This window comes from Halichoerus grypus, chromosome 10, assembly GCF_964656455.1.
Source record: "Halichoerus grypus chromosome 10, mHalGry1.hap1.1, whole genome shotgun sequence".
Lineage (NCBI taxonomy): Eukaryota > Metazoa > Chordata > Mammalia > Carnivora > Phocidae > Halichoerus > Halichoerus grypus.
The window spans coordinates 114,046,645-114,117,725 of NC_135721.1; the positions used below are offsets into that span (position 1 = coordinate 114,046,645).

Consider the following 71,081-nt stretch of genomic DNA (forward strand, 5'->3'; position numbering starts at 1 on the left):
CTGTGTCCAGGGTTCTAGTTTCATTCCGGAGAAAAGACAACGTTGAGTAAGCTTCCTCCATCCATCGCAACTCTCCAATCTGCCAAACCAGGTGGCTTATGGCAGATGATGGTGGACTACCAGTAACTTAACCAAGTACCCTCCTGGTCATAGCAGCTTTACTAGAACAGTTGAATGCAGCCTCTGATGCTTGGTATGTAGTTATTTTTCTGGAAAATGTGTTCTTCTCAATACTCATCAGATAACCACTCAGGAGGCCATTTGCACTCACGTGGGATGGACGGTGGCACACATCAGTCTTGGCCCTGCTCTCGGTCACAAAATATAGTCTGAAGGGGTCACCTCATGTTCATGTTCTAGCTACTATTTCTGTGTCACAAACCACCCCAAGATTAAGTGGCTTACATAGCAATACTCATTTCATGATGTTCCATGGTTTCTGTGGGTCAGAAATTCAGGAAGGCTCAGGGTGAAGTTCTGGCTCATATCCTCTGCCACTGCAGCTCGACTTGTAATTGCTTCTTTAATCTTCCACACGGACCTGTGAGGGAGGTACTGTCATGATTGGCCTCCCTTTGCAGAGGCACAGAGAAGTTGAATACAATCCCTGAAGCCACCAGCTGGGGGCAGGTGGGGCTGGGGCAGGAGCAAGGCAGCCAGACCCACAGAGGGGAGATCAGAGGAGCGGTCGCTCATTCCCCATCTACCTCCTCCTCCCACAGCCCACTCCGCTCCCCCACACGATCCCATGGCCCCCACAGGCATTGCAAGGAGAGGCAGGAAGAGCAACAATGGGCTCGTATTGAGTCCCAACTCTGTGCCAGGCTCTGCTCTAAGCATTCACTGTAGATTAATTTCATTAATCCAATAGCCCTGGAGGGTTGTGTTGTTATTGCTGAACTTCACAGATGCAAAGCCTGAGACACAGAGATAGAGTCACTTGCCCAAGGACACGCAGCTGGTAAGCCTGGAGCCAGGATTCAAACCCAGGCTGTCTGGCTCTGTAGGCTCTGTCTCGTGTCTAGATAAATTCGCCCTTGGGGAGAAGTAGGTCCCCTCTTTTTTTTTTTTTTTTTTAAAGATTTTATTTATTTATTTGACAGAGAGAGACACAGCGAGAGAGGGAACACAAGCAGGGGGAGTGGGAGAGGGAGAAGCAGGCTCCCCGCGGAGCAGGGAGCCCGATGCGGGGCTCGATCCCAGGACCCGGGATCATGACCTGAGCCGAAGGCAGACGCTTAACGACTGAGCCACCCAGGTGCCCAAGTAGGTCCCCTCTTAAAGGGAGCATCAAAGAATTTGTAGGGAGACAATTTAAAGGGGAACATTAAATAAATAGAGGTAATGGTGGCTCATATGTGGCAGAAGTTGTGGAGGTGAAATGTGAGTGACTGGAATCTAGGGAGCTTGGGGACCCGTCCTGCAGCGCCCGACTAACCTAGCTGCTGGATCCCCTGAAGGCCCCAGGATCCTAGCCTTGCACCTGCCCTCGCACACATGTCCTGTGGCCACTAGGAGACGCTGCTGCAAAGCAACCCAGCCGTCATCTTGAAGATTAACATTTACTTAGCACCTTGCTAAACCCTTTCAATGCAACATTTTATTTAATCCTCACAGAGATGGAACCTCTAAGGCCCAAGATCATAGAGCTTGTGAGCAGTGGATCCAAGATTCTAATCCCAGCAGTCGAACTCTAGAGCCCAATCCCTTTGTGCCAGGGGCTGCAAATTCACGAGCCTCCAGCCAAATCTGGTACGCTGTTTTTCACTTTTACTTTAAATTACTTTAAATGTTGATTTCTCTCCAACTGAGTGTGACTGTAAATGCATTCACCATTTCCCCGAACCCTGTCACACCAAACCGTCCTATGCTATTAAATGTGTGGTCCCTAAAGTAGGGTTGCCAGATTTACCAATATGGGGCATCTGGGTGGCTCAGTTGGTTGGACTGCCTTTGGCTTGGGTCGTGATCCCAGCGCCCTGGGATGGAGCCCTGAGTCGGGCTCCCTGCTCAACAGGGGGCCTGCTTCGCCCTCTCCCTCTCCCTGTGCCACTCCCACTGCTTGTGCTCTCCTGCTCTCCCTCTGCCAAATAAATAATTAAAATCTTAAAAAAAAAAAACACTAGACACCTAGTTAAGTTTGAATTTCAGATAAACAATGAATAATTTTTATAAGCGTATCCCAGATATTGCAAGAAATGTACTTAAACTAAAAAATTATTCATCTAAAATTCAAATTCAAATAAACTCGTATTTTTTTCTGGCCAAAATAATTAAATGGCTTCCTGTATTTTTTCTGGCAACCTCACCCTACAGGCACATGTCCTACAAATACCCTGCAGGCATTTCTAACTCCTGTCCTGTACTTCATTCCCCCACAGCGGGGAATTTATTGAGCATCTACTTTGTGCTAGCTTTGTGCAGGGTCTGGAGCAGTAACAGGCTCTGTCGCGGCTCCCGGCTGCGGTTCCAGCCGCACTACTGCTGGAACCATGTGATCAGCAGACTTCATGGTCCCAGAAGTGTCTGCGAGAGATAAAGATACCGCACGGAGTTTCCGACAAACCCCAATACAGGAGGTCACAGAGAAGATCGCTAGAATTCAGGGTCAAGGCCATGCCATCTTCAGTGCAATCTGTATACTATTAGAAGAACAGCTCCTGGCATGTTCCTGAGCCCTGGTAGAGAAGGGGCATCACGTGACTGGGAGAACAGAACTGACCATGCCCTCAGCACGTTATCTACCAAGTCATAGAGTCAGGCAGGACCAACAGCCATCCATCATCAGATAGAAGGATAGAAGCAGTATGTCTAGTTTGGGCTTACAAAGATGCAGTGGGCACAAGTAAGCTGCATGAGCCACACCCCTCATGTCACCTGTGTCACCTCCTCGTGTTGCACCAACACTTCTCCCTCAGTTCACACCTCTGGCCATAGGGGCATTCCCCGTGACCCGCTGATGGGGGAGAGAAAAACCGGAGCTCATGACAGCCCCGCGTAGGGGTGCTCTTGGAAGAGCAATGAGAGGAAATCCAATGAAGGAAATCCCTTCCAAAGCCCTTGGATGAGCTGCAGGCTACACACTTGGGTCATCAACTTTGAGAAAAGAGAAAAATGACTGAATATTTATAGTCTCATGGGCTGAGGCAAGTGACTTAACAGCTTAGTCGGGGACCTGGAAGAAATAAGATTTAAGGATCAGGGACACCGAGGCGGATCTAGTTAACTGCCACTGAACGCATGACCGGCCAATAACAGGGACCAACACTGAGCTCCGGATATGGTAGCGTCCATTCAGGTAACCAGCCAGCCACTTGGGCCAGTGGTAGGGCAATTTCGAACGGATAGGAGAGGAGGGGACTATGCGGAGAGGACTGACTATGTCGGTCAAGGCCTCTGAGCAGCGGTGGCAACGTCAGGGCCTCTAGTTAGTATTGTTGAGTTTCCCCTGAGTGATGATTACCTCAGTCTGCTAGGGCAACCATAACAAAATACTACAGACTTGGGGGCCTAAACCACAAAATTCATTTTCTCAAGGTTCTGGAGGCTGGAAGTCCAAGATCAAGGCGCGGGCAGGACTGGTTTCCTCCCGAGGCCTCTCCCCTTGGCTTGGAGATGGCCACCTTCTTGCGGCTGCTTCACATGGTTGTCCCTCTGTGCACACATGCCCCTGACACCTCTCTGTATGTCCTAATCACCTCTGCCACTAAGGACACCAGTCAGATGGGGTCAGGGCCACCCAATGGCCTCATTTTAACTTAATCACCGATCTAAAGGCATGGTCTCCAAATATAGGAGGAACACGATTTAGCCCATAACAGTGATCACCCAGAATCCTGGAGCAGCCATGCCTGGGTAGAGAGCACTTAGAATGACAATGCAAAACACAATGTCATCTGATCCTTCTACGATTATTGTAAAAGGAGAAGTTCTTTCTGGAAGGATAGACAAGGAAGTGTTTACAGTGAGTAAAGCTCCAGGATAGAGTGGGTTGAGGGAGAGGAGAGTATATATCTGTGCTTCACTCAATATCCTTCTGTGCTGGTGGAATATTACCCTGTTCGTGTATGACTTTTCCCTCAACATTTCATTACTGTAAAAATATTCAAATGCTTGAAATTTGAAATAACTGCATAAGCACCTACATATCTACCACCTAGTTTCAATAATTAACAGTTTGCTATGCTTGCCCTATCATCTGTCAGTCTATCCATCCTTCCATCCATCCAAGCATCTTATTTTTGATGCATTTCAAAGAAAATTGCAGATAGCAGTTCACTTTATCTTTCAACACTTCAGGCTTCATTTCATTAACTAGAGTTCAACATTTGCTTATGTTTTTTAACTTTAAGATAAAAGTTATATAGCCTGAAATGCACAAAGCTTTAAGTGTATCTATGTATCTTTTTTAATATCTGTTTCTTAATTTTTTTTAAAAAAAGAGTGCGGGTACTGGCCTCCATGATCCACTCTCAGTCAGCACTTACGGAGCCCCTCCTGTCTGCCCTGCAGTGTGGCAGTGTGCTGGGGCGACACAGTGTGACAAAGCTGCAGTTCCCATGAGCTCACCGTCCAGGGTGGGGGACAGACGATCAGCACATAAATGAATAAGGAAAAAGGATCATTGAAGGCTGTGATGGGGGCTCTGAAGGGCAGAAGGTGAGGGGATGTAATGGAGAGAGCTGGTGCTGTGGGTGGAGAGAGCAGGAAGAAAATGCAAGAAGGCCCAGAGGAGGGGCCGTGTGAGCAGATGCCTGAGTGGTAAGAAGATGCCCAGACACCTCCGAGCTCTGACACATCCTATCCCGGCTGTTTCCGGGGGCAAGCCTGCGGGTCTCCCTAGGCCTCCGTTCTCTCGCCTGTGTCACAGGGATGGTCCCACCGCTCCCTCGTGGGGCTGCGATGAGGATGAAAGGAGCGAGCTGCTGTGCGGCACCACGGGGCCCTGCACGGGCGAGCATGCGCTGTGGCCGCCACTGCCTCTGTACTGCTAAATGCACCCGAGCCCCTACTGTGCGCAGCCTCCGCACTGCATGCGAGAACACAGGAAGGAGTCAGAATGGTGTCCTGTCTCAGGGGGTTCTGAGTCTGGAGGATGAGCTCGTTACAGATCGGGGTGATCCGCGGTGCAGGAGAAACAGCTGGAGAGGACCTGCATGGCCCCAGGGAGGAAATGACTTCCTCTGAGTGAGATGTCCAGGAAGGTCATCTGTGGTGAGTCTAAAAGGACCATTGGGGGTGCCTGGCTCAGCCCTTAAGCATCTGCCTTTGGCTCAAGTCACGGTCCCAGGGTCCTGGGATCGAGCCCCACATCGGGCTCCCTGCTCAGCGGAGAGACTGCTTCTCCCTCTCCCACTCCCCCTGCTTGTGTTCCCTCTCTCACTGTGTCTCTCTCTGTCAAATAAATAACTAAAATCTTAAAAAAAAAAAAAAAAGGCCATTGGGAAGTCATCAGATGAGCAAGGGCAGGAGCACATTCAGGCTGAAGAGGCAGCCATGTGAAAGCAGAGAAAACCGAACTGACCTGATGCATGCAGAAAAAGCAGGTGCTCAGGTGAACGTAGTAGGAAAACGAAAGGGGAGGCTGGACCGAGAGGGGCCGGACCTTGGAGGACTCAGAGCTGAGGCTGAGAGCCGGCCTTTCTCCCAAGAGCCATACCCAGCCAGCGACACGCTTTAGGAAGAGACGGCGTCGACACGCTCCCCAGAAAGACTGAAAGTGAAAGGACAGACGACACCACGTGCTGGTGCCACGATGGAGCTACCAGAACTCTCACACACTGCAGGCAGAAATGTAAATGGTACAAATGTTACAGAGAGGCTACCTTGCAGACAGAAAATTTGAGGGGGCCAGGCCGAACCTGGGGAGGCCAGCGAGGAGGCTGCTGCAACTGCCCCAGGCAAGAAGTGATGGGGCCAAAGGTGAGGCCAGGCCAAGCAGGGGAGAGCAGGGAGGCCAGAGACACCGTTGGTGGGGGGACTCAGGAGGCAAGAGGTGGAGAATGAGTGGAAATAGGTCAGAAGCCAGGCCCTCTGTGCAAGGAAACTCTGGAGTAGCCTCTCCCAGGAGCAAAAAATGCTGCAGGTACAGAGAAGCGGGGGGGGGGGGGGGGGGGTGCATCCTGAATATCCCTTCCAGTTCATTGATGCCCCCACCTTCAGGCAGGTCTGCTGGTTCACCTTTCCCCTCTCCTGGAGACTGGGTGACTAAGTGAGTAAATGTTAGCACAGGAACCTAATCCACGTGGGTGACTTCGAGCAAGGTGCCCGAAAGGTCCCCCTGCTCCCCTCCCGGGCCCCAGGAAGTAGAGATAAGCAAAAAGAAAATAAGTGAAGGGGATTAAGAGGGACAAACTTACAGTTATAAAATAAATAAGTCACGGAGATAAAAGATACAGCAAAAGGAAAGTAGTCAATAATCTTGTAATAACTTTGTATGGTGAGAGATGATAACTACACTTGTGGTAAGCATTGTGTAATGTAAAAAAATGTTGAATCACTATGTTGTACACCTGAAACTGATATTCTATGTCAACTCTACTTTCATTTTTAAGAAGTGAAAAAAATGTCCCATAGAGGGGCGCCTGGGTGGCTCAGTCGGTTAAGCGTCTGCCTTCGGCTCAGGTCATGATCCCAGGGTCCTGGGATTGAGCCCCACATCGGGCTCCCTGCTCCGCGGGAAGCCTGCTTCTCCCTCTCCCACTCCCCCTGCTTGTGTTCCCTCTCTCGCTGTCTCTCTCTGTCAAATAAATAAAACTTAAAAAAAAAAAAAATGTCCCATAGAAATGGTATTCATAATAATTCTGAACTGGAAACAGCTGAACAGGCAGGCGAAGGAATAAACAGGTGGCACACTCATACAGTCTTATTGCATCCGTAAAAAGGAATGGCCCGCCAACGGCTGCAATGGGTGGCTGAGTATCAGCAACGTTAGGCTGAGTGAGACACAGTAGAGGACACACTGTATGTTCCATTTACATGAAGACCAAGGACAGACAAAAGTAAGCTAAGGTGGTTTAAAAAAAAAAAATCAGAACCTACCCCCATGGGGGCTCAGGGGGAATTGGCTACAGGGCATAAGGGAACCTTTTGGGGTGATGGTGAAATTCTGTATCATGATAGCGGTTTGGGTTATACGGGTACATGTCGTTGTCAAATCTCAGTAAATGAAGACTTAAGATCTCTGCTTTTCGTTATATGCTGAAATGTTCTCCACTGCAGCCCACAGACTGGGAAGTCCCCAGGATCTCTTTAATGATTCCAGAGAGTTATCTGGCTAACGGTTGGTGCCACATCTGTTGGGCAATTTTGACAATCTAATCAAAAGTAATATTCCTACTGGGGCCCCTGGGTGGCTCAGTCGGTTACGCATCCAACTCTTGATTTCAGCTCAGGTCAGGATCTCAGGGTCATGAGATTGAGCCCCACATCAGGCTCTGCACTGGGCATGAGCCTGATTAAGATTCTCTCTCTCCCTCTCCTTCTGCTGCTCCCCCTCTGCTTACATGCTCTCTCTCTCACTCTCAAAAAAAAAGGTAATAGTCCTATGTACTTAACGTTTTTCTGCTTCTTTCTGTGTGTGCACGGTTCCTTGAGGGCTGTGATAATCGGGGCAGAGACAGAAGGTACCCCTCAGTCTGGGCCTGTCTGTTCTGAATAGTCAGTTCCACTGTAATCTTCAGACCCTTCTAGCCCCCAGCTCCCTCGGTGATGTGATCACCAACCTTTCTGGAGACAAACCCAGGGAGCCAATCTTGGGGCTAGCACAGATGTGACACCCATTTCCCCACCAGCACACAACTTCGATCTTGTTGGGTTGAACTTGGGCATCATGGAGGTAGCAGCAGGTGTTGGATGAACCCAGGTGCTGGACGGCCAAAGAAAGGAACACCTTGGCCTTCCTCCTAACTGAAAGCCCACGCACAAACAATGGACTCCAGGTAATGATATACGTGCTGAATTACTTAGTGGGAAAGGGACTGACACCAGCAACTTATGAAATGCATCAAACAAATAAGATGGATGGGCAGGATTTACATGGTGTTACCTGTAAAACTAACTTTGCTGGGGCACCTGGGTGGCTCAGTCAGTTAAGCGTCTGCCTTCTGCCTTCAGCTCAGGTCGTGATCCCAGGATCCTGGGATCGAGCCCCACTTCGGGCTCTGCTCAGTGGGAAGCCTGCTTCTCCCTCTCCCTCTGCCACTCCCCCTGCTTGTGGTCTCTCTCTCTCAAATAAATAAATAAAATCTTAAAAAAAAAAAAGGAAGAAGAGAAAACTTTCATAAGAAAATGTTATGGGGAGGAAAGATGGGTCTGGCTATGGCTACCTTGCAGACAGAAAATTTGAGGGGGCCAGGCCGAACCCGGGGAGGCCAGCGAGGAGGCTGCTGCAACTGCCCCAGGCAAGAAATGATGGGGCCAGAGGTGAGGCCAGGCCGTGCAGGGAGACCAGAGAGACACCATTGGTGGGGGGACTCAGGAGGCAAGAGGAGGCAGTGAAGAATGAGTGGAAATAGGCCAGAAGCCTATTTGTGCAAGGAAACTGTGGAATGGCCTCTCCCGGGAGCAAAAAAAATGCTGCAAACATTGTTCAAATGTACAGAGAAGCAGGGTGGGAAGCAGGTGGGGGGAGTGCATCCTGAATATCCCTTTCCCATTCAGTAATACCCCCACCTTCAGGCGGGTCTGCTGGTTCACCTTTCCCCTCTCCTGGAGACTGGGTGACTAAGTGAGTAAATGTTAGCACAGGAACCTAATCCATGTGGGTGACTTCGAGCGAGGTGACCGATGGGTCCCCCTGCTCTCCTCCCAGGCCCCAGGAAGTAGAGATAAGCAAAAAGCAAGACACTGTCAGTTCAGAGAGATTGTGAGTCCAGAAAAGGTGCAAAGATGTTCAAGAATTCACGTCGTTTGGCTTCTAGAGCCTCTCCTGGTACCAGTGGATATAACTGCCACATTGTAAGACATTTGTAATCTGGCTCGCCCACACTCAGAAAGCCCTCCAAAGCACTTCTTGATATGTGATCGATAGCTTGGTGCGGGTCTTCCAGAAGCTGGGCTGCCTCCCACACCATCAAAAGGAATGAGAAAGTCATTCACCTTCCTACTCTTTCTCAATCCTTCCAATACGAAGGGCTCAGCAGAATGCTAGAATGCCTTCAACACGTCTCCACTGGGCACTCTCTCCAGGTGCACTGAGCAGGCAGCATGGCGAGCCAGAGTTCAATGTGTTTGTTTGTTTTCACTGTGACTTTAGAAAAAAATATGTCGCCTCTCTGAAGGGGACTCATCCAAACCTTATCCGAAAAATGAGGATAAAACAGTGCCCACCTGCAGGCATCGGTGTGGGGTTAAATTATTAAACTGGTTAATAATGCAAGCAAAGAGTGCATGAGTGCTCAGTAAGCTTAACTATAGCCATTAATATCCTCTGTAGCCCTATCGTCGTGCTGTCACCTCCGATTTATGGGAAGCAGTGTTGCTTTTGCACTTTGGGTAGTGTTATACAATTTCATGTCAGAAATAGAAAATCAAACGTGATTCCACTTACCAAAATGCATGTTGAGTAGACAGGAATCGTAGGCCTTGGCAGATACTGCAACATGTGAAGGCAGATGCGGCAGGCAGGTGAGGACAGGACACGGACAACAGGCGTGTGGGAGGTGGTGGCGGAAAGATGGAGCACAAGTTCGTTGTCAGATGGACCAGAGATCAGATCCGGGCCTCTTGTCCTGCTAGCTGTGTGACCTTGAGCAAGTCACCCCGCCTTCCTGCACCGCCATTTCCTTATCTGTCCAACGAGGGGAGTAGTAGTGATCGGCTGGCTGGAGGCGCAGTCTGGCAGGGCGTGAGCACTCAGAAATGGGAGGGCCATGCCTGTTCTATACCTCAGGCAGCCCCTCCTTCCATATATAATTAGGCCCCCAAGTTGTGTCCAAGGTCAAACATGTGAAATGTGGAAGCTGAACAAGGTGAGAGTGGCCTGGGGCGCATGTGCGCCTGCGTGTACGTGTGTGCGTGTACGTGTGTGCGCGTGCGTGCGCGCGGTGTTGACAGAGGGCCTCGAGTTCCCAGGACGCTAAAGCCGCTCAAACCCTCACGATGCTTTGGTGGTAGTTCTAGCATTTATTTTTTATTCTCTGTCCTCGCGGCTGAGACAAGTGAGCGCTGTGTTTTTTACATTTCCTTGTCCGTTTCTGGCTCACGCTCTTTCTCCCCAGGAGAATGTGAGCCCCGGGAAGGCAGGGGGGCACTCTGTTTGCTCCCTGCTATGCCCAGAGCACCCAGAATTGTGCCCACACACAGAGGATGTATAATACAATTAGCTGCCGGCCAACTGACCTGCTGGCTGACTGCGTCTGTCTGTCCCGCCAGTCCTGCGCCAGTAAAGAGAGGGAGTCAGGAAGAAATATTGAGGACAGACCCCTAAACTGCACAGCCGCCTTCCCCCCCAGCAAGTCTTCAGCTGCAAGTGTAGGCGCCTCCCGGGGTCTGCCCCACCCTCCTGACCTGGCCACCCGAGACTCTGTCTCCGACGATGACCACTTGGGGAAAGAAAGGCTGAACCTCTGAGCCCCCCAAAGTGAGGCTCTCCTTTTGCATACTCAGCTGCTCCCGGAGGTCTGATTCAGGGCCCCCATCTCCCAGGCGAACCCTCATTTTCCAGCCTCCCCTCCCCACACACACACAGCCAGACCCTGTTGCTAAGGACAGATGGAAATTCCAAAGGACAGTTCTCATAACATTCCCCAGCTTGTAAAACCACTCAGTTTTTCCTTTATCCAGGTATAGCTACATAGTGTCCATAATAACGACTACAATAATCATAATAGAAAGCTTCGTGTTAAGAGCGCCCTCGCGCGGCCCTGGCTCTGCTTGAAGTAAGCGCTCGTCAAGCTGTCTCAGCTCAGCTTCCCAGCGGCACTGCGACGGGGCGGGCGGGGCGGGGGGCAGTTAACAGGGGGCTAGAGCACGGCCTGGAAAGGGAGTGAGCGCTGATATGGTCTGCAGGGAGGGTGCCTTTCAACGTCCACAGCTGAGCCAAGCTCGGTGCCGAGGGCAGGGCCCCTCTGGCCACACGCACATTGGGCCGAGGCCACACGTGTGTAGCGGGGTATCACCTCTCAAAGCGCCAACACCTGTGCTCTCCACAGGGCTCTCCCAGGGCCCTCCTGGGCCTCTGAGGTGGCACACAAGAGATGGACAAAGACAGAGGGAAGAGGACAGAAAAAAGAGACAAAGACATACAGAAACCAACTTGGGTGTGTGTGAGAGAGAGAGGGAAGCCCCAGGACAGCTGGGGCCAGGGCGTTCAGACAAGCAGGGTCCCGGAGGCCTGATTTCAGAGCGCAGACCAGACTGGGCCCCTGCCTGAGGTTGGCTCCACTGCAGCCTGCAGCATGCTGGGGCGTGCCAAGGGGCTACCAGGACCCCAGCCCCACTTCACCTCCAACCGATGGTCAGGTTTCTGGTGCAAATGGCCCCAGCCCACTTCCCTGCCACCTACTCTCTGTTCCATCGCTTAGATGAGCCCCCAAACTCACCCTCCAAAACCCACCTCTTTCTTTTCCTCTCCTCCCAGAAAGCTCTCCTCTCCTAGCCCTCATTCTCAGCCTCTTACTCTTCTCCCTGAAGCCCAGATCAAATGTCACCCTTTCCATGAAGGCTTCTCTGATCTACCCTCCTTCCCAGTTAAATAGCACATGCCCTCTGGGCTATTGGCAACTCTCCCACACTAGGTGGGTGTGGACCCCCATTGCAGCGCCAATCACCTACCTGCTCTACCATTTGACGCCCTTTGCCTGTGTCCCACTCTCGGCCCTGATGACAAGCTCTGGGCTGACCTCCATCACAACACTTGCCACAGCGGGCCTGGGTTCACCTCACTTACGGCACTATCATCATGGGCTGCCCCTTCTTAGAGCACTGACCAACATCTAGCTGACCTCCACCCTATCCCATGCTGCCAGAGTCAGTGGGGGGGGGGTGGAGGGTGAATCATTGTGCTTGGCCCTCTGCCTGCGTTGACCCTGATCATGACCCAAAGCCTGACCTCTCTGTCCCTCTAGGACACACACACAACCCCCACCTTGACTGTGAGCCCTACAAGGGCAGGGCATATCTGCTCTTTGTCTCCCCCAAAGAGCTAGATGTCTGGCTTAGCCAGTGCATGTTTGCACTGAATCTAACCTATTCCTGTCCCACAAAAGAGGGATTATGCTCAGGAGGCTGCGGTGGCAGTTCCGGGACCAGCATGACTGGGCTTTTGTTGCAGAAGTGCCCTCTCTGCCCATTTGCCGGCCAGCCTGCACCCTGCTTCCCTGGAAGCCTGTGCAGCGGGGCCTGTGGGCGGCCCTGGGAAAGGAGTCCAGCACTCTCCATAACCTTGTTCTCTGCCCAACCTTTATTTACTCATTTTCAAGCCATTTCATGGGGCTGTTTGCTGATCAAAAAATGCCTTCAGTGTAAAAATTTTTTAATTCTGCAAACACAAAGAAAATGGTACAAGTCACCTATGATGACACTTCCAAGAACTAAGCATTGTTCCCCTTTTGGTGAGTTTCCTTCCAGTATTTTTTCTAGACGAAAAAAAAAATTTTTTTTTTCTTAAAAATAGAAGAAACTTTCCTTTTTTCACTTGCTAAGAGCCTTCAGTTTCTCTACATTATTTTGTGACAGCTGCCTGGTGGCCCACAATTTATTTGATGAGTCCCCTGTTGCTGGACATTTAAGCTTGGTCCCACCTTAGGGCTGTTATACAGAATGCTGTCCTTGAGGACTCCAATGGCCATTTCTAAGCAACAGAATTGGCACCAGAGGTGAAATCTTTCTGCCATTCTGGTGGCATCTTTGGTGCCAACAAAAGCCTTTTTAAATCGAAGGCCTGAGCCCACCTAAGTGAATTCTTCAAGGAGGCTTCCTTCTTGTCTTCTGAGAGAGTAAAAGTCCTCCGGATTTTCACCTGTCCAGCATGTCCTCAGAGACTCACAGGACCATGGACTTCTCAGAAAAGGATGCCCCTGTCCCAGCTGCAGGTGATGGGGTGGGCTGGGACAAAGGAGCAGGTCATAGACACCACAATCAGAACTGAGTTCAAATCCTGACTCCACCTTTCATGGCTGTGGGACCTTGGACACATTACTTCCCTTCTTCAAGAACCCCATGCATCTTGGGGCGCCTGGGTGGCTCAGTCGTTAAGCTCCTGCCTTCGGCTCAGGTCATGATCCCAGGGTCCTGGGATCGAGCCCCACATTGCGCTCCCTGCTCGGCAGGAGGCCTGCTTCTCCCTCTCCCACTCCCCCTGCTTGTGTTCCCTCTCTCGCTGTCTCTCTCTCTGTCAAATAAATAAATAAAATCTTTAAAAAAAAAAAAAAAAGAACCCCATGCATCTGGAAAATGGGAGTGATCTTTTCTACTTTGACACTTTGCCATGTCTGTATGTCTGGTTTGATTTAACTCTCTGATTTCACACTTTCTCCCCACCCCTAACCAAGGCTTCTATGGACTGGCTTAGGGGAGGAGAGGCTCGTGCTCATATTCTCTCTCTCTCCCTCTCTCTCTCTCTCTCTCTCTCTCTCTCTCTCACACACACACACACACACACACACACACACACCTTTTCCCTCTCTCTTTGGCTGCATCCAGGGATGGAGCACAGGCAGAAAGGAGAGGAAAAGGGGGCAGATTTCCCTTGGCTGATAATATTGCAAGATGGCTCTCTAGTCTCTGGGAAGCCAAATAATGTTTAGAGCTCTCTTGGGCACCCTCCTGGGGATTTTCAAACCTTCCTGCCAGGCCTCTCAAGCTGCAACCCCAGACGAGGGCAGAGCTCTTCCAATGGCTGACCACCCTGCGTGCCACCCCCAGCCTCTGGCTCTCTGGAAACCTTTCCTCACCTGCCCAGGAGAGGGTGTTGCAAAGGACTTAAACCAGCGCCAGACCAGATCCCTGTCCTGCAGGGTCTTTGGAAAAACATACACACAAGCTTTGACCCTGTTCAGAGCCATAATTTTCCTCAGAAGCAACTCTGCCCATTATGACTTCAGCTCATCAGCCTCTTTCTCTCAGGCAAAAGATAGAATCCAGTCCATTGTATGCCCCAACTCCAGAGGACATACCCCTCAAGCCCCTAAATGGTCCCTGGAAAGCCCCCTCCCACTAGGCCCGCCGTAGGGGCAGACACCCCCGCTCTCATCACTGGGAGAGTGGGAGGAGGGACCACAGCTGTAGCCGTCTTGTCAGAAATATCTTCACAGGGGACCTGAGTGGCTCAGTCAGTTGGGTGTCTGACCTCACTCTTGATCTCAGCTCAGGTTTTGACCTCAGGGTCATGAGTTCAAGCCCCACATTGGGCTCTGCGCTGGGTGTGGAGCCTACTTAAAAAAAAAAAAAAAATCTTCACAGACCTTCCTTCTTTGCCCATGATCCTTTATCACCTTGATCTGGGTCAGAAACCTCCACATAGCAGTCCCGAGGGTGGTACAACTGGTTCTTGGCTATCTGCTTGCACTGTGGTCTGGCCCCTCTTCTTGGCATGATCTGTGGAACCGTGGTGCCTCAGACAACACTTGAGTTTTCAGATTGGAGTGCTAGGGAGGACCCCCATCCGTGGCTGTGAGAGAGAACAAGAAGAGCCCTTTTTTAGCAAGGGTGGCCAGGAAAGACCTTTCCAAAGAAGGGATACTGAAGCTGAGACTTGGTGAATGAGAAGGAGCCAAGCTGGGAGAAGACCACTCTCCTGGGAGAAGGCTCAGAACGTGCAAAGGCCCTGAGTAGGAGTGAGAGGAGAGAGGAGCAAAGTGATGAGAGATGAGGGCTGAAAGGGGGGCAGCAGCCAACCATGCAGGACCTTGTAAAACTTGCCTTTTCATGCAAGAGCCACAGGGGCCCTTGGAGGGTTTGTCACAAGCAGAGCTGTGACAAAGTCTGAGTCATGTTTCTAAAGTTAACTTGGGCTGTTGCGTGGAAAGTGGATTTTGGTAGGCGGGACTCAGGGTGGAAAGAGGGAGACCAGAGAGGAGACTGGAATGAATGAATGAATGAAGGAATGAATGAATACATGGATGGATTGACGGAATGCATGGATGGATGGATGGATAGAGTGGACATCTCTCAAGGCAGAAGAGGATCCAAACCCCTAAGAGAGTAAATAGTTGGTGCTTTGGGGGCCCCCAGGAGGGCACAAAGACATCAGGACAGAGTCAGGCAGCTTTATGCAGACCCTACCTTCTGAATTAAGCCTTAAAGATCAGTGATGTTAATATTCCAATAATAATGGTAGCATTTACCATTTACTGAGTTCTCTGACGTCCCAAGTATTTCACATTAGCTTATGTGACCCTCAAAACAGTCCTGTTTCATACCCGAGGAAACAGAGGCTCACAGAGAGAAAGCGATTTTCCCACCACCTCACAGTTGATGAACCCAAGAACAAGGATTGAACCACATCTGTCGGACTCCAGAGGCTACCCCCTGACCTGCTGCCCAGACAGGGCAAGATAGATGTTTCGGGGGAGTGATCCAGGCATTCCAGAAATAGGACACAGCACAAGCAAGGCCCTGGGTGCTGGAAAGACGTAAGGGTGGGACAAAAAGTCCCTCAGCAGCCTGATGGGGACAACTGAGGGACCCCGAGGACAGGGCTCCGCTGGCTCTGGGTTCCAAGGTGTGCCAGGCCAACAGAGAGCAGTTGTGCGTGTTGAGCCCAGCAAGTCAGGGCCAAGCGGCAGGAAGCAGGAGTTGGTGCAGGCCCAGGCCCTGGCACCGGGCTCAGATCTCCCACAGAGGGGCATTGTCCCCGGGCAGCAGACCCAACCAGCTGGGGAGCTCAGGAGGGGGCATTCGCCTCTCTGGAGACGTGCCCAAGGGACCGGCAGTTCCCTACCAGGAGGCCTCCCCGCTCCCCGCCGAGCATCTCATCTTCAGGCGTTTGGTACATTTTGTACACGTGGCAGGATGGCAAATGCTCTCACCTTTTTCCTTTTGACAACTCCAGGAAGGGGAGACTGACCAGGGCCAGGCCACACACTGAGGGGCCTCAGGGCACTCAGTGTCCCTCTTCTGTCGCACTGCATGTGGAGACAGGATTCAGCAATGGACCGCTCAGCTCTGAACCATAAGCGCAGCTTCTAGACTGGAGCAGAGCAGCAAGAATGACTCCCCAGATCATATCCGGAGGCCATGTTTGCCTCCCCCGCCCCCCTGGACACTGACCTGGAGTTACTGGGGGAAAGGACAATGGGTGGTAAAGAGCTTATGGTTGGGACTAGACAGATTGGACCCAAGTCCCAGCTCTGGCAGCCCTGGCTGCGGGAGCTGGAGCAAGTCGGTCACCTCTCTGAGCCTCAGATGCCCTTGGGAACCCAGGGCTGCTGACACCACCTCTGAGTGACTTGTGCAGGTTAAAAGAGGCAAGGCTTGCACCCAGGTGGGGGGGTGATGGGGGTCCTGGGGGACCGCTCATTTGTTCCCTTGGTTCACAGTCATGCCTCATTACTCATTCGTTCCACGACTATTCACTGAGATTCCGGAAGGCAGAGGCAAGGCCAACTGGGTACTAATTATTGCAGAACGAATGACTAAAAGCACTTGCTAAGTGCTATGTGAGCACACACCTCAGTTCATGCTCTCCACAGCCTCTGAGGGAGCAGCTATGATTATCCCCATTTTACAGATGAGGACGTTGAGACCCAGAGAGGTGAAGTACTTTGCCCAGGATCACACAGCAAAGCGACCCAAATGGGATTCAAACCTATTCTCTGGAGGGAATTAATTAATGGAGATGTGTATCCTTGGATGCATTTAGGAATAAGCGATGGGCAAGGCTATCACTTCCTTCCCCCGGGTCAATTATCTGGACCTAACTATCATCATTACCTCTCTGCAAAGGCCCACGCTATTACAAGCAGTAATAACAACAGCAACAACCACTCACATTTATTGAGCACATACCCTGTGCTGGGACCTGTGCTCTAAGCACGTCCACCGTGTTCCTCTTAGCCCACTGGCAGGTAGGTGCTACCACTATTCCCATTTCACAGATGAAAAACCGAGACTTGGAAAGGTTAGGGAATGCATTGCCAGGGAATGTGCCCTAAGTCACACAGCATGCAAATGGTAGAGCTAGGACTTGGACCCAGACTGTCGCCAGGACCTTGTGCATCTGCCAAGCTGTAGAGACATCCCCAGATAGGTTTTGAAGTCCGAGTTCTGGTTTGAATCCTGGTTCCACCATTTGCTGACCGTGCGAGGCGGGTTCCTCCATGGTAACGTTGGGATAATGATCCTGATTCTGGTGGGGATGAGCCTCCACTGACATGACCAACATAAGGCCCGGGGCGTCACATGCCATGTTGTAGGTGCTTAATACATCGTCACTGCTACCGTCCCCATCAGCGTCCCCCTGGGAGTGACTCTGTCCAGAAGGCAGGGAGCCCCTTCCACAGGCCACACTGTGCCCGCTCAGGCTCCTCTGCCACTTGCCCCCACGCCCCGCCCACCCCTCCTGCCGGCCCAGACCCTCCTTTCTCCCAACCCCAGGAAGCTGCCTCCAGGCAGGGATGTGGTTCACCAGAAGCAACAAATATTTACCTTGGAGACCTCAGCCCAGCCCAAGTCCTCCCCAAATGCAAAGGGTGACTTCCCAGACTGGGGTGTGCAGGATATAAGGCTAGACTTCCAGACCCACTGTCCAGATGAGGAGAGGAGCAGACTGAGGACTCCGGCGTGTCCAGGTAAAAGTGTAAGAAAGGGGCTGAAAGCCTAGGGCACCAGGAAGGTTCTAAGCTGGAGACACCTGTTGCAGTCAGGTCAAGAGCGAGACAGAGGCTTGGGCCTGAGGTAAGCGCCCTTAGTCCACTAGGACTCTCTGAGGTCAGGACCAGGGGTAGAGAGGCGCTCAGCCCCCTTCGCCCAGAAGACCAAAGAACAGTGATGAAGGAATTGGACTGGCTGAGTCTTTCCCTGACCTGATCCCAGTGACATAAACCCACCCTGCACACACCAATTGCTCTGGGCCCAGCCCATGCTGGCGTGATTCTGGGGACAAGGAAGAGTATCAGACTAACCTGGCCCTCAGGTTATTCCCAGTATGGGCCAGTGTGGTACATGCTGTGCTCAAGGAAAGACCAGGGACACTGTGGTAAAGGGCAGTCAGGGAAAGCTTCCTGGAAGAGGTGGCATGCCAGTTGAGAAGCCAAGCAGAAGTTGGCTGGACAAAGGAAGAGAGAAAGGCATCCCATTGGAAAGGGGACAGCATAAGCAAGGGCCAGGAGGTAAGATATGATGTGGTGATTGTGTATATGGTGCTTGGATTTGGGAAGGAGACACTTTTCCGCAGGAGGGGATGCTACCATTCCGTTGGCTCCCTGAGCAGCTCTGATCAGAGGACAGAGTGGTGTGCAAAGATAACGAAGGGCAAATAGGGTCAAGGTGCTTGAAAGAAAAAGACTATGGAGTGGGGGTGAGGGGCTTCCTGGGCAGAAGAGCAGGGCGCAGGGCACTACCTCTGTCTTCTGGCTTTGACTGCAAGGTGGTTCCTTCTGACCCCAGTATTAGTGATACTAACTGCCGTGATCATAATAATAGCTAACACTCATTGAGCTCCTGTGGCTCATTTAATCCTCCCCAGAACCCTGTGATATAAGTACTATAATTATCCCTTATTGTACAGATGGGAAAACTGAGGCTCAGAGAGCGTAAGTCATTTGCCCCAGGTCACACAGCAAGTGGTAGAGGCAGGCCTCCAGCTCGGGTCTATCTGACCCTGAGGCCCATGATATTTCTCCTCCACTCAGTCCCCATGGCCCAGACGTGCTCAGTGTAGCAGGCTTAGATTTCCCATTCTTCCAGGGCTCCCAGAGGCCATTCATTCATTCATTCATTCATCCAGCAACCATGTATTTATTAAACACCCACTGTGTGCCACGCACTATGGCAGGTGCTTGGGACACAATGGGGAACAGCTAGACCCAACACGCCCCACCTGGAGCTCATAGCCCAGTCAGGTAGACAGATGTTGAATCACGATAGCAAGTGTCTCAGAGAGCTCATGATGCTCCTGCTGAGAGACACATGTCATCCAGATGCCATGTTTGTCTTTGGCAACAAGAAACCCACATGCTGAGCCAAGCAAGGGCTCAGAGCTCCAGCTCAGCATCTTCCCTCCCTCCAAGCAGGACAGTCCACAGGAGGCAGAAGCTTCCCCGGAGCTTGGAGGCTGAGCCAGGGTTTATAAGCTGGAGACCTCGGGACCAGCTTACAGGGGCTGATGCTCTGCCCCATGGCAGGGACAGAACAGCCAAGGAGCCAGTATCCCCCAAGGTCCTCTGCCAGGAGGCACCCCCAGGCCTCTTCCTCTCTCTGCCTTTCTCTCCTCGGCTCCAAGAAACCACCTCTTTCCTTCTCAAGCCTCTTAGTATCAGGCAAACAGCTTTCCTGCCACTTGGTGTCCTACCTGAAAATGCATTTCCCTCCTGCATCCAAACGTCCTGTCCTGGGCAGACAGCAGCCCCTAAGGCAACACTTCTCCAAGTGTGGTCCAGGGTCTCTGGCTGCAGGAGAGGGAAACCTTGACAGAGAAAGGGAAGTGTGGGCAGAGTTCTAAAGGATGAATAAGAGTCCAGCAGGCAGATAAGGAAGGGGGAAAGCACCACAGGAAGCAGGAAGAGTTAGGACAAAGGCACAGACAACAGGACAGAACGGGGTATGTTCTGGGAACTTCAAGCAGTTTGGAATGATCGGAACCTTATAGAGCAAGAGGGAAATAAGCAGGAGGTGAAGTTGGCTGAGATTGGACTATGGAGGGTTTTAAGTGCCAGACTCTATGAAGTAGGGCACTGCTTCATTATGCCCATTTGCCAGATGAGAAAACTGAGGCCTAGCGAGGCTAAGCTGCTGGTCCAAGGCCATACAACTAGACCTAGCGGCAGAGGCAGGACACAGACCCAAATGGTCGGGCTCCACAGCCCACACTCTTTTTCTTTTTTTAAGATTTTATTTATTTATTTGAGAGAGAGAGACAGCGAGAGAGGGAACGCAAGCAGGGGGAGAGGGAGAGGGAGAAGCAGGCTTCCCGCCGAGCAGGGAGCCCGATTCGGGGCTCGATCCCAGGACCCTGGGATCATGACCTGAGCCGAAGGCAGAGGCCTAATGACTGAGCCACCCAGGCGCCCCTCACCGTCCACACTCTTAACCGCTTCACTAAACAGCCTCTTCTGGACTTTGTGCCCCAAGTCACCAGGCATGGTGGGCCTGCCCTTGACCTCTCTGCCCAGCTAACAGGTTCCTTCACCTGTGCTCACCCCAGGTTCCTTCCCCTGCCACCTGCTGCTCACCGATCCCCAAAAAGATGGCTGGCCCATTCACCTTCACCCTCCTCTGTGGTTTGCTGGCAGCTACTTTGGCTGGAGCCACCCTCAATCCCCCTGCAGTTCTTAGCCTCGGCCGAGAAATCATCAAAGAAAGTAAGTCTTGGGGGGCCTCTCTCTCCCTCTGCCCCCCTAAAAAAAAGCAAATCTCGGTCACCCAGGCCTCACCACCATAAGGCAAGAGGGCAGGTGGAACAGCCCTCCAAAGGAGGGAGGGAGTTCCCCATCACTGGAAGTGTGCAAGGCATAGCTGGAATCCCAGCTCTAGGGTGAGACTCAAGTGGATGAGTTGTAAAGGCTGGGAGTGCCTATGATCTCAAGACTCCGTGATTCTAAGATCCTCCCTTCAATTCCATGATTCCACTGGGCCCCATCCTTCTTTATGTCCCTCCAGAGCCTCCACTGACAAGGCTTAACATTTTGCCAGCTGGCAAAGGAGGAATATTTACAAGTCCCACCTCCATTATCACGGAGCAAAGGAGCAACACACGGGGACTCTGGGACATGGTGGGGGACACATACCCGGGTCATCCTGCCAGAGGGCTGAGGGAGCTGGGGTATTTATACACCAATTCCCCTCAGTCATGGGCTGCGGGCTGCTTTCAGAGCTGCTTCTGGAGCACCCAGCACTTCTGACCTGCTCTTCACACAAGCCAAATGGGCTCTGGTTGCCAGGGGAAAAGTCTAGCAGGGACCAGAACCCAGGACTCCTGGCTTCTCCTATCTCAGCTCAGCACCCGAGGCTCTCTGGACAACAGGCCCATATGATGTGGGTGTCAGAGAGTTGTTAGCAAGTATGTTTTGGCAGCAAAACAGCCCCCAACAAAGCCTTGTGGCTTCCCCGCCTCTTGGCTCCAGAGGGTTTGCTGCTGGCTGGTGGGAGGGATGCAGGCCCATACGCTCGTATTCCGGCCAATGCTCCCACAGAGGCTGGCAATGCTCAGAGGGGTGAGTGGTCCCACCTATGCCCCCACCTTAGTCCTTATGTGCAAATGACCTATCTGGACCAACATCCTCAAAGCCACATCTCCACAGTAGATGGTCAGGATGGAGCCATCCGTCCCCTGGCCTTATGTCCGGGTCCAGGCAGCCCTGGGTGATGCCACCTCCAGGCCTGAGGCCACTGCCAAGCCATTCATCTCGCCCCTCCTGCTGGCCCCTAATCTCTGGGATCTGCCTCCAGGGCTGACACAGGAGCTGAACGACCACGATGCCATCAGCATCCTCCAGCAGCTGCCACTGCTCAGCACCATACGGGAGAAGCCAGCCAGGGGCATCCGCATACTAGGCAGTGTGGTCAACTCCATCCTCAACCATATCATCTGGTAAGTGGAGCAGGGCCAAGCTGGGCGCTAGCTCCTTCCCCACCCCTCTGCCCAGGACACACTTGGCATGTTCAGTCGACCAGTCAACAAGCAACAGTTGGTGTCAACTCTGCGTGACCAAGAAAAACGAGTCAAAGTCCCTCCCTCAGAAGCTCCCAGAGGAGTTAACAATAACCATAAGAGAGCGACACAGGAACCCTAACGGGGTGACCCCAGAGGAAGGTTGCCTGGGGAAGGACAGTGAAGGGGAAAAGTGACACTTGTCAGTGGAGGCGGCAGGTGAGCCAGTGACTCCATGCTCAGCAGGAGACAAGAAGAAAATGGCATTCCAGGGATTGGGGACAGCCTGGGCAAGGCACAGGGTGGTGAGAGTCACTCAGACCCCAAGGTATGGAACTGAGAGGTCAGTGGGGCCGGGACAGAGGGTCTTCCACGTCAGCCCAAGGATCTGGGATTCATCTCTTAAGAGGCAGGGAGCCATGGAAGCCTTTTTAGCAGTGGTGGAGGGAGGGTTGGGGGCCAGACCATGCTGGGGAGGAGTCAATGGACAGGGCTCAGGTCCGGCTGCTCGCTGGACACCCCTGGCTGGGCACCAGGGGAGACAGGAAAGAGTCAGGGGGCCAGTTCGGAGATGATATTCAGTTGAGCATGAGGCATGCATCTCCTCTCTCCCGTGTCCCATCCAGGCTGAAAGTCACCTCAGCCAACGTCCTGCAGCTGCAGGTGGATCCCTCAGATGAAGGCCAGGGGCTGGCGGTCAAGATCCCCCTGGACATGGTGGCTGGACTCAACACGTGAGTGTCCCCTCAGGCAGTTACAGCAGGCCTGACAGGTTCATTCACACATTGCCCTTTTTCTCCACACGGGATCTGGTAAAGAGAGTCCCAAGCAGAGGGAAGAGCAAGTGCAAAGGTCCTGAGGCAAGCGTCCTTTGCCCTGAGGCACTTGCTTTGTCCAAAGGATGGCAAAGAGAATAGGGAGAGAGAGGGAGAATGGTGGGAGGTGAGGTCCTTGTGGGGCCTTGTGGGCCAAGGTGAAGACTTCGCTTTTACTGAGTGAAATGGGAGCCATGGAGGGTTCTGAGCAGAGGAGAGACATGACATGACTGAACTTTTAAAGAAGGCTTCTGCTGTGTTTGAAGGCAGAGAGGCCATCCAGAAGCACCTGTTATAATTTGGGGGGAGATGGAGATGACTTGGACCAAGGTTTGGGGGCAGGAAGGTGGTGAGAAGTGGTCAGATTCTGAATATGTTTCAGAGGTAGGTAGAGGCAACAGGATTTCCTGATGGATTGAATGCTGGAGAAAGAGAGAGAGGTCAAGGCTGACTCCAAGGGCTTTTCCTGGGTAGGATGGAGTGGCCAGCAACAAGATGGGAAAGATCATGAGAGGAGCAGGTTTGGGGAAGAAGCCTAAGTTCAGTGTGTGTGTGTGTGTGTGTGTGTGTGTGTGTGTGTGTTAGAGAGAAAGAGAGAGTGCTCAAGAGGGGGGTGGTGGAGTAGAGGGAGAAAGAGAATCTTAAGCAGGCTCCACGCCCAGCTCGGAGCCCAACTCTGAGATCATGACCTGAGCCGAAATCAAGAGTCGGACACTTAATCGACTGAGCCCCCCAGGTGCCCCCAGAGTTTGGTTTTGTACATGTTAAATTTGAGGCACCTGTAAGACATCTGGGTAAGGAGTTGGGTATAAGTTTGGGAACTGTTGACAGAGGCAGAGGATTTAAACCGGGACAGGAATCCCAAACCTGAACCTGGTGGGGTGACATCCGGGGGAGATGAGGAGAAGCCATCAGAGGAGCTGGGAGGGGAGAGAACCTGCAGACTGAGATAGACAGCAGGTTTGCTCCGACCTGGGGCTGAGACAGCGCGGGCACATCCATTCCCAGGCCCCTGGTCAAGACCATCGTGGAGATACACATGGAAATGGAGGTACAAGCCATCATCCGAGTGAACACCAGGGAGAGGGGCCACACCCACCTCGCCCTCGACGGCTGCTCCAACAGCCCGGGGAGCCTGCGCATCAGCCTGCTGCATACGTGAGTGTGGCCACCTCCCGCCGGGCTCCCAGCACGCCTGGGAGGGAAGCCAGGTGGTGACGGGGAACACCGAGGCCCAGAGAAAGAAAGGGACCGATCCCTCCTGACTCTTGAGCTGAGGCTCCTTTTGGGGAATCTGTGATGCCAAAGAAAGTTCAAGACATCAAGGGCAGAAACAAGGATGGTGGGATTTCAGGCATCCTGCCAGGAAGTGGGGCAAAGATTTGAAGGTGGAGAGGAGCCGCATTCCTAGGGCCCCTCAAACCACCTCGGGCAGGCCTGAGTGGAGCTTTGGGTAAAAACATGCTTTGGAGTCAAGCAAATGCATCACCTTCATTTACTGTCCGAGTGCTGCTGGTGACCTGCGTGCCTGGGGCTCAGCTTGGAGGCCACGGTGTGGGGATGAGCTACAGCTCCGGCTACGGCCATAAGCACTCAGCACATGGCACGGCGCTTCCCTCCACTTCTCCTTATCGGGAGAATGGGGAGAAATGCCAACGCCATCGTCCCAGTCTCCAGCACGCATTTCTAAAGACAACCCCCAGCTTCTACTCCCTGAGAACTCTCTGCCACCATCCACCTGGCTGGGGCTCTACCCCCAGTCCTGTCTGGAACAGGCTGTGTGACCTTGAGCAAGCGCCTTCTTCCCCTGGGCCGTCTGTCTTCCCTTCGGTAAAACAGCGTCATCTCTGACCCTTCCTAATCTCTCTCCCCTTCTCCTCTCCGGAAGGCTCTCCTTCCTGGTCAACTCCTTAGCCCACAGGGTCACGAACCTCCTGGTGCCAGCCCTGCCCAAGCTGGTGAAAACTCAGGTGAGTGGACTCAGGGCCTCTCGGCCTGCAAAGATTGCTCCCCCTGTGGGGCTGGGGTGGAACTGCGAGCTGGTGCTCAGGGCCCTGCATCTCCTGGAGTGGGAAACTTCTGGGCCTGACCATTCTTTAAGTAGATCGTTGAGGTAAAGGCAATGGAACTGCCAAAAGTCACCCAGGAGACCTTGAACAGTGATGTGCTGATAAATTATTAACAACTGGCTCTGGGGAGGTTGAGTGGAAGGAATCCTGATTTGTAGCACTTGCTGATTTCTCTGGTGTAAACACGTGCTCCAACGACAATTTCAAGCTACTTGTGCGAGGTCACTGAGCAGAGCTGGTAAGAAACACAGAGCAGCACCTTATTGTATGGTGTTTCCACCACCCAGATGCAACTGACATAAATAACCTCAAAAGCAATAGGGAAGAATAAAATATAACAAAATAATTAGGAAGTAATGAGTTTTGAGTTCTCATTAGCTTTGCATTTAATATAACTTATTTAGTCATAAGTTTATATAATTTAATTTTTAAAACTGTCTGGGTTTACCACATGGCTCAGAAATTCCTGAAAATTTAACACTTGGCCCTCACAAAGTGGTCCGAGCTGGGTCTAGCATACCGCTGTGTCACATCAACCTGTGGTCTTCAGGGGCCGGTCACCCACCAGGCCCTGCTGGATTTATTTTTCTGAGTCAATAAACACAAGATAATCTCAATTTATATGTCCCTTACATGTCACAGGGGAACTAAAACTATAACTTTGACCATTATTTCCACTGTAAATTCCAAGATGGGTTCACCACAGGGGGCCTCCTGGGGTTCGAAACAGCTTGTCAGATGACTAATGTTTTTTTATAATAACATTTTTTGGATTGAAAAGATGATATAATAACTCAAACGACTTTGGGGGAAAAGTGCCCGTAATCCTTCCACCTTAACTTGGCAGCCATTTTTTTCTTTTGTATATATATGCCTTCCAGTCTCCACCCACATGCATTCATCTTTGTATGTGGCTGTGCTCAGTGTCAATATAATTTGATATTCCTTATGTTCTATGCCACTGTATAATATTCATAATTATTATAATAGCGGCATCATATTAGTACTTTACTACACCATTCCAGAGAGACTTCTAAAAGGAATCTGAAAGTGAAGAATTCTGTAAAATTTGTCTTTTCTTACATGAGGTATTTTTTACGAATTTTTTTTTCTATTTAAAGGTAGAAGTTTCTTTATTATTTTAGAGAGAGAAAGAAAGTGAGAGCACAGTCGGGAGGGGCGGGGGGAAAGGGAGGGAGAAAAACTCAAGCAGACTCCGCACTACGCGTGGAGCCCAAAGCAGGGCTCGATCTCCCAACCTGGAGATCACTACCTGAGCTGAAACCAAGAGTCCGACACTTAACCGAGTGAGCCACCCAGGCGCCCCTAAAGGTGGGAGTTTCTTAAAGTAGGGCCCAGCTGGAAATGTTTTCCCAGCCTCCAGCAAAATCATATTTTAATTGGCACCATACTTCACTAGCTAAAAAATGTATTTTTTTAAAAAATGCTGTTTGGATAATATCTGTTTTTAAGGGTGAAAGTATATGAGTGCAATGAATGATATGAGAAAACGGGCATTCCATTAATCACCATGGTTTCCCACCATGAGTCAGTGGATTTGATACAATGGTCATATGAATATTTTAAGTGAAATGAAGGGAAAAGGCATACCATGTTTAAATCTGTCAGGAACCCATCTAGAAAATGCCAAAGCCCTTTTCAGTGGAAATATGTGTGTCCCAACCCTAGCTACACATCAGAACCACCTGGGGAAGCTTTTACAAATCCTGATGGAGATTCTAATGTAATGAGGCTGGGCAGGGCCTTAGTATCCCAGGGAATTCTAGCTGGTTTCCTGGAGGATTCTAATGTGTAGTCAGGGTTGAGAGCCACTAGTGAAAGTGAAAGAAGGGGAATTGTGAGAGACAAGGCCAAGGTTGCCAGCAACACCTTTCCCATGAGGAACACGCTAGCCCTTGGTAGCGAATGCTGGGGGTCTCCAAGCCCAAGTCCTCCAACCCTGGGTTCTGGGTTGGCAAAGCAGCTAGAAGCAGGGAATGGATTTTTCATAGAAAAAGTTAACTGTTCATAGAAAACTTTCATAGAAAAAGTTTCTCAAAGTGCACTGTTCTTTCTCAAGAGTAGCAGTGGGTGGTCAACCAGAAGATTCTTTCACTGGGGATGTTGTATCTAAGACAAATGGCAAAATCTCAGCGCACTGACCTAGAAAATGGGCTGCCTAGAACAGAGAACAAGACTCTGGGTTTTGGGGTTTGTTTGTTTGTTTGTTTTAAGATTTATTTATTTATTTGAGAGAGAGAGAGAGCATGAGCAGGAGGGGCTGAGGGGGAGGGAGAGAGAATCCCAACTAGAACCCACGCTGAGTGCTGAGCCCGACGTGGGGCTCGATCTCACAACCCTGAGATCACGACCTGAGCCAAAACCAAGAGTCAGACGATTAACCAACTACGCCACCCAGGCGTCCGAGAACAAGACTCTTGAGTCCCACGAGCAAGTGAGTCAGAGGTTTAACCTCCTCCTTAAGCAAAACAGGCGAGGCCAGGATTACGTGAGGCCAGGGTTTCTTACCTTTCACATTATCGACATTCGGGTCATAGAATTCCTTGTTGTGGGAGCTGTCCTACACGCTGTGGGGTGTTTAGTGGCCTCCCTGGCCTCTAGCCACTAGATGCCAATAACACCTCCCCAAGTTGTGACAACTAAAAGCGTCTCCAGAAATTTCCAGGTATCTCCTAGGCAAAAGAATCAGCCCCCTGCTGAGAACTGCTAACTGTTTTAGGGAAAGAAGAGCTGAGTAGGCAAAGGGATGTGTTGGAGTTAAAACCCACAAAAGGCACAGAGATTGTGCACGAGTCTGGCTGGGTCTGCGTTGCCCACCCTGTTCTAGAGTCTGACGTGCAGAAGGAACTCAGTCGACTAAGTAAGTGAATGAAGAAATGCATTCTCCATTTCCCTCTTATGGAAAACATGGGCTCTCGTGAACAGGACAAAGAGTGCGATGGGGAGGGCAGCTGGCCAGCTAGGTGCCCCCTGGGCATAGGGTAAGGGACAAACCATTGCAAAAAAACCCAGGCGACGCCAGGGGCTGGGATGGGCTCTGAACGGCAGGGATGGCTGATGGAGTGGACACAACACCAAGCCCTCGATCTCATGGACAAAAGCCTGGCTGGCCATGGACGCATGGGCTCGGGCTGGGTGGGCCAGGCACGGGTCGCTGTGGAGCTGTGTTCTGGCCCCCCCATCATGGAGCCTCTGTATTTGTGCTGTTGCAGCTGTGTCCCGTGATCCAGGCGGCCTTTGAGGACATGCATGCGGACCTCCTGCACCTGGTGAGGGGTAGGTGCTCTGCTCTCTCCCACCTTTTTCCTTTACTGCTGAGCCAGCCTCCACACCCTGGCTCTGCCCAGGAGAGGCCTCCCAGGTCAAGCCTGAGCAGCAACTTAGCCCAGCAGCAAGTGCAATGAGCATCCGTGAATCCCTCCTAAAGATGAGCAGACAGGAATTCACCACATCTGTGACTTCACAAGGGCCTACTATGTGCAAGTTTCTATGTGAGTCAGATTTCCCAGTTCAAATACCAGCTCTGCCATTGACTGGCTCTGTCACTTTGGGAAAACCACTCCACCTCCTTCTCCTCAGTTTCCTCATCTGTAAAATGGGGTTTCTACATCCCTACGTCACAAGATTATTAGTGAGGATTATTTCCAGGGAGGTTCCAGGCACATAGGCGCTTTGCCCGCACAGAGAAGGGCTTACAAACAGGAACTGAATGGATGAACGAATGAATGTGTGAATGAGACAGCAGTTACTGTGGGCTATTAGAAAAGAGAAAACAGGGGAAGAGGCAAGATGTGTGCTCAGGAAGGAGACCATTTCTCCCTCCCCAAGAGTAGCAGGGTTGGACGGACTCAGGCTTCTGCCCGACTTCACAACTGTGCTGTGCTCAGAGGTCTCAGAGTGGGAATTAGCAGGAAGAAGAAAATGCTACCATCCACTGTTTCGGGATCTGAAGAAGCTCACTCAGAGGGTGACCAGGGTGGAGGGGAAGAGGAGAATGGAATCAGTACACAGTGAGCACCCAAAGAGCTCCTACTGGGCTGGGTCTCAGATAACTCCATGAAGTAGCCATCATCACCCCACTTCACAGAGAAGAAAACTGAGGCTCAGAGAAACTAAGTCATTTGTCCAAGTACACAGAGGAAATTAGTGATAGGAGAAGGCTTGAACCCACTTCTGCAAGTTCCAAGTCTGGTGTAATTCAGATATGAGCCAACTTAAATAGGGACCAGTCCTGTACAACCCATGAGGCAGGTATTACTATGGTATCTACCCCTATTTTAAGATGGGAAAAATTGAGGTTCAGAGGTAGGAATAGAGTAGCCAAGGCTACTGGGGCTCGAACAGAAGTCTGTCTGGCTCCTGTGCTCCTCAGGGGCAGGGCAGGAGGTCTTCCCAGGGGAGCAGGTGGTCCAAGGATTCACTCCCTGCCTGTCCCTGAACCTATCTCTCAGCAGCCCTCCCCAGTCTCGGCCCAGGAGCCAGGGCAGGTGAGACAGCACTGCCCCCTGGCGGCCAAGTGGGGAATCCTCAGGCGAACACAAGCGATCCAATGCACAGATGGGCGTGCATCAGGTACTCTGTCCCGGCGAGGGGTGCGGATCACGATCCCCTGGAGGAGGTAGAGAGTTATAAACAATAGTTCAGTCTTGTTCCAAACCAGGACCTTGGCATCAGACCGACCGGGCTCAAATCTGTTCACAATATGACCTTGAGCAAGTCATTTTGCATTTCTGAGCCTGTTTCCCCATCTGTAAAAGGAGGGTAATAATAAGACCCACCTCCTAAGGTTATTGTGAAGACTAAGTAAGTGTAAAGTGTAAGTGTAAAGGTTTAACACAGCGCGTGGAGCTTGACAGATGCTCAATAAATGTCATTCTCATCATCATTCTCATTGTCAACATCATTATTTCTTCTCCTCCCTACCAACCCCCAGGCAATAATGCAGCTCCAGCCAAAAGCAGCCCCCAAGGCGCCCCATCCAATACTGCCCTCCTCCCTCACAGAACTTTCTTCTTGTCCCCGAGCAGTGCCCGTTTCCCTCGGCTCTGACCGCCTGGAGTTTGACCTTCTGTCTCCTGCCATCAAGGGTAATGTCATCCAGCTCGAGCTGGGGGTGAGTGTCATGGGACCTCAAAAGGAAAGTGGAGACACCACTGTCCTTCTCTGACTGCCAAGGACCAGACACCATGGGTCTGTTTTAGGGGAGAAAACACCACTCACGGTTAGGATACACAGGCTGATTTAGGAACTCAACGGGCCAAACCTGTCCCATGTAAACCATCCTGATGGAGGAACCCCAGCAGGTGGAATCCAAGGGCAACACACAGAGCATCAGCCCCAGCAACCTGGCCTCCGCCTCTGGTTTTCCCAGTCAGAGGCCAGCGTAAGCACTGGGGCTCTTGGCCTTCCTCTGAGGCGAGCCCCTGCCAAACCCCAAATATCTGATGACCTTGAAACTAGAGCCCAGGATCAAGACCCATCCCTGGAGATCACACAGACCTGAGTGTCTCTCCCAGCTTCACAACTCCCTGGCTGTGTAACTTTGGGCAAGTTCTGTCACTTCTCTGAGCCTCAGTTTCCTCATCTGTAAATGCAGACAGTACTAGTCACAAAGGGGAAGACAGAGTGAGGCTGCACAGGGCCTGGCAGGCAGGAGGAGCCAGAAACTCCCCAGGGGTCAGTCCTACACGTCAGCGCTCTGGGAAACGTGGGGCCGCACGCTCATACTGGGGCTGGGCTCCCTGAAGGACCAGGCGAACCTGGACAGCAGGAGGCCCAGCGCAGTTTTCACGGATCCTTTGGGAAATGGCAGCAATCAAACATTTTCATCAATTTTGTTGCAATTTTGAATTTTCCCTTCATCCAAAGGGTTCGTGAGGTGTCTGAGAAGTCAAAACCTAAATGCCAAAGAAGACATCTAGGTTTTAAAAAATCAGACTGAGGGGTGCTGGAGGACTAGACGTTGCCGGCCACGTGAGATCACTCATCACCTCAGGGAAGGCGCTGAATTCCAGGCTAAGCGTCCTGTCAGCAAAGGCACAAAGGGAAACAGGCTGAATGGTGTCATTTTCTTCTAGGTCGTTATTGGGTAAGTTTTTGGAGTTAAGGTCCCCAGCCAACTGTCTGCTTTGTGTCTTCTTAGGCCAAGTTGTTGGACTCCCATGGAGACGTGACCAAGTGGTTCAACAAGTCTGCAATTTCCCTAACAGTGCCCTACCTGGACAGCACCCCCTTCAGCCTCACTGTGAGGCAGGATGTGGTGAACGCTGCAGTAACTGCCTTGCTTCCTCCAAAGGGAATCGTAGTCCTGTTGGACTATGTGGTCAGTCTCAGCATGAGAGGATGGGGCCCCCTCTGCGGCATCATGGGAATTTCCTGAATTGAGGGGGCTCAAGGACTGCCCTAAGCCTCTGAGCAGTAATCCCCTGTCAGGCTCAGCTTAAATCCCTCCAGTAATAGAGAGCTCACTCCCTCCTCTCAGACCCTGCCTCTGACATAGAGCTCTAAAGCTGCAAATTTCCTTGTAACATCCAGCGCCACTCCTAGGTCTGCCCTCTGGAACCTGATACACCTGCTTCCTCTACCAAATAACGGGCCAAAGGGCATCTTAGATAGTGAGTGGTCTAAGGATAGCAGTCGTGCCCCTGCTGTCCACTGTGGGACTCATGGCAGACATCACTAATCGATCAGGATCCTCCTTACTAGTGAGCCTAGATGCCAACATGGTCTTGGAATCCTTATCAACCCAGCACAGCAGACAACCACCACCAGTCAACTGGAGTGTACCACCTCTTCTAGAGTGACCAATGGGGAAACTGAGGCCCGGAGGGGGAAAGGGTTGGCCCAAAGTTAGTATGATGAGAAAAGGGGAATGGTCACCGGCAACCACATTCATGACTATAGTAAGAATTGGCTCACGTCTCCATGTCCTCGGGGAGCGGGGAGCTGCCCAAGACCCACAACCACCAACAACCCGCAGTAAAAGTCCAGGCCAGTGAGGACCCCATGCCCCACAGCAGTTGACACAGGGGCTGGTTTCCACCAGGGACAGTCATGGGGCCTGGTCCATCAGGCCCACCCAGCTTTTCTGGGGTCCTGGGGATCTGGGCAGTGGGCGGCTGGAGGTGCGTCTCCCTCTTCCCTCAGGCTGACCTGCTCTGCCTTCCCCTCATCCTCAGCTTCCTGAGCTGGCCCACCGGTTGAAGTCAAACATCAAGGTGATCAGTGAACAGGTTGGTCCACTTGCCGTCTGCAGTGCTTGCTGTGGTCTGTCCACTGACCCCTGGAGAGTGAAATACGTGTAGGACTGACCCCTGGGGAGTCAGGCTAACAGGGCAGTGCGACCTGGATCAAGTACACAGATGCGATTTCCGCTACAAGTGTGGACAGAGGATAGATTCTAGGGGTTGTGAGGGCATTACGGGGGTGCCTAATGTAACCCAGGAAATGAGAGAGAGCTTCCCTGAAGAAAAGGGTATCCCAGACAGAGGGAGAAGCAAAACCAAAGGCTGTGAGATGGGGACAACAAAAATCCACTCCAGGATCGGAGAGAAGGACGGTGGCTGGAGCAGGAGAGGAAGGAGGGAGGCCAGGAGGGGGGCCAGGGCCCAGGCCGCAGGGGCTACATGGGGCCTGTGGGCCATGGTGAGGCACTCGGGAGGCCTCCCGCGGATCTGATGTCCTTCCAGGTGGCGAATCAGCTGGGGCCCACACAGATGGTGAAGATCCTAACTCGGGAGACCCCAGAGCTCCTTCTGGACCAGGGCAGTGCCAAGGTGGCCCAGTTGATCGTGCTGGAAGTCTTCGCCACCAATGAAGCCCACTACCCCTTCTTTACCCTGGGCATCGTGAGTTCAACTGTCTGTGGCATGAGCAGCAACCTGTGGGACCCTCCTGTTCACTGTTCCTGTTCACCCCTCTTGCTTTCCTAACCATTTCCACCACTCTTGTCACCCAGCTGGAGGCCCAGCTCTGGTCCTGTGACTTTAATAGTTACGCTCTTTGGGCAGACACTTAATTCACATGCACAGAAGGAATTGTACTCACTCATGTAACTGAGAAGTCCAGATGGTCTAGCTTCAAAAATAGCTGGATCCAGGTGCTCAAACAATGTCATCTTTACTCTTCTCTTCCCATCTGGCAACTTTGTTTTCTGCCTTCATCCTCAAAGAGATTAGCCCCTCATGGAAGTGCCCCAAGCTGATAATATCCTATCAGGTTGGCAACATCAGCTGGAAGAGCCTTTCTCCCCCTCTGCTTGACACAACCCCTGAAAGAAACGGGCTTCTCTCATTGCAGGAAGCCAGCTCAGAAGCCCAGTTTTACACCAAAGATGACCGACTTATGCTCAACTTTAATGACATCAGGTAAACATGTAAATCATTGTCTCACCTTGTGACCAGTGGGTTGCTTTAAACACCAAGTGTTTTGAACCTCTGGGGTATAAGCATGGAGTAAAGGCTACTCTGGAACGTGCAGAAAGGTGACCTAGTCTGGACTGTCCCGCTTTGGGGACCAAACATCAGAGAAAGGGAAGGAAAGAAGAGTGGTTTTGCAGCAGCCTTGGAACAGGCTGACCTTGGCCATGGGAACAGCATGACCAGCACCATCCCCTCAGCCCCTCCTGGAGGACTCCAAGACAGTGGCAGTGACCGTCAACCCATGAGCCCAGTCAGGAAGCACAGCTCTCCAGCTGCCTTTTGCACCTCTGCCCACCTTCTCCCCACATCCCACAGCCCTCCTGCTACCCCAAAGGGAGTTCAGGGGTTGCTAACTGGAGCCTCTTGGGATAAGTCAAACCCTACATAGTAGGTGCTCCATAAATAGTTGTTGAATGAATGAATGAATAAGCGAGCCTCTGAGAGGCCATTCTCAAGGGCATCTTCCTTTGCAGCTCTGATTGGATCCACTTGATGAACTCAAGGATTGGCCTGTTCCGCGTGAGTATTAATAGATTGTCCCTGGGGCACAGGGGCAGCCCAGGATGGTCCATTTAAAAAAAGAGACACTGACCAAGATTTGCTTGGAACAAGGTCACCCTAGGCAGCCCCATGGTGGGCTGGCCAGCCTCCACATTATCAGCCACAAAGTCCAACCTCCCCGCTCTGGTGTTTACTGAGCACCTGCTTTATGCCGGACACGGCTGAGAACACATGCATACTCACAGATACACAGATACACATTCACTTTTCTTCTGTAACATCTTGATTCTTAATGAGAAAACATATCCCTTCCCTTTTTGCAAATCTCATTTTGCTCACGTAGACTCATCTCAGTGACCCTGGATAGCCCCTTCCCTCTGGTCCTCCGTTTCCCCAGCTGAGTTAGAGTGGATCAGAGATCCCAGACTGGCTGAATCCTGTCTTCTGCCATGGTTTTTTTTGTTTTGTTTTTTGGTCCACATGTTTTGTGTTTTTTTCTTTTGTTTTTTTTGTTTTTGGCTAATTTTTTTTCTTTTTTTTTTTAAATTTTTTATTGTTATGTTAATCCCCATACATTACATCATTAGTTTTAGATATAGTGTTCCATGATTCATTGTTTGTGCATAACACCCAGTGCTCCATGCAGAACGTGCCCTCCTCAATACCCATCACCAGGCTAACCCATCCTCCTACCTCCCTCCCCTCTAGAACCCTCAGTTTGTTTTTCAGAGTCCATCGTCTCTCATGGTTCTTCTTGTTTTTGGCTAATTTTTAAGTGGAGAGGTTCCCGCATAAAAATCAGAACTTTGACTTCACTGGAGAAGTCAAAATTCAGGAAACAGGGTGAAATTCCCTCAGGGCAAATTCAGCTAGAACACAGCAGTGGAGCCCCTGAGGGTGGGGGGTGCATCCCTCTAATGCTCCCCAACACCCGCCCCCATGCCCTGGGACTCAGGGCCCAGCTGGATTTGTACTGGCCCCGGCCTGGCTGGTCCCAGGAACCCTCAGTTCTGACTGGCAGGAGCCTGGGATTCCAGCATCTCCCTGGCTGCTCTGGCCAAGGGGTAGGGCTTGGGGGACCTTGGATCCTCAGCCAGGGTAACAATGCCCCTCTCTTTCACAGCCTGAACTTCTGAAAAACATCACCACTGAGATCCTCGTCTCTGTCCTACTGCCAAACGAGAACAGTGCGTCCCTTTGCTATTCATCCCCCATTCCCCTGGGCTTTGAGGGTGGGTGCTTCACTCCTCCTGCCTGCATCTCACTTTCCATCCATCCTCAGAGCCTACTCCAAATTCTACCTCCTCCGGGAAGCCTTCCTGGTCACCCAACTAGAAATGACCTCTTCCATCTCCAACTTCCCTGGCCAGTTCCTTTACTAGTGCAGAACCTAGGCATGCAAGGTGAACCAGGCAATGCCCCCACCTCACAGGGCTGACGGCGGGAGAGAGACAGAGGTGTAAACAGCTAGAGCACATTCGAGGTGCCTCAGGGAGCCCTGGGTTCAAGGGCTGATTCCCCTTCTTGTTTGCTACCTGGCCTCAAACAAGCTGCCTTATCATGCTAACTCAGTTTCTCCATCTGTAAAATGGGAAAATAAAAGTGCCTTCCTCCGGCACATAAAGGAGACGACGTTTATAAGGGGCTGAAGGAGGAGCCTGGCACAGTTGGGTCTCAACTTCTCTTAACCATTGCTGATGTTTGCGTTGTTATTTGTGCTACTAGTGGAGGAAGCTGAGAGAAATGGTAGACGTACTCTGATTAAGCCCCAGGTTGCAGGGGTGCGGAGAATTAGTAACCTACGCCAACTACCTCTTTTTCACTTATTTTATTAGAGTAGGAAATCTCAATGTATAGACACCTCTGTTGTGAATGACAGGAGCCCCTGATGGCTCTTTAGCAGAAGTGTGAGAGGAGTGAGGGGTGCCCTTGGGAGCGGCCAGCAGCTGGTGCTGGAAGCACGGGGCGGGGAGATGAGGCTGGGGGGGTGCTGGGGCCAGAGGGCAACTGAGCAGAGGTAGGAGGGACAGTCTGAACTGGGTGTGCTGGGCCCCGAGTTCCCTGCCCATGGCTGCTCAATCCCACCCCAAGCCCAGCGGTCTCTGACCACATTTATTATTTCAGGCAAATTAAGATCTGGGATCCCAATATCGATGGTGAAGGCCTGGGGATTCAGGGAAGCTTCATCCTTTCTTACCAAGGTGAGTGGGCTTAAACGTCCTGCCCCAGGGAAGGCACAGTTGCTGGGGGAGTCCTGGGCTGGGAGGCAGGGCCTGCACCCCAATGCTGACCCAGCTGGCCACTCATGGGGGGGCCCTGGACCCAGCTCCTTCTTTTCTCCGGACCTCACTTCCTCATCTGTAAGTGTAAGAGTGCGACTGTCTTAGCCTGGGGAGCATTCCCCTCCAGCCCTCCCCAGTCTACCCGTTATTCATTCATTCACTTGTTCCTTCATTCAGTAAGGCCTGGCCCACGGTAAGTGCTCAAGAGACGCTCGCTGAGCATCGACCCTCCTTGACAGCTGCTAGGGAGGGGGGCTGTAGCAGCATCACTCCCACCCCCCAAATATTAGCATTAATAGTACCCAATAGCCCATCATCGTTTTGTGCCACTGAACAGCATCTTGTTCAGTCTTCACACCCATCGATGTGGCAGATCCTGCTGTAAAAGGAGACGCATTTAAAAAAAGACCCCAGGACTGCTCTCCTCTCTCCCATGAAGACTTGGATGGTGGCCATCCAGGGTAGGCTGGGTCCCAGAGGGAGTATGTAGACTGTCTCTCTGCAATAAATAAATACTTGTCTGTGACTCCCACAGTCTGCAGTGTATCTTTGTCCTAACTCAGGAGTCATTTTGCTTCTGGCAGCCTTGGGAACTGGACATCCAAGCCATATTACAGATAGGGAAACTGAGACTCAAAAACGGCAAATCCATTTCCAAGGACACGCATGCAGTAGGTGGCAAAGTTGGGATTCGCACTCTGCACCTGCCCTCATAACACCTGCTTTGGGCCCCAACTTCTGCAGGAGCCAGTGGCCGTGAGGTGGGCCCGTCTCAGTCAGCCGGCCAGCAGGTATTTCCTAAGCACCTACCGTATACCAGGCACGGACCACAACGGTGAACAAAACCCCTACCTTCTTGAAGTTTCTAGTCCACTCTAGGTAGGGGAGACATTGGAAGTAGAATTATTTAGAATTAAGAAAACCCACAGCTGATTGCCTACCCTTCCATGGCCAAGGTGTCCAACCCAAGGACAGAAGGCACTTTGGGCCAAACCTTTAACTCGTATTAGTCCTGATTTGCCCAAAGCTGTGGATTGGTATCACTGACTTCCTGAGCTGTTTCGTTCCGGAGAAATTCAGAGAGGAAACGAAGTATCAAAAATGCCTCCCCACGCCACAAGGTCACATTCGGTGTAAGGGTAGGAGGCTTTGTTAACTAGCTTCAAAGGCAAGTGGATGTATGACTTAATATGAGTGGCCCACCCTCAAAATCTGTGTCCCACCCTTCAGCTGGCTGTGATGGAGAATAATGAGAACAGTGCTGTGGACAGTACGGAAAGAGGCTGAAAGTCAAGACTCGGGAACCAGAGCCCCAGTGCAATCCCTGCTCTGCCTCTCTCTAGCCATGACCTCAGGCAGGTCCTCTGGCCTGAGCCCAGCTTCCTCCTCTGTAAAACCCAGCCACTGTATGAATACACAGGTCATACCCTAATAGACTACATTACAATGATCCAGTTATAATATAAGCAGTTTATCTAAAATACATGGTACACTCGATTCATGTTGGATGAACAAGTGTCCATACAACTGGATGGCTAGAGCTTGGTTTATTTCACATATCTCTTATGAAGGGGCATTTAACTACTTTCCTCCATTTTTTTTTTTTTTACTCAGCTTGCATTGCATAATCCATCATTTGCACTTTGGGTTGGAAAGGTATCGTGTCATTCTTTGGATCTGTTTCCAAGTTTCCTGTTTTACTCTGTTCATTTATTTTGAGTTAGCAGCTCATTGATTTCCTTTTTATAGCTTTGTAATACATGTTTTAAAAGCTAGCTGAAGGAATGAATAAATGGACAGATATGAGATAAAACAAGTATGGTTTAGATAGAGCTAATGGTAGAATCTAGATGCTTAGTATACAAGTGGTCACTGGGAAATTCTCTCCACTTTACTCTCTGTTTAAAAATTATCATAATATGGGGCGCCTGGGTGGCTCAGTTGGTTAAGCGACTGCCTTCGGCTCAGGTCATGATCCTGGAGTCCCGGGATCGAGTCCCACATCGGGCTCCCTGCTCAGCGGGGAGTCTGCTTCTCCCTCTGACCCTCCTCCCTCTCATGCTCTCTGTCTCTCATTCTCTCTCTCGCAAATAAATTAAAAAAAAAATCTTAAAAAAAATAAATAAATAAAAAAAATAAAAATAAAAATTATCATAATAAAATATTGGGGGAAATCTTATTAGATTAAGTTCCTTGCATAAAAAAAAAAAAAGCAGAGTGATGTTATTAAAAAGTTAGCTGGCTGGGACCCAGTGAATACAGCCAGGAATCTGCATTTTATGAAACCTCTTGGGGAGTTTGGTGATCACCTGGACTTGAGGACAACGGTCCTACACAATCCCATCCTCTGCATGCAGATACTTTACCTGTACCCCAGACCCCTGCACCACCTCACTGTTCACACACACACTCTACTCCTCTGACCCTTCCAAGAATTCTGTGTGAGTTCAGGGTCATGATCCCCAGGTCCAGTGGCCACCCTGTGGAGGACCACCTGCATAAACCACATCAAGGCAGGAGGTAAAACACTGAATTGACTTTTTTCCTCCAACTCCAGGATTCCCTTGTGGTCACCCCAGCCTCCTCGTAGACCCCAGGACTGCTCTCCTCTCTCCCATGAAGACTTGGATGGTGGCCATCCAGGGTAGGCTGGGTCCCAGAGGGAGTATGTAGACTGTCTCTCTGCAATAAATAAATACTTGTCTGTGACTCCCACAGTCTGCAGTGTATCTTTGTCCTAACTCAGGAGTCATTTTGCTTCTGGCAGCCTTGGGAACTGGACATCCAAGCCATATCTGGGTCATGTTTAGGCACCTCTGAGCCAATCTGGGCCATGCCCGAGCTATGTCTGGGCCATATACGGACTATATACGGACTATATATGTCCAGGGTCGTGGCTGCCTCTCTGGGCTTCAGGAATAAGAAAGCCAACTGTGCCCACCTACCTTCTGTGTCAGCCTCAATAGCACCTAGTGTGGGACAACCTCTTAGGTGGGGGACACATGTTTTGTCGATCTAGATAGTGTGGTGACTTGAGGGCTCTCGGAACAGGGTGACTCTGGAGGCAAATGAACTAGGCTTTGAGTTCTGGCATGACCCCTCAAGAGTAGTTTGACCCTGGGATGTGGCTTCCCCTCTGTGGGCCTCCTTTTCCTTCTCTATAAAATGGGGAGAATCATAGTCCCCACCTTGGAGGAGGCAAGGGGATGAGGATGAAATGTGACAGCAGGGTTCCTGGCACATGGGAGGAACCGGATAATATCATCGGTGGGTGACGTCATTGTCACTGTTATTACCCGGCCTTCAGGATGTCACGCCTCATCACTAAAGGCCCTTCCCACTTGGACAGTCGTTGTTTCCTGGCCTCCTTGAACCCGGCAGTTTCAGGACAAACAACAGGGCCCCTGTTCTCCAGACTCTGGGCCTGCCCCAGTACACAGAGCCCTTCAGTTACACAAGGGACCACAGGAAGGGACAGGTGGGTGTTTCAGGAAAAGGCATGACCCAACTTCAGGGCATAAACTGGCATAAGACCAGGTGACTGCCTGGGAATGCAGCCCGGAAGGAGCTTCTCCCGTCTACCAGACATGGGCTAGGCCGAGAGGGACACAGAAGGGACAGGACAAGCCCCTGCACGAGGTGCTTACGTAGGATCAGCCAACACTTATGGGGCCAGGCCCCGTGTGGCAGCTTCCCCACGCATCCCCGACTCCCAGACACACTTTGCGTCGACATCCCCACACATCACATTCCATTATTTTCTTAAATCATAACTGAGTCTGGATTTGAACCCTCTCTCACCATGAAGATGAGAAAGCCAATCTCCCCCTTGTCGGTTGGTGGCAGGTCCCTTCTGGCTCCCTAGGGTTGTATGAGGGTCTGAGGGGAAGGGGCGCTTCCAGGATCCTGGAAGATGGGGCAGGGCCTCTAGTCTTTGGTTCCATCTTCTCCAAAACAGCCGTGGCTCCCGGGTTCTGGCCACCCATGATCTCTTCCTGGAGGAGGGGCATCCTGGAGGTTGGTGGATAAAGAACCTGTTTCCTCAGCCACTGGGGCAGGGGAGCAACTCCACGCTGGCTCCCACAGCACCCCACAGGACCGAGCCCACGGGGGTCACCTGCTTACTACCACACCTTTAAGGGCCAGCTCCTTCCCAGCCTCTCTTTCCCCCTCTACCGGCATCTCCTGGGATCACCTCTCGGACCCGCTACGTGCAGGCAGCAGTTAATGAAGGAGGCCGGGCCGATGGGGCCAGCCGCGCCTGCTCCCAACGGGGGCACCAGGATCCCCACGTAAGAGGACCCTTGCACACCGAATTTCCCTTTCACTGGGTAGCCAGTCCCTTCTCTGGGCCTGATTTCAAATCCTACTTTTGCCACGGAGGACAAGCTGTGTGACCTTGAGCAAATCACTTAACCTCTCTTAGCCTCAATGTTCTCCTCTCTAAGATGGAAATTAAAATAGGTAGCTTTTTCGAACCCTTCCCATGGATCTGGCCCTGTGCTGACATCTATATGAGTTACCTCAATGAATCTTCACAAATACCACAAAGACATACGTGGGTTTATTATTCCCACTTTACAAACATGAAAAGAAGAAAAAGCAACTTGCCCACAGTTACACAGCTACTGAGTGACGGTGGGCATTTGAACCCAGGCCTGGCCGGCTGCTGAGGCATGGCACAGAACCATGTATGGAAAGGACTGGCTCTACCACTCACCTGCTCTCCTCCATACACCCCCAACACACTCCCTTACTCGCTTAGGTTCTGAGACTGCCAAATCCTCTATTGGGAGCTTCCTCGGCTCTCTCCCGAGAGCTGAAGGCCCTGCCCCAGGCTCCGCACCTCTGATGTCATTCCTAAGGTAAAGGACCCACCCCCAAACCCATAGAGCCCCCACCCCTCCTCCCCCCCTGAGGTCTGTTGGCCCTGGACCCAGTGCCTGCCCCTCAGGCCTCAGTGATGAACCCTATCAGTTTTGGCCAGAAGCCCCTTGCCGCCTGATGCCAAGGGGACCCCTTCCTCCACTGAAGAGCTCCTCTGAGCACAAGCCCTGGCCCCACCCAGCCAGGCTTCCGAGCTCAGGTTATAAAAGTTGTGCCTTTCTGGGAGGCTGGAGACAGAGACCAGGGAGATGCCGGGCAATCCTGTGACTGGAGAGATAAGGACAAGGAGGGCACTTCTCAAACGTTTCTTGAGCACCTACAAGAATGTGAAGTGGTGCACAGGTTTTAAGTGGTTCGAATCCAAGCTCTGCCACCTGTGTGACCCTGGGCGATTCGTCTTTCCTCTCTGAGCCTCAGTTTTGTCATCTGTAAACTGGACTCGTGATCCGTGATCCCAGACCATTGTGGTGGGGACTCAGTGATGTGATGAAGCTTTACAACGTTCTTGGCATGGTGCCTGCCCCATAGTAAGCACTCAAGTAGAAGTTGGGGCTGGTAAGGATGATTTAAGGCAAGAGGGGGAGAGAGCTGGGAGACGGTGTGATGTACGAAGGGCAGGAAGGGAGGGGAGACCCGACTTGGGTGAACTGATTGAGAAAAGTGCCAAAATAGGGACCAACTAAACTCTGGTGGGATGAATCGTGGGTGAATTTCAGATCAGCCTGGAAGCAAAATATGAATATTTAATGCCATGAGAACAAATTTTCCAGTCCAAAACTCGCATATGCAAATGAACAAATACATTTTTTATTACCCAATGTAATCACTGTTCTGAGCTCCTAAGACACCAAGCAACAAAAAATTGGATGCTACTGGGTGCCTGGGTGGCTCAGTTGGTTAAGCGACTGCCTTCGGCTCAGGTCGTGATCCCAGAGTCCTGGGATCGAGTCCCACATCGGGCTCCCTGCTCAGCGGGGAGTCTGCTTCTCCCTCTAACCCTACCCCCTCTTGTGCTCTCTCTCTCACTCTCTCTCTCTCTCAAATAAATAAATAAAATCTTTAAAAAAAAAAAAAATTGGATGCTACTAATTCCAGGCATTGGCAGGATTTTCTCAGGTACTTCAGAGTAGGCTCAGCTTTTGGGGCCCTCCTATCCTCGCTCAGGGGCAGCATTTACACTCTGGGTGGCTGCTTCATGGGCGCAGCATGTGGGGGGCCGGGGGGGCTCCTCGGTGGGCCCTGCTAATGGTCTCTGCACGCAGTTCCAGAGGCTGCATCTGCTGGGGACACCCCCGTGCCCACCCGGAGGGACCCCTGCCTGTGAGCTCCAGGGTCCCGACTATGTCCTTTGGCCACCTGGGCAGGGCTGAAGTTCAGCTGTAAGAACCTGTACAAACATCTTGGTTGAAATACTGAAATATTTCCCTACTAGCTGGTAAAGAGCTGGGGTTTCAAGCCCCTCTCCCTGGTGCCCACCCCAGCCAGTCTAACACCTCCCCCAGGACCCTCATCCCCTGTCCTCCATCAAGATCCAGAAACCTCCACAGTTCAAAGGGAGTACTACATCTTCTAACATCTCACAATGTCGCCCTGCCACATAAACAGCTGTTGAGCACCCTGCTTGCTAAGTGCTCTGCATATACTGTTGAATGTGTTCCTCACAACAACCTATGCTTATCCCCATTTTACAGATGAGAACACTGAGGCACGGAGAGGTCAAGTAAGTTGCTCAGGGTCACACAGTCAGGAAGCAGCAGAGCCTGGGTTTGAAGCAGTCCACATGATTCAGAAGGGCATTCCAGGAAGAAGGAACCAAAAGCATTAGTGTGAGGTGGCGAGGGGTGCAGGCAGTGTTCGAGGACTAGCAGATCTGGAGCTGCGGGAAAGGCAAGGAGAGGAAAGCTGGAGAGAGGTTCTAGGGGAGGCAGAGCTAGGACACCCTATACAATGGGTCCCCAGTGGGCACATGGAGGTGGCCACTGGGGTTCCCAGTTGTATGTCCACAGGTCTTGACTGGGAGGATGCTGCTGGTCTGGGGGTCACTGCTATGTTGGGGGCTGCTGCCCCAGGCTCAAGGGAAGGCCCAACACCTGCTCTTCCTGCGAATCAGCAAGAATTAGCTGGAAACAGGTAAAATTTAAGGGCTGGGCTTCAGGAGGCAAGATCTCAGGGAAAGGCAGAGGTGGGAGACGGTACCATCTCCCTCCCCAAGGCTTCTCCTCTTCTGGCGTCCCCAACACCAGCAGCAGAATTTGCCTTCCTGGGGCGCCTGGGTGGCTCAGTCATTAAGCATCAGCCTTCGGCTCAGGTCATGATCACAGGGTCCTGGGATCGAGCCCCGCATTGGGCTCCCTGCTCAGCAGGAAGCCTGCTTCTCCCTCTCCCACTCCCCCTGCTTGTGTTCCCTCTCTCGCTGTGTCTCTGTCAAATAAATAAATAAAATCTTTAAAAAAAAAAACATGGATTCTTAAAAACAAACAAACAAACATGGGTTCTTGTTATTTCCTTGGAATATATTCATTCCTAAAATCAGAGTCTCTGAGGTGGAACGCCTGGGTGGCTCAGTTCGTTAAGTGTCTGCCTTGGGCTCAGGTCATGATCTCAGGGTCCTGGGATCCAGCCCCGCATCGGGCTCCCTGCTCAGCAGGGAGCCTGCTTCTCCCTCTCCCACTCCCCCTGCTTGTGTTCCCTCTCTCACTGTCTCTCTCTATCAAATAAATAAATAATCTTTAAAAAAAAAAATGCAAGAAGGCATGAAGGGGACAAAACAGAAAAGGAAAGGGTAGGGGTGGGGGAGGAGAAGAGACACACCAGGAAGGAAGCAGCCACTCTAGAGTTTCCATGTCACACAGTCCCTCCAGCCCTGCCCTGGACTCCTGCCTGTGGCCTCAGTTTCCCCTTCCATGGTGTCTCAGACCCCACCTACCCTCCCCCACCACTAGGATGGACCCCCTCCTGGCGAACGCAGCTCTGGAGTTGGTGACAAGTGTCCTGGATGAGGCATTGCCCTTCCTCCTGCAGAAGGTAGTATGTTTTTTATCCTCCTCTGCCTCCTGGGAGAGGGGTGTGACCCCGAGGGAGAGCCCCTCGACCTGACAAGGACCCCGTCGTGCCTTCCCTGCAGGTATGCCCCCTGGCCATGACCCTACTCAACTCACTGCTGGAAGGCCTGCTGCATGTCACTCTGTGTACGTAGCCCCTGACCAAGGAAGGGGCTTATTTTCCATTCCCCTACTGTGTGCCAAGAACGATGCTCTAGGCTCTAAGAATATAACAGGAAACAAAAAGCCTACCCACAGGGAGCCTCCTTTCTAGTGAGAGTGAGAAAGTGCACTGTGTCTTATTACCTCAGCGAGTCATTTTCCCCTGGAGCCTCAGTCTCCCAATCTGTAAAATGGGACTAATCCTAGGCCTACAGAGTGGACCGCACTGCTGCAATAATACATATAACCTGGCGCAAAGCTATTGCTCAATAAATGTTCATTGTCACAAGAAGCACAGACCTAGCCCGCAAGGAACTTCAAACTAAGCAGAGACGGAGAGCAAATTTCTGCCTGCTTCGCTGCCTCCCCACACCCATCCACCCTCCCCCAGGGGAAGCTGAGTCCTGGTTTCGTTGCAGCCCCGGCCATCTTCGGGCCCTGAAGACTTCCAATACTATGTCACCACCACAGAGTTCACAGACGAGGCCATCCTGATGAACGTCCAGGTACGCCAGCCCCCCCACCCCCCGGCCAGGGCAGACCCTCCGGGGACTTCCACTGGCCTGGGGGAGGATGGGCAAAGAGGAAAGTGAGGTGGGGCTTCTCTGGATAGGAGGCATGAAGAGGAGAAGGAGGAGGAGAAGGAGCAGGTAAAAAGAGGCGGTAGGCAAAAGAGGAGGAGAGAGAGAAGGAGGGAGAAGGAAGGGGGGACCTGGTGGCCCCCGGCCTCGGGAGCTGGTGCTGAGCCCAGAGAGTCCCGCCTCAGCGCTGGAGAGCAGGGGTGGCTACAGGGCTACGTGTCCTGTGAGCGGGCATCAGGCTCCAACAAGAGGGCAAGTGGGGCAGTTCAGGGGTGAGGGTCATGCATAACGCCCAGCTGGAACGGACCCCTCAGATGGGGAAACTGAGGCCCACAGAAGGGATGACGCTGGCTGCCCAACTCCCATTCACTGCTCCCTCCTCCTTCCCATGGAATGGTCAGAGGTGGGTCAGGTGGGCAAGAAGGGTACAAGAGGATAGGAAGAAGGCGCTGTTAACAAAGGCACAGAGAAGGGAATGGGGTCAGATGAGGGAGAAGCAAGGAGAGGGGGCTCGTGCGTTCAAAACCCAGCTCCACCTCTTAGAATGTGTAGGACCTTGAGCAAGTCACTTTACCGCTCCGGGCTTCCCGGCTTCTGTTTCCTCATCTATCAAATAGGGACAGTTGGAGTTCCCATCTCACGGCACCCTTGCAAGGCTGAAATGAGAGTGCACGCGTGTGCACGTGTGTTCAGCCCTGCCTAGCACGTAGTGAGCCCGTGATATTGGTTACAGCTGGAACCGGTTGTTGGCCAGGGAAACTGTTCCCACTGAATTTCTCCTTCTTCATTTTTCTGAAGCTTGTGACACCCTGCGGCCCTAGCCAGAGACCCCGAAGACCTGCCCGCCTGACCGCCCCCAACCCCTTCCAAAATTAGCCCAAGGCAGCATGGCGGACCTGGCTTTTGGGCTAGAAACCTACAATGACATCCTATCCTGCCTCTACACCGGCAAGGAGATCCTTGTGGACCCCCAGGACTCCAAAGTGAGTGCTCGAGAAAGGGCACTACAGAACTTTATTGCTCTACTTTTCACATGAAGAAACCAAGGCCCAGCCCAGCTGGCAGAGTGCCTTTCTGGGTGGACCTAAGTAAGTCACTTCCCTCTGGACCTCCCTGGAGAACTCCTATTCAGCCTTCAGAACCCAGCACAAAAGTCCCCTCCTCTAGGAAGACTTCCTTGAACATCCAGGTCCGTTTATTGTTTCTCTCTCCATAACACTTATCCATTCATTCATGCCACAGATATTTATTGAAAGCCTACTATGTGCCAGGCCCTGTGCACCCAGGGTCCCTGCCCTTGCAGAGCTCAAAGTCAAGGGGGAGAATAGAAACTGAACAAGGAAACAGCCAGAAAAATAAAATAATTTATCTTATTTATAATAAGAGCAATGGATCAGCAAGTGACTAGTGGGGATGACAGGGCTGCCCTGGGTGCTGCAGTCAGTGAAGACATCTCTGAGGAGGTGGCCGGAATGGGGACGAGGAGGCATACCCACAGAAGTCTGCGAGAAGAGCAAGTGCCCAGGGTCAATGAGGGGATCAAATGAGGGAGAAATCCAGGTACGTCATCGCCTAAAAGCCCGTAGCAGCTCCTCACCACACTGTGAACAAAAGCCAGGCTCCTCTCTGCAGCTCCCTGCTAACCTCTCCAGCTCTGTCTCCTTACCCGCCACACTCCAGCCACACAGGCTGAGCTGCTACCCACCTCAGGGCCTTTGTACATGCTGGTATCTCTGCCTGGAACATTCTTCCTGCCACTGTTGGTCTCAGTGCAAATGTCATCTCCTCAGAGACCATGTGGTTAGAATGTTCTCATCTATGCATGCTTACATGTGTGTAGAAAACAGTCAGGATGTACTCCAAAATGCCAATAGTAGTTATCCCTGAAAATAGGACTTGGAGGAAAAGGGAAAGAGGTGTTGGGGTAGACTTGTACTTTTTACTTTATACAGTTTTTTTTACTATTTTCTATCATGATTGATGATTTCCAAAACCAATGGAGTATGGATAGATGGATAGAAATGTGATAAAGCGAGTAGAGAAAATGCTCATTGAAGAATCTAGGTGATGAGTATATAAATGTTCCTATAAAATTCTTTTATCTTTGCGGAATATGTGGAAATCTTCACAGTAAAATACTGGGGGGAGGAAATCACTGCAACAACAAAATGTTAACATTTCTAAATATATCATGGTGAGAAACCAGGTGAATGGCCCCTGCCATGCTGACAATGGGGGTCGTCATTCAGGTGGAAGCAATTATACCTCATTGACACCCCCAAAGCTGCTCAGAACAGATCTACAGGATTCTAAATGCCACACATTTTGCCCTTTTTCCAGGCTGCCGAGCTCATTCAACTGTTGTCCCTGGGAGAGTGGGAGCCTGGGCCCCAGGTGGGTGTGTTGCCAGCTTCCTTCCCCTCCAGCATGGCAGCCAGGATCTCAGGAAGGAGTCTGGGATCGGGGCAGGGTTGGGCCGCAGAAGCATATTCCATTTGGCCAGAGTTTCCTACTGTGGACTCCAAAATTCACTGCAGCTACTTCACAGGTGCCGTGAGGGTTAGAGGAGTGGACCCAAGTAAGGCGCTTAGCTCGTCGCCCCAATCAGGTGGCCCATGGCCAGGTGGCTGGCATCATTACTCACTACTGAACCAGGTCCTGACCCCACTAAGGCATACCTACTGAGGCAGACAGAGGTGTGCATGGGGGCAACAGTGAGCAGTGACTATGTGCTAGTCCCCTCCACCTACATCAACATAACACCCAGACACCCCATGCTTCATCCCATTTTCATACATCAGCAAACTGAGGCACAGCAAGGTGAATTCAGCTGCCCAAGCTCATATTGCTCAGTAGGCAGCAGAACCAGGATTTGAAGCCAGTCCTGGACTCCAAAATCAATGCTCAGTGTCCTCTCTCCAAAGGCTATTAGAATATGGCATCCTGGGCGCCTGGGTGGCTCAGTCGTTAAGCGTCTGCCTTCGGCTCAGGTCATGATCCCAGGGTCCTGGGATCGAGTCCCACATCGGGCTCCCTGTTCGGCGGGAAGCCTGCTTCTCCCTCTCCCACTCCCCCGCTTGTGTTCCTGCTCTCGCTATCTCTCTCTCTGTCAAATAAATAAATAAAATCTTTAAAAAAAAAAAAAAAAAAGAATATGGCATCCGATGAACAAACCACAATCGCAACAGGTAACAATAGCATGATGAGCTGCCAGGCTCTGTCCTAAGCACTCTACACGACTGAATTCATCTAATCCCCACAACAACCTTATGGAGGAGACACACTTATCCTTATTTTACAAGTATGAAAACAGAGAGATGAAGAAACTTGTCTCAGTCCACACAGCCTACAAGTGGTGGAGCTGGGATACTGACTCCAAAATCTATGTTCTTACTTGCTACACATGCCCAAGAAAAGGAGGATGTCACTTCGCCTTAAAGGACCTCAGGGAGGTTTAAGTAAACTTCCCAAGGTCATGCAGCAAGTTTCGGCAGAGCTAGAATACAAACTCGGAGGCCCGACTCCTAAGATCATCCTGGTCCTGTTCCTCCAAGCTGGAAGTTAAGGAACTCCATCCTCTCTACCTGTCTGCACCTTTTCTGCTTTAACTTCATTCAGACTTCTTTTTTTTTTTTTTAAAAGATTTTATTTATTTATTTGAGACAGAGAGAATGAGAGAGAGAGAGCACATGAGAGGGGTGAGGGTCATAGGGAGAAGCAGGCTCCCTGCCAAGCAGGGAGCCCGATGCGGGACTCGATCCAGGGACTCCAGGATCATGACCTGAGCCGAAGGCAGTTGCTTAACCAACTGAGCCACCCAGGCGCCCAACTTCATTCAGACTTCTAATCAGTCCAGAGCAAGTGTGAGACTGACCATCAGCGCCCCCAACCCTCCCACTGTCCCCATTGATGGCCACACCGCCATGGTCGCCCAGCCGGGCTTGCTGGTGCTGCTGGGGCCCAGCAACACCTCCTCTGTCTCAGTTTCCTGGGTGAGTAAGCCTTGAAATTCTTTGTTCCTCAGGGGGCCTGGATCCACTTGGGGGCCCCTCCAGGGCCGGCTGACTGCGGCAGCGGTAGACCTCACCGCCAAACCTCAGCGTCGAGTCTCCTGCTAATGTTCGATCAAGTCACACCCAAAGGGCTGCACCTGTTGTCAGCACATTAAAATGCTTGCGCACCAGCTCCCCTGAGCGCAGCTCCCAGCGCTCCCCAAGGACCTCCTCAACAACTAAAGGGTTTTGCCTCCGACAGCCTCTGCTCAGTGCCTTGCAGATAGTTGTCAAGTCTTCTGACTGTCTTCCCTGGACATGGCTGCATCAGAAGCCCTTGTCCACAAAGCCAGGAGAAAGATCAGAGAAACAGTTCATGAGGGGCTCAGCATGTCTGTGTTCTCTACTCTATTTCTGGGGAAATACAGCTTCCCCCAAAGTCTCCCCTTCTCTATTCTGAGCCCCCTTGGGACTCCTATTTCCCATTCCACAGAACTTAAAGTTGGGAAAGTATCTCAGATGAGGGGGACCGGATGGCTGCTCCACCAGAGGTGAGCCCAGCAGCAGCCAATGCACACACAGGACCTTGGGATCTGTCACAGGAGTTGGCATGACTCTGGTCAAGAAACTGGTCATCTCTGGGGCGCCTGGCTGGCTCAGTCAGAAGAGCATGAGACTCTTGATCTCGGGGTTGTGAGTTCAAGCCCCATATTGGTGTAGAGATGACTTAAATAAATAAATAAAAACTTCAAAAAAAATGAAATCGGTCATCTTTGGTAGTGAAAAGTCCTATTTCTGGTCTATAAGGTGACTGTGTGAATCACGGAGGCCCATAGACAACCCCCTCAAAACCAAGGCGTCATCTGGCTTCCAGCAACAGTGATTCTATGGCCAAGTGCCTCATTGTTTCCATTCCACTGGGCTGAGCCTCGTACCCAGCCCCAGCCTGCCCTGGCTTCTGGGAGCACCCAGCATCGCCAGTGCCTTCTCCCACGGCAACCCACACGGGCATGATCTGAACACACATGACCAGCAGTTGGGTGGGGGGAGGACCGCGTTAGAGGGGCCAGCCCTCTCACAAGCATTCATGGGGGTCAGGGAGAAGGGAATCCCTCTAGCTGGAACATAAACTCCTCTCCTGTGCTGATCTAATTTCAACTCCCATAGAATCTCCTTTCAAGGCTGTATTTTCCTCGAGAAATCAGGAGTTAAAACTCCAGTTCAATCCAAACAGGTAACGTTGTTTTGGTTTTGGATGTTCAGAAGAAATAAGGACTGACCTAGCGAATGGGGGGTGAGGGGGAGTGTGGTCAGGGGTGCGTTCCCTGCCCACTGTCAGCGCCTGGAGCGGTGTGTATGAGGGAGGGGGCAGAGGAGGAGGGGGTGCTGTGATGGAGGCTCTCTGAGTCTGCACCCCCAAGCAGCTGCTGTGACCTGAAAGGGGGATCTCTTTTCTCTAGCAGTACCACAGTCACCCCGGGCCCTTACCCTGCTGGCCTTGCAAAGCAGGTGAGTCTCTCCTTACCTCTGGCCTCTCCGTGGTCCTGAAGGACCCATCAGCAGGCCCGGAAAGAGGCCCTGAGTCGCTGATGTAGGCAGTTGAAAGCCTCACTCACTTTCTATCACTGATCTCATCTTGCCCTGGCGTCCCCACACCCCTTGAGGTCAGGGTGGCCCCTAGAACTTAAACTTGTCCACTTCCCTCTTTCATACACTTAACAAATACCTACTGAGCGCCTACAATGTGCCCAGCCTTGTCTTAGGTACTTGGGATATGTCAGTGAACAAAACAAAGGACCCTTGTGGAACCCACACTCTAGCAGGGTGAGGGCAGGTAATGAACAATAAGCCCAGTAAGGTAAACCATATAGTATGGAAGCAGGGGATGATGCTATGAAAAAGCAGAAGAGGGGATGGGGGGATCGGGACTGTGGGTGAGGGTAATACTAAAAAGGAAGGTGGGGGAAGGCCTCACTGAGAAGGTAAGTGTTTGAGCAAAGACTGGAGGAGGTGACGGAGAGAGCTGTGGGGGCATGGGGAAGAGAGGACCCAAAACCCCAAGACAACAGTGTGCCTGATGGTTCAGGGAACAGTGAGGGGGCCAGGGTGGCTGGATCAGAGGGATTGAGGGGAGTCAGAGAGTGAGCAGGGCCTCCTGGTGGGGGGCTGGCTCTTCCTGAGTGAGATAAAAGTTGATGGAGGGCCCTGCCTATTTGCTCTCCCCCTGGACTATCCCACAGAGATATGAAGATAGTCCCTGTGACCTAGGGTGAGGGTAACTCTGTTTCAGGCCCCTCAACTTTCCCCAGTCCTTCACTATCTGGTCATCTGGCTCCGATGCCCTTTAAAAATGGAGTCCCCAGGACCACTTCTGATCTCCTGTGGGCACCTGTACAGTGGAGACGCTTGAGTCCCATGGTCAGAATCTGCCAGCCCAGCCGAAGTGACCCTCCTGTTCCTTTTTCGTCTGTTGTAGGAAAAACGTACGGAGGCCTTTCTCTTAGAGCTTCTGAATGGGATATTTTTGCCCCATCACAACGGTGAGCCCCCTGTGTTTCTCCTCAGGCCCATATACCATGCACTTTGGAGCAGCATCAACTGTGTCCAAAGCTTCCCACGGCAGCTGGCTTCTGCCTTGTCCCCCCACGAGTTGGTTACGAATTGCCCATGGGCGGGGCGCCTGGGTGGCTCAGTCGTTGAGCGTCTGCCTTCGGCTCAGGTCATGATCCCAGGGTCCTGGGATCGAGTCCCACATCGGGCTCCCTGCTCCACGGGAAGCCTGCTTCTCCCTCTGCCACTCCCCCTGCTTGTGTTCCCTCTCTCACTGTGTCTCTCTCTCTGTGTCAAATAAATAAATAAAATAAAATCTTAAAAAAAAAGAAAAAGAATTGTCCATGGGCAAGGCAGGTAGATGGAGGCAGGGTAGAGACTGCAATTGGGGGTGTGGCAGATGGGAGGGTGGGAAGGGCTCCTGGGTGCCCTCCTGTTCTTTGCCCAGGCAGCTGGTGCTGACAGGAGCTCAGAAGCGGGATGCGTGGCTGGGAAGGGCTTCTTAGGGGAGCGGGGCTTGGCATCGTGGAAGATGAGACCAGGAAGGGCCCTTAGAGATGGTGGAGCCCACGGTCACCACTCCAGTGCTTGCAGGGTCCAGGGAGATACCATTCCCAAAGGAAGCAGCCCAGGTGGGGCCCGGTGGCAAACGTGCCCTGCCTTCGGTGGGTGGCTAACACTCAGCTCACTCAAATGTTGCCAATGGGGTGGATATTTTGTATTTTTGAGAGACGCTATAAAGCTGAACTTTTTGAGACATCACACCTGTGTTCAGATATCAGCAACAAAATCAAACTTTTCTAAAACATCACAGTCTTAGTTCGGGCTCCCTCAGAAGCAGACCCTGAGATAACAGAGTGCAGGCAGAATTGTGGGGAGGTGACCCCAGGAAGTGGGAGGAGTGTGGGAAGTGGGTTCTACGGGAGTGTAGAGCCCAGTCAGGCTCCTCTGCTCCATAAAACTCACCGCTCTCCCTCCCCGACAGTCTGTATAACAATCGCCCACCCACTCATATGATTATTTGGCCAGTGCTCTGTCCTTAAATAAGTGGTAAGCTGCCCGAGGGCAGGGACCCCGTCTTTGCTTTTCATTGCATCCCCTACACCCTGTCCAGTGCCTCCCACCCAGGAGACACTCAGGAAGCACACGTAGGAAGTCTCTGGCAGAGCTGAGCCCAGAACTCTGGCTTTCTGTTTCCCTTACAGGGGCATCTCTCTATGCTCCAACTTGAGGACTCCTGTTAATACTGCAGAGTAAGGCCAAAGGAGCAGGCAGGAGCCCAAATGCTGGTCAGGTTGAAGGGTTTGGCATCCTTCTGTGGCCCACGATAGCCAGGGAAAGTTCTGGGCATAAAGTGAGTAAATCTGTGTTCAAGAAGGGGGACCAACCGGAAGTGGGAAACAGTGGTAATGAAAGGTCCAGCAAGGCAGCCAGAGAGCCCAGGTGGGCAAGGATGCAACCTGACCTGGCCAATGCCTACTACAGGCAGCTCATTCAATAAATGTATCTTAGATCCTGGACCAAAGAGAACTATGGCGAGGGTCAAGAGATGACCCAGGAGCTAGGTCTGGTTCAAGAAGCCTAGATACTCCTGCAGGGTGAACACTCAGGCCAGGGGGTTGCACAATGCCAGGGGGTGCCATTCACACTGGGGTCCTGTCCATAGTTCCCAGACAAGGAAAAAAGGAGCAGGGCCAAAGCCACTGGGGAAATACAGGAGGACTGCCTGTAAGAAGCAGCCTAAGAGTGAGAGAATTGGCAGGGGAGAGATTCACAAAAGCCTGTGCTGCAGTCAGGGTCATCTGGTCCCAACACAGAGAGAGGACAGCAATGAGGAGGGGTCCAGAGGCTGGGAGCTGGGAGGCTGGTGACAAGGCCTCTGCAGATCAGAGGCCAGATGGGAGACCAGAGGCACCTGTCCCCCTTCCTCCATCCTGCCCCTCACCTAACTGGGCCAGAATGACACACTGGGCCAGCAAGGGGATATGAGACCCTCCCCTGAGCCCAGAGTGATGGGGGGGAGTTAGGGCGAGGTAAGGCCTGGTCAGTGCAAAGGTCGGGGCAGGAGGGGCCCACACCAGGCCCTCGAAGTCAAATCTCAGAAACTCAGTTTGCCGAAAATCAACCGGCCAAATGATAAATTCTTTGAAACTCAATTTACTAAATGACCAATTCTCCAAGTTTACCATTTACCAACTTACCAAAAACTTACTTCAAGGACTACCTTTCATATATTTGATAAATGAGTATATTCATGAATGTTTTCTTGGATATATTTAATGGATATTTTCTTATTAAATAACCAAATTCCTAGTGTCTTAAGGTTGATTTTTCAGTTTATACTGACTTGTTTCTAAACTTTTTCTGAGACGTTTTCTGTTTCAACATTCTAACATTTCTAGGAGCACAAACACTGTTTCAGCTGTTTTCCTCAATTAAACGAGAAGAATGGAATTCATTAATAGATTCCTAAGATGCCTTCAACAAACCGAACATTCCTTAAAATGCTAAGAAGAATATCTTAAGAATGTGTTCATAGTTACTGAATATATCCAAGAAGAAATTCCCTCAAGATAGGTGTTTAATAAATGGATAGAGTAGCTGTTTAGAGACCTGGTTTTCTGGAGTGGGGTTGCCTGATGGGGGACGGTGTCCCCTGAGGAAGGGGAGGAGAAAGGGGCCACACAAGTCCCTTCCCTGTTGTAGACAGTGGGGCAGCCAGGGGTCGGCTGGCGTGGCCCCACCCTGCGCTCACCAGGGCACTGAGCTCCCCTACCCACACCTCTCACAGAGCTGCTCAGAGAACGAGACCTCCCGCTGCCCAGCGTCAAGGGCATCTCCTTCGACCAGGCCCAAGTGGAGCCCTCCAAGGTAAATGCCGAGAAAAAGAGCTTCCTAAGCCTCCCATGGGAGGTCAGAGTTAGAAGGGTCCTGGAGCCCTACAGGTGCCTTGTCCCCATCCTGCGGGGGCAGAAGCTGAGGCTCGGGCTGGGGAGTCACTGCATGTGGCAAGCCCTTTACCTCCCTCGGGTCACCACCTCATAGCTCTCCTAGATGTGATGCCCCATTTATAGATGAGGAAACTGAGGCTCCACGGCTCAGGGAGCCAGACCCCAGGCTCACCGAGAGCTTCAATGCCTCACACCGGTGGTCTTCACAATGAGCTCCATGAAGTCGATGTTATTTTTTCTGCATTTTACAAGAGAGGGAACTAAGGCTCAGAGAGGCAGGGCAGCAGAGCCAGGGTTCCAACTGGGGTTTATCTGATTTCAAAGCCTTTACCCTTAGCCAGGACCAGCCACTACCCTAGAACTCAGGTGTCTTGACCCCCAGAACAGGGTTGTTGCCTCAGGCACCTGCTTTCTGTGAACTGCCAGAGGGTGGGACCCCGGGCCGCCACTAGGCTGGCTAAATGCCAAGGAGGTAAGATGAGGCCAAAGAGCAGAGGGCCAAGAAATCCAGCAGAGGAACCACAGAGGTGCTGCCCAGGGAGTGTGGCAGCTCTGAATCTGCCCCGAGAGCCACCCCACCTCCTTGGCCTTCGTCCCACCCCTCTGTGAGGTGTATCTGAGAAGAGGCAGATGGGGTTGGTGGGAAGGGGGCAGAGCGCGGAGATGCCCTTCATTTCTTCATTTCCCACCTTCACGAAAGTCCCACTCTTACACAGCAGTGCTGAAGGGCTGTGGGGGCAGGGCAGAGAGCGAATCAGACGCAACCTCCTGGCTGTGTGACAGTGGGCAAGCCCCCGCCCCTCTCTCGGCCTGCTGTCCCTGTCTATAAAATCGAGATAAAGATATAAGGTGGAGGTGAGGGTTCCCCTCTGAAGCACAAGGAACTGCTAGGACCACGGATTTCACCCAGCCCTACTCTGGCCTACCCTCCCAGACATAAAGTTTGAGCTTCAGGACCCTCAGCTCATGCCCCAATTCTAGACCCAGGACGCCTAGTTCCCAGTCCTGACATTCGGGAGACACTAGAAATCTGCTTTCAAGAACCAGAAGTTACGGTGCAGGAGGCGGGAGGAGGCAGCAGCAGTTTGTCTCATAAAAGCCCAGCTCCTGGCCTGCGCTAGTCCCCCACCCCATTCTCAGACCCCTCCCCTAGACCTCACCCAACCTGGGTGACCCTGGCAGGGAGGGCTCAGCCCAGGATGACCCTAGGTCGGGGCTGGAAGAGCTACTACAGGTAATACAGGGGCTGGAGCTGCTCCAGAAATGATGTCACGACTCCTGGCAAGGTGGGGGCCAGGAATGGCAGGGGCCCCTCTATAGTTTTGAATGCCAAAAATGGCAAAGTCAGGACACAGCCCCAGCAGCTCTCTCATAACCAGATCTATAGAGGCAAGAGGACAGAGGGTGGGGGGGCTCGTAAGCTCACCCACTGATTCACTTCTAGGCTGCCTCGCACTGTTGTGCCAGTTACATATTACACAACTCCAAGAGGCGGCACTCATACTGTGGTGCACAAACGAGATCACCTGGAGTTGAGCAGTGCACAGTCTGCACCTCCTTACATGGCTGCCCTGATCACTCCCTCATTCATTCACTGTCACTAATTTATTCTGTTAATACATACCACTGGCCACTCTGTGCCTGGCCACGTGCTGAGTGATGCTGGGAGTTAGACCCAGACCCTGAAACCCTCAGAGCTCCCCTTCTGGTGGAAAAACAGGTACAGGAGCAGATGGACTCCAACAGCATGTTGGGCATTGTAGGTGGGAGCATGTGGAAGGCTCTAGCTGGATGAGAGACCTACCTCAGGGTGACCCCAGCAGGATGAATCCCAATGCATCAGAAACATTAGAGGACTCTTGATAGACAGGTTTTCAGGAAGAGCACCAAGGACTGATCTGTTCCTTCCTTCACAAACATTCCCAAGACCCTTCTTCCCCTCCACTCTATCCCCTTGTCCAGTCTGTCCCTGACTCTGCCTTCTTGCCAACAGGGGAAGTTGTACCCTTAGGACACACACAACCCCTCTCAAGATGGCCTGAGCCACCTCAGGGAGAGCTGGTGCTATGGGCAGCGAGGACAGATAGGGCATGTCTACCTGCTTCTATCCACAGGGTTATGTGCTATTGACTATTCCAGAGGAAGAGCCAGTTCTTCCCGAAGGCCTGTCCCTCCCTTCAGCCACACGTGTTCTGGATCCTTGAGAGGCCGAGAATGGCTATAGTCACAGTGGAAAATCTCAGTTGCAATAAAAATGATTCTTGCTTGCGAAGGAGTCTGGTTCTGAGTTTGCTAAGGGATTCTGGGAGGTGGCGAGGCTACCCTGAAATGTTTGAAGGAAGGGTTTTTCTCCCTGATAGTTCCCGTGTTCCCTTGGCCCCTGAGGGAGATATCCTGAATTCTGTCTTCAGTGTCTCAGGGAAGGGAGGCTCCTCAGAAAACAGAGAAAGAGCTTGAGCTTCAAGAGCCCAGGCCCTGAGAAGCTGGGACACAGAAAGGACACTGGGAATATGCACATACAGAAAAGTCCCCTGCTCGAGAGGGAGGAAGAGGAAAGAAGCAGTTTTGATGCCCCTAAGAAAGGGGGGGACTACAAGAGCCCAAGATATTTGGGAGGCCCTGAGCACAAAGGAAAGGGGTAAAGGGAAGCAGCCAGACCCCTGAGGGTGGAGCCAGGTCCAAGTGGGGGATTATGATATGGCCACACCATAGAGGTGTGACAGGCAGGAGAGTGACTGTCATGGGCCCGAGAGCAGTGCCATCAAGGGAGAGAGCGAGGAGCCCCCCACCCCAACATCCAGTCCCATGTGGCCCAGGCAGGTCCAGGCAGTGAGCAGAGAAAGCCCCGGAACCAGAGGGCTATGCAGTCAGAAATGCAAGTAGCTCCACGGTTGCCAAGGATGGCAACGCGGGCAGATGTCCCCTCCCACACTGTGCACCTACCAACGCCCACAGCGAGTTAGGCCTGGCCCCAGAAAAAGGCAGATGAGGGGAAATCTTGGATTGTGATAAAATCCCCATCACACGCAGGATGGAGGCTCATAGTCTCTGTTTCGGGGTCTGCAGCCCAGTAACCCCAGCCGGCCTCTGGAAACTGGCGGGCCCATGGGGAGGTCCTCCTGGAGGCCAGTTCTTCACCAGCCACCCAAACCATGGAGTGCCCCTCATGGATCTGGTACAGGGTCCCTGGCCTGTAGTACGAGGTTGCAGCCCAGAGCAAACATTGCTGTGGGTTCTCTACTTGACTCCCCAACCTGTTTCACAAATATGAACCACAAGCCCAGCCATGAAGGAAATAAGTCCCCAACAAGCAGCCCCTAGAGAAGTCCCTGGGCGAGAGGGCAGGGCCACCCTGCACTTCGGCCTTGCAAAGTCTCCCAGCCCTTGGTGCACATGTGATATACCTAAGATAGGGTGGAGGCTGGGAGACACTTTCCCAGAGGAGAGTTACATCCTAAGCCCAGAATTTTCCCAGTCGTGGTGAGCACACCATGGTGTATGTTAGATACATAGTAAATACAAAATAACTGAGTGGAGACAACCTAAGGACCTTGAAGAAAGCTAGGGAAGCCTTGCCTGCTCCTCAGCAGGAACGAGCTATCCAGGCACGAGAGGGCCTGTTCTACCATGGGAGCCCCTCATTCCCTCCCGGGACGTTAACAGGTGCATCTCACTTTACAGGCTGCAGGGACGGACAGACAGCTGTTATCCCATTAGAGTCTTTTGATAACACTGAGTGGCACCTGACAGGGTGTGAAATTACCCCCGTTTGCCCAGGCAGGGTTGCCCACACCCCTTCTGGTGCTGGAAGTCAGGACACTGGCTCCAAAGACCACCGTCCTCCTCCCTCCAGCCCAGATGGCCTCTCCTCGCCCCTACCTCCATTCCAGGCCTCTTGGCTCAGCTGGGGAGCAAAGAGCCCAAAACACCTCTCCCATTCACCTGCTCTGGTGGCCTAAAGTCTTCCCCAGTGGCATCACTCCTGAAGGTCTTTTTTAAGGAAATATATTTTTTAAGAAGTAGTTTTCACATTTTTTTCAAGGCTAATGATTCATTTCCTCAAATAAAAGCTTACAAAGAAACCTGATACATAAGAGATGACAAGAAAGGGGCTCTGACTAGAATGAGGCTGGGGGCTAAAGTCCCGCCCCTCTAGTTCCACCTTCTAACCCCCAAAGCAGACACATCTTTGGAACGTCTATGCTCCATGGAGTTAAGGCATTGAGTTTCCCAGGAGGGAGGCGCCGGTGCATGAGCCATCAAGAACCAAGGAGCAGGGGCGCCTGGGTGGCTCAGTCGTTAAGCATCTGCCTTCGGCTCAGGTCATGATCCCAGGGTCCTGGGATCAAGTTCCACATCAGGCTCCCTGCTCAGCAGGGAGTCTGCTTCTCCCTCTGCCCCCACCCCTGCTCATGCTCACTCACTCTATCTCTCTCAAATAAATAAAATCTTCAAACAAACAAACAAATGAATAAATATTTGAGGAATACACGGATGGATGGATGGATGGATGGATGGAAGGAAAGATGTGTGGTAGATGGTTGGACTCATCACCGCTAATCCAGGCGCTGCTCCCATCTGAGGACACACTACTGCTAGAAGCCAGAGGGGAGGCAGGGCCAAGGACTTAAGATTTTCCATTTGCATGAATATATATTCCAAGGAGAAAAAAATTCTTATCTGTTTATTAGAGCAAAGAGTTCTTTTTTTTTTTCAAAGATTTTATTTATTTATTTGACAGAGAGATAGAGAGCACAAGTAGGCAGAGAGGCAGGCAAAGGGGGAGGGAGAAGCAGGCTCTCCACCGAGCAGGGAGCCCGATGTGGGACTCGATCCCAGGACCCTGGGATCATGACCTGAGCTGAAGGCAGATGCTTAACCGACTGAGCCACCCAGGTGCCCCAAGCAAAGAGTTCTTTTAGGTGATAACTTAAAGCAAACAAAACCTAGTTTGAGATGTTATATGGAATCAAACTGCTTTTCCTTCTAGGGTAACTTGTAACTCAAATATTTCACTAAATGACACTCACCTTCCCCCACAAGAAACCCAAATGCTTGAGGTTGGCAAGAGCAAGCCAGATCTCACATGGATCAGGAATCCTGAAAATATTCATATTCTTTGAAATGCATATGATAAATTTCCACTTCTGGAGATTTTCTAAAGAAATCATCAGAGATTCAGAGAAAGATTTAAGGGCAAGACTGGTTGCCACAGCATTGGTTTTATGATGAAAATTTGGGAACAAGCTGCATGTCCAACAATAGAGGATCACTTAACTTATCTGAGCCACAGTCCCTTCATCTCTAAATGGGGATGTGGGTGATGGTGGTGATGCTGCTGTTGATGGTGATGCTAACAGGTTGTGGTCGGGGTGGAAAGCGTTTTCTGAGTGCTCATTAGTAGGGGTTTGGTGGTTGTGGCCACAGCCTTAGGACTCGAGTTTCATTGTGATTTCCATGACATGACCCTTCCCTCCTTCTCAGGCAAAGCTAGTTCCCCATAATGTAAAACTCAAGCTGGCTGAAACCATGGGCAAATGCCACCATAGTGATACCTGCAGCTATATGTGGAGCCAACTTATTGCACTTCCAGAACAGGATGCCCATTAGCAGGTGCTCAGAGGGTGAGAAGCGAAGACAAGGTGCCCACCAGCTACTTGCCCCTCTGGGGATAATGAAAAGCTCCTCTCAGCACGGACCCACTCACCTCTGGCCTACAAAGTCGAGACCACTGGCCTGACACTGAACATTGACATTTGTGGGGCAACTGGGTAGAAAAAAAAAAAAAACAGAGCCAATACACAGACACTTGCAAACATGTCCTGGAAGTAAATATTTAGCCTTTTAAAACCTCTTATGCATTTGTGAGAAGGTATATTCATAAGTCCAGTTGCAGTAGAATGTACCAAGAAAACTCTATCCTTCTACTAACAATGAAAACTCAGAATGACATTAAAACGTCTCTATACCTGCCTTCATTTTGGTAAAAGGATTGTAAAGGATCCATTTTTTTGGTAAAGAAACAATCAAAAAATCCATGTTTTCTTGTTGCAAACAAGGTATGAGTAGTTGCCAAAATCTAGGGAAAATCTAGGGAAATGGTATAAAATCTGAGAGAAAGGTGGGTGAAAAAAACTGAAAATGGCCAACACAATAGTAAAAAATGATGATGGTGATGATGATAGTAAATTATAGAATACTCACATATGCTAACGTGGTGCTAATCTTGTAACATATTTCATCTTGCTTAATCCTCGTGACAATCCTATATAGGAACAATATCATCCCTACTTTACGGATGAGGAAACTAAGACACAGAAACACTGGATAATGCCCAAGACCACACACCAGCAGGCAGCTGAACCAAGATTCACACCCAGGTCTGTCTGGCCCCAAACCTTGTACGCAGAAACTTTGCCTCTCCTCCTAAAACCCATATTCTTAGCCTTTGATAACTCACAAAGCCCACTGAAAATCTTATGAGAGATCCTAAGAAATGAAAATTAACCCAAACTTTACAAGCAACGTAAGAGTGTGCAGGGATAAAAGTTCCCTGCAGGAGGCCCCTGTGAGTTCCTGTTATTGACCAAGATCTGAGATTGATTATACCAGAGAAGGAAACTGAGGCAGGAGTGCTGGACTAGAAAGACATAGACAAGCATATAAATGTATACGCAGGTGTGCATATGTCACTAAAGAAACACCTACGAAAGGTCAAAATCCTGATGCCTGTCAGTGGGACATGCACAGCTCAGCCAGACCTACTGAGACATCTTCTCACAGAGGCCATTAAGAATTGGTACCTGCCTTATCTTCTGCAATTGTGATCTCAGCCAAGCCTTGGCCAGCCTTGAAAGGGTCCTCTCTTTCAAGAGTCAGCAGGTCAAATTGCTTAGGGCTTGGGAACAAGCAGGCCCTTTTGCCCAGCGTGATAAGCCACCCTGCGTGAAAGGGCTTCCTATAGATCTTGGATTAGCAGAATTCAATGGCTGCCCCACCTCCTAGGGTTGAAGGAGAGAAAGACAAAGAACTGGGAGGCCCCAAGGGCCACTAGAGGCTGCATCCGGGATGTGCCCTTTCCCATCCATTCTTTGGGTCCAGAGAACCACTTGAGGCACCAAAGTCAAGGGCCACATCCCCCAACAGCTGTCACAAATTTTGCCTAAAAGATGACTCCATTTCCCTCAGATGTCCAAGAAAAATAAGACTCAAGACAGTTGGGTTTTGTCTTCTACTCATCATCATATATAAAACTCCAGGTTCTGCCCTTTGAGAAAAGGTCAACTGTCATTCGTTCTTTTTCCGACATTTCAGCAAAGCCCAAAATGGGACCTTTGGCAAATGAAGCTATAGTTGAAGTTCATAGTATGAGAACCCCCGTGGGTTGAAGAGGGCCCTGCAGCAAACATGTGGAGCCTGCTTGCGGGCAGGGATCTGGGCTAATTCCCCAGCCTCGGGTTGGCAGGAGCAGGTATTAACCAGCCCCTTAGGCAACATCATCTCTCTCTCCCAAACTCTGGCATTGATCATACAGGATGTAAAATACCACAAAATTTCAAGTGGTAGGAACCTAACAGGTGACTAGGCCTTCTCTAAAACAGAAGATAAGCCAGAGGCCCAGAGAATAGGCTCTAGAGTTTTGGGGGCCATTAAATGAGGTAACGAGGAGAAAGAGCCTAGAATTCTTGAATACAGATGAGCACCATACCAGGCTATGGACTCTGTTCAAGTTTTTTTGTTTTTTGTTTTTAAGATTTTATTTATTTATTTGACACAGAGAGAGAGTTAGCAAGAGCAGGAACACAAGCAGGGGGAGTGGGAGAGGGAGAAGCAGGCTTCCCGCGGAGCAGGGAGCCTGACGTGGGGCTCGACCCAAGGACCCTGGGACCATGACCTGAGCCCAAGGCAGACACTTAACGACTGAGCCACCCAGGCGCCCCATCAAGTTTGATTCCAAGCGCAGTTAGGGAAAGGAAAGAGGGCTGAGCAAATTATATAACTGCTATGCTTAAAAGCCCCCAGGCATGCACTCATGCTCTCACCGGTTGCAGACACTGTGTATGTTCCAATCCTTCTGCATCCTTCGCTTCCTTCTTATCACATACATCTGATATAAAATGTCACTTGACAGGAAGGCTGTCCCTAAAGACCCTCTCCCTCGCATCCCCACCATAGCACTGGTCACTGCTGAGTGCCCACCACGATGAGGGACAGCACCGGCACCATAAAGGGCTCTCGCTGGGCTGGTACCTGGCGGCCTTACACCCCCCTCGGCTCTGCCATTCCCCCGGCACCCACCTAGCTTGAAGATAACAGGCCTGTGAAGGTTTAAAATCAGAAAAGGACAGATACCTGGCCTGGCTGCACCTCTAAGAAAGTTCCAAGCGCCCTGAACATCCCTCAGAAAGACACTGGCAAATGTCACAACCATTAGCAGGCGCTGATCTTGGCAGTCGGCCTGTATCACGCCACCCTTATCAGCACATTTGGATCATGCCCCTTCATGTCTGACAACTTCTGTGAGACGCTGGGCTATAAAATGACATGCAGCTTTGCTTCTGACAGTTCCCAGGCAAGAGCAGGAGGAGAGGCAGCTTCCGAAAACGTCTGCCTATCAACAGAGACCCATCAACACTGGGCAAGGTAAGAACTTGCTAAATCAAAATTCACGAAAGAAAATGTCAAAACTCTGAGGCAGGAACAAGTATAGGACAGCTCACCAAAGGATCGATACCTAGGGTTTGGCGTTTATCATCTCTTCAGCAATGCCCCTTCCCTACTGAAATGCACAGCACTCTCCCTAGCATCGTAGGTGGTAACAATTGCCTGGTATGCAACCACTTTTAAAAATGGGGGATCTTGGGGTGCCTGGGTGGCTCAGTCTGTTAAGTGGCTGCCTTCGGCTCAGGTCATGATCCCAGGGTCCTGGGAGGGAGCCCCAAGTCGGGCTCCCTGTTCAGCGGGGAGCCTGCTTCTCCCTCTCCCTCTGCCTGCCGCTCCCCCTGCTTGTGCTCTCTATCTCTCTGTCAAATAAATAAATAAAATCTAAAAAAATTTTTTTTAATTAAAAAAAATAAATAAATAGGGGCGCCTGGGTGGCTCAGTTGGTTAAGCGACTGCCTTCGGCTCAGGTCGTGATCTCAGGGTCCTGGGATCGAGCCCCGCATCGGGTTCCCTGCTCGGCGGGAAGCCTGCTTCTCTCTTTCCCACTCCCCCTGCTTGTGTTCCCTCTCTCGCCGTCTCTCTCTGTCAAATAAATAAATAAAATCTTTAAAAAAATAAATAAATAAAAATGGGGGATCTTTTGGGGCACCTGGCTGGCTCAATCGGTAGAACATGGGACTCTTGATCTCAGGTTTGTGAGTTTGAGCTCCACGTGTAGAGATTACTTAAAAATAAAATCTTTTAAGGGGCACTTGCCTGGCTCAGTTGGAAGAGCATGTGAGCATGTGACTCTTGATCTCAGGGTTGTGAGTTCGAGCCCCACATTGGGTGTAGAGATTACTTAAATAAGCTTTTTTAAAAATTAATTAATTAAAATAAAATCTTTTTTTAAAAAATGAGGGATCTTTCCTGGGATTCTTGAATGATTCAAGACAATGTCTTTAAAATAGTGCCACAAATTCAGTCACAGGCAGAGAATTTTATTATTTCTCCCTCACAGGACACCTACATGTTGCCTTAGACACCAAATTCCAATTTCTCACAGATGAAGGTAAAATGAGAAAAATAATGAAAATGTAATGAGCTTTTTCCTAAAGTCTAACTAATTCAATGCGAAAGATGTCATTGACTTCCCATTACGTCTTTCCCAACATTTCAGCAATAGCAGTTCTTCTCGGTCTTGGTAAATGGCAGGCAGCTTGATTTGGGCAATGCCTATGCATGGCAAGAGCAGAGGTCGATGAACCTGAGCTTATTTTTTTTTTAAGATTTTATTCATTTATTTATTTGAGAGAGAGAGAGAGAGAGAGCACCAGCAGGGTGGGAGGGGCAGAGGGAGAGGGAGAAGCTGGCTCCCCACTAAGGACCCTAGAATCATGACCTGAGCCGAAGGCAGACACTTAACCGACTGAGCCACCCAGGTGCCCTGATGACCCTGACCTTATTAAACCTGAGAAGGTAAGAAAATGCAAACAGACAGGAACTCCAGAGTCTACTGGCTTCACTGAGGGAAAATACCCTAAGACACAAACCTCCCTATTACCTTAAACATGAGAGAAAGACTTCAGAGAATCATTGTAAGGGAGGAATCTGATGGCAAGAGAAGGGAAGCTCCCACTGAGTCACACACCTGAGCTTAGAGTCAAACAGGGGTTTTCTGCCTGCGTGGACCCAGCTTTCTGTCTTCTTGCTGACTAAGTCTCCTCAGCTAGAAATGGGGTAATAAATATTATTTAGTTCCTGGACTTGCTGTGAGGATTATATAAGATGTTGAGGATCAAGTACTTAGCACACTGACCAGTACTTACATTGACCAGTACTCTACAAGCAGATACGTATGGACACATCCCAATAAAGAGAGGGAAAGTCAGACTTACAAGTTTACACATTCACAACAGTTATGGCTGCTCAACCCTGGCCAAAACAAAAAGAAGCCACATGCTCTGTGGTCAATAGGACCACCCAGTGCCCTGCAATAGAAGAAGCTACAGAAAGTGGGTAAATGGGTTAACTCAATCATCAATCCATACACAGAGGAGCCACCAACACAATAATGAGGATGGTCCAATGCCACCATAGGACCATGCCTGTGCTCTCCAAGATCATGGGAACAGGCTTTAAAAAGACAAGAGAAGTCCTGACATGGTCATACTGACATAAAGATAGCTCTAGCCTCTGCACACTGAGATGAAATGCCAGGACAGCCCAATGACCAAAGGGGTAGAGGGTGCCAAGCCTGAAACTGATTGATTGGGTGATTTAGTCCTGATTGAGCAAAACTACCAGCTGGAGGCTGGCCAGTGGGCACAGGTGAGAATATTGCCTACTCTGTACCACGGGTTTCACCGTCGGTAAAATGAGGATATACCCTCCTTCTCAGGGTTGTGTAGAGAGTTTAGAGCAACTGATGTCCATTTACACTCCACAAAGGGGCTGACACTTAGAAAGCTCATACCAACAGGGACAGTGCTATATACTAGTTGACCAGAAGCTGGGAGAGACTTTGACCACCATTGGAGCGACACCTTTTGTGGCCGGATCATTCAAAGTTCTTGAATTCCCCACTTGATAACTCAGAAGGCTCCAAGGATATTTGAGAAGGGAAGACTGGCAGGAGGATGTGGACCCTAGAGGTGAGGCTGTTGGCAGGGCTTGGCCTGTACTCAAGGGTTGCCACCAGCCTGTAAACACCTTTATGGAAAGCTGAAAAAGTAGAAAAAACAAGACTTTGACTGCCATGTGATGGAGTATTTTCTGATGAATACAATATACAGACAGAATATCAATAATGTGAGTGGCACCTTTCCACAAGAGCTAGGACCCTTATATGTGTATATCCAGTACAAATGTACTGGCACCCCTATGGCCCACTGGAACGTGGTGTCTAACAAAGCTCACTTCTGCAGGTGTCAGTTGCCAGGATGCTGACCCTCTGGGCCCTGGTCATCACGCTGACCGTCCAGGCAAGAGCACTTGACCTGCTGACTCCATCTTCACTGCTGGGAACTCTTTCTGGCAATGAAGCAGCCACTGGGGCTCTCAAAAAAGTCCCTCTCGATCTACCCAGAACACTGCTCAGTAGTTCCCGAAAAGACTTTCTTTCTAGAAAATGTCGAGCTGGGACCCCAGGAGGCAGGTGTCTACCCGTGGCCAAGTACTTACCGTCTAACAGCAAGCTCGAAGAAGGTTAAGTAAAAATTGTTTCGCCAGCACACCTTTGATTTTCCACCCCCTCACACACACTTCTCATTTCTAAACCCAAAAGCTAATTACACCTCCAATAGGGAGAATGCATCAGAATCGCCTTGGGAGTTTGTTAACAAAACAGCTCCCTGGGCTCCACTCCAGACATTGTGGTACGGCGGTACTGCAGAGGGCCTGAAAACCTGGTTTTCTAATAAGCTCCAAGTTGATGTTGAAGCTGCTTGTCTGTAGTCCACACATGGGGAAGGACTGCTCGAAGCAACATGCTCTTGGAACGGGCAAAATGTCTGGTTACCTGCCTTTTATGTGACCTTTATCACCTGGATACTGCCAGGAGCGCTCACGGCTGCTCATTGCTGGCCTCTACAGCTCATCCCAAACACCCACAGATGCCTAGAGCATCAACCTGGTTGACAAGGAGGCAGGACATGGGAAATCCAGCTCCATCCCCAAACCCCCTGACCAGATTTGCTCTCTCCAAGCTCCCTTCTCACACCCTTCCTGAGTCCCAGCCTCCTCCTCAAAGATGCGGCATTCTGTCCTCCAACAATCTGGGGCCAGAGAGCAGAGGAGCTCAGGAATTCCAAGGCTTGGCAAAGAAGTGACTCTTTTTGGAGAGCAAGAAAGGAGTAGGACTCATCAGCAAAGGAAGGCCAGTAGGAGAGCCCACAGAGCAACCTGTGGTGGCCTTTTGCAGCCGTGGCTTCTACAGCCAGCCTTCCAGGATGACAGGACAGGATGACGTAGGGGCATCATGCCTGCCTAACAATCCCAGTGCCCAGGCCCAAAGCTCACACATCCACTGCTTTGCCTCTTCAGGAACATTTCCTCTGCTCTGCCTACCCTCATCCTGCCTTATGGCAAAATCCTTGAAATATATAGAAAAGTTCAGACAGTGGTAAAAATAACAGTTGTGGGGGCACTTGGGTGGCTCAGTCAGTTATGCGTCTGACTCTTGATTTCAGCTCAGGTCATGATCTCAGGGTCGTGAGATCAAGCCCTGTTCAGCTCCTTGCTCAGTGTGGAGTCTGCTTCAGATTCTCTCTTCCTCTCCCTCTACCGCTCCCCCTCCCCCTCTACCGCTCCCCCTCCTCATGCTCTCTCTCTCTCAAATAAATAAATAAATCTTAAAAAAAATACAAATTAGGGGCGCCTGGGTGGCTCAGTCATTAAGCGTCTGTCTTCAGCTCAGGTCATGATCCCAGGGTCCTGGGATCGAGCCCCGCATTGGGCTCCCTGCTCCGCGGGAAGCCTGCTTCTCCCTCTTCCACTCCCCCTGCTTGTGTTCCCTCTCTCGCTGTGTCTCTCTCTGTCAAATACATAAATAAAATCTTTAAAAATAAATAAATAAATAAATAAAATACAAATTAAAAAATAACAGTTGTGTACCCAGCAAAAAGTGATTTGGTGGTGATGGTGGTTGTTAATTTCATTGTCAGACATACAAAAACCTTAAAAGATATACACAGCAAATATTCTTGTACACACAACTGAGATTAAGGAATAAAACTCAGGCATAGGGCTGAAGGCCCCAGGGCTCCTGCAGGGCTGCCTCCCTCCCTCCCTCCCTCCCCTTCTCCTTCCACCCCTGGAGGAGACCTCTGGCCTGATTATTTTTCCCTTGCCATTTCTCTGTATGTTGTGATATGTGGCTATTTCTTCTCAATATAAAAAATTGCACTACATGTTATAAAGTTTCCCAAAAGGTAATCTGCTTACACCGTGTCTCAATCTTGTTTCTGAGGTAATTCATCCATGTCTAATGAGAAAGACTTCCCATTCACTTTCACCATGGTATTCTATTAGATGAATCCTCCACAATACTCATCTATTCAATTTCTGTCCTGTGCAATTCTGTGCTACTCCAAACAATGCTGACCTGAACACCCTTGTATGGGTCTTCATGTGAAATTCTCTAGGCATAAACCTATGACGCGGGTGCATCCACATCACCCTACACTCTCCAGAGTGTAGAGCCCCATGCATGGGAAACAGCAGCAAGGCTCCAAAAGCCAAGGCCCATCAGCTCAACAGGGCTGGTACCAGTGAACTTCTTCCTCCTGCTACTCTGTTGTCCTTTGGTCCAATTAACTTCTTTGCTGAGGTAGGCAGGGTTGACCACCATCCAGATGTAATAGCTCCCCTTCTGAGTTCCTTCCTCAGGCCACTGAGAGCAGTATGACACGATAGGACCCTTGTGACTTCACAGCTCTCCAAGTTGGCTCTTGACCCTCTCTCCTTCCCCACCATCTTCTGGGATTCCACTTCTCCCTGCCCTGCTTATCTCCAGTGTGGAGGCAAAGACATGGTGAGCACCTCCTCCCTCCTAATGATAACAATGCTGCAGGAGGATCAGAGCTGATGCAGGTGTTCTCTTAGTATGGGCAGCTTGTCAAAGGTGGCAAGACCTCCCAATGACCCACAAGGGGAAAATGAGGCCTGAAGAAGAGACTTGCACAGAATCACACAGATGGAGAACAGAAGAGTCCAGATCTGTCAGCAACACCACCTCTTCACTAGCCACCTCAACCCTACTCTACACTTAAAATTGGCTTAACTCATTCATCCTGTACCCAACAACACATGCTGCAGGTTCTATCATGCATTCCTGGACAGGTGCAGAGACTGGGGCTCAGAAAGAGAAGCTCCTGCCTTGGGCCACTTGGACTTCAAGGAACGGAGTCTAGACCTTATAAACTCAAAGCTACTGGGCTCAAAAGCTAAACTCAGTCCTTTTGTTCCATGCCCAAACTGCTTTAGAGTAACATCCTCAACACCAGGTTGGCCTCAGGTGGATGCTAATAAGTGTTAACTCTTGACAGAAGACGGGTTATCTCTGCATCGCCAGGCTGTCCTGTGGTGGGCAGTGGCAGGATGGATATATCCAGAAGGCATGACATACAGGATCTATGGGTCTCACAATTCAGAGGTGCTGCTTTTCCAGCTGGGAAGGTTCTTCTGGCTGAACCAGCTGGACAGCCATCAGCAGGATCATATCTCTTGACCCGTTTCAGGTATGAATGTCACCCTGCCCCCAAAGATCAAGAAGAAGCTGATGTGCGAGAAGGTACTTCTGTCTGGTACAACTGGAAAAGTGTTATCCACGGTGTCTAACTCCAACCTACTGTCTGTGTTAGACATCACTTCAGCCCTCAATATACCTGGAGGTGATGCTCTTGGTGGCATCCTGGGCAAAGGAAGCGGCGGCCAGTTCCCACAGCTCCCACTGCCATCACTCTCAAAAGTCACTGATGCCCTCAATATCCAAGGGGATCTGGGCAGCCTACTACTCACTGGTGCAGAGAAGAATCCTGCAAAAGGACTCGTCGACACCCTTGGTCTCGCAAATCTCCGCCCCCCCCCCCCCGCCCCTGCCCCTGAATGATGTGGGTGACCGAGCCGGCAAGCTCACAGAATCCACCCAGGGCATGCTGAACAATGCCAACAGGCATTGGAGATGCAATCACAGGCCTTCTGGGAAATATTTTTTTTTTTTTTTTTTAAGATTTTATTTATTTATTTGACAGAGAGAGACACAGCGAGAGAGGGAACACAAGCAGGGGGAGTGGGAGAGGGAGAAGCAGGCTTCCCACAGAGCAGGGAGCCCGATGCGGGGCTCGATCCCAGGACCCTGGGACCATGACCTGAGCCGAAGGCAGCCGCTTAACGACTGAGCCACCCAGGCACCCCCTGGGAAATATTAACATAGAAGATCTCTTGATGGGGTAAGTGCTTCCTTGATCCTAGGGTCTGGCACAGGAAGAAAGCTGCTGTTTGGGGACACTGAAGTTCAACCTCCAACAATCTCATGGAAAGGGACAACCACATTTTCATGAAGCAATATTCTAGTTGTGTGCTGAAAGGGTGCCCTTTCAGAGGGAAATATGTTCAAAATTTCTTGAGCTTAAAGAGCAGGGTGGGGAAGGGGGCTAGGGAGTCCCAGGGATGGATGGGTTGGTAAGCTGTTAATTGGCTGCTTCGAGGGTACTTCTGCTGCCCAGGCTGATTTCTGGAGCCACGACTGACCCATGATGCTGTCACTTTGCAGATTAAATGTTCAAAAAGTGACCGTGGAAAGCATGACATCAACCATGACAGGTGATGGGATCCTCGTCCAAGCCACAACTACTGCCTTCATTGGTGGAAAAGGATGAGTCTATTTCCAAATCAGTCAACTGGGACAACATAGACTGGAGACTTAAGATTCAGGGTCCAAGGGTCAGGCAGAGACAACACAGAAAAAGGTAGGATGATTGAGGGTGGGATAAATTGGACACTAGGCACAGCTGTCTCTCACCTCTGCCCCCAAAGGACCAAGGCAGGAGAATGACCCCATGGAGACCCATCCTTAAATAGTGTAAGCACAGCCAGAAACCCAGATTTCCATGTGAAATCTGCACAATTTTATACATGGGCAATGAAGAGAGAAACCTCAAAAGAATGACATGTACACTGGTATTATGTCTCCAAATAATCTGGACTCTCCAAGGAGAATCAGCCCACTCTACAAACTGTCTGAGGCAGTAAGGGGGGACAGAGATGATTCATCCACCTAATGGGTAATTAATACACAGCTCTGTACCAGATGTTGTGCTGGGCACAGAAGGAGGACTAATGGCAGTCCTTGTCCTCAGCGAGCATCAACATGTGGGGAGGAACAGGTTAACAGTGTAGGCCCAAGGCACATAGGAAGACACGAGAGGGAAAGGCAATCCACCCTGGGAGAAGGCTTCTTGGACTAACACACACAGCACTGAAACCTCTCACTGAGCAAGCTCCAGCCAGGCACTTCACTGAGGCACTCTGAACTCACTGAGCCCTTTTGACAACCTCCTCAGAAAAGCAGTCCTGTTTCTAGACTAGAAAACCAGTTTAGACTACCAAAACCAGTTACAAACCTTGCTCAAAGTCACACAGCTGACAGAGTTTGAACCTAGACATTGTGTCTCCAGAACCCATATTTGTGACCACTAGTTGGCAGTAGCAGGAAGAACCATTTGTCTTCTCCAGAACATCCGGCTTTAATGAGACCTGGTTCTGGTAAATGGTGGGTTTTTCTTATGCTGTCACCCACGAAACGGACAGCTGGGGATGCTGGGCACAAAAGCGTAACCTGTAATGGGCATCTCGTTACAAGTTGGCCTGGTGCCATGAGCAAAAGAAGACTTCTTGAAGGCTGGTGAGGAGAGG

General features: G+C 51.0%; 1 protein-coding gene across 1 annotated transcript; it reads left to right on the forward strand.

Annotated features, from left to right (window-relative positions):
* Positions 1-20,347: 20,347 nt before the first annotated feature.
* BPIFB1 (BPI fold containing family B member 1) lies at positions 20,348-38,449 on the forward strand. Its single transcript, XM_036082405.2, has 15 exons — positions 20,348-20,462; positions 21,550-21,691; positions 22,378-22,485; positions 23,575-23,724; positions 24,455-24,536; positions 27,869-27,932; positions 29,684-29,769; positions 30,799-30,978; positions 31,835-31,888; positions 32,345-32,503; positions 32,955-33,022; positions 33,550-33,595; positions 34,701-34,764; positions 35,702-35,778; positions 38,417-38,449. Exons 1-15 carry the CDS (start codon positions 20,348-20,350, stop codon positions 38,447-38,449), a joined length of 1,428 nt encoding a protein of 475 aa, XP_035938298.1.
* Positions 38,450-71,081: the final 32,632 nt, after the last annotated feature.

Coding starts and splice junctions, on each gene's coding strand:
- BPIFB1 (XM_036082405.2), top strand. CDS start 20,348: ATGGCTGGCCCATTCACCTTCACCCTCCTCTGTGGTTTGCTGGCAGCT. Junction 27,933..29,683: donor CCTCCTGCACCTGGTGAGGG/GTAGGTGCTCTG, acceptor GTCCCCGAGCAG/TGCCCGTTTCCCTCGGCTCT. Junction 33,596..34,700: donor CAAGGATTGGCCTGTTCCGC/GTGAGTATTAAT, acceptor TCTCTTTCACAG/CCTGAACTTCTGAAAAACAT.